The sequence below is a fragment of the Hylobates moloch genome, unplaced genomic scaffold, assembly GCF_009828535.3.
Source record: "Hylobates moloch isolate HMO894 unplaced genomic scaffold, HMol_V3 SCAFFOLD_2, whole genome shotgun sequence".
Taxonomy (NCBI): domain Eukaryota; kingdom Metazoa; phylum Chordata; class Mammalia; order Primates; family Hylobatidae; genus Hylobates; species Hylobates moloch.
The window spans coordinates 63,111,157-63,172,579 of NW_026652277.1; the positions used below are offsets into that span (position 1 = coordinate 63,111,157).

Here is a 61,423-nt window from a genome sequence, read left to right on the forward strand (position 1 = left end):
ATGCAAATCTGAAATCCAGGTAAGGCAATAACATCCAGCGGGCAGTCATTGCCAAAATGATCTTCTTTGACTCCATGTCTCAAATACAGGTCACACTGATGTAAGAGGTGGGCTCCCATGGTCTTGGGCAGCTCAACCCCTGTGGCTTTGCAGGGTACAGCCCTCCTCTTGGCTGCTTTCATGGGCTGGCATTGTCTGTGGCTTTTCCAGTTGGATGGTCTAAACTGTTTCTGGATATATCATACTGGGGTCTGGAGGATGGTGGCCCACTTCTCCCAGCTCCACTAGGTAGTGCTGTAGTGGACTCTGTGTGTGGGTGTGTTGGGAGCACTCGTAACACACATTTTCCTTTCACACTGCACTAGCAGTGTTTCTCCATGATGGTCTCACCCCTGCAGCAAACTTCTGCCTGAACATCCAGGCATTTCCACACATCTTCTGAAATCTAGACAGAGGTTCCCAAGCCTCAATTATTGACTTCTGTGTACCCACAGACTCAACACCACATCAAAGCTGACAATCTGCCAAGGCTTGGAGGTTGTCCCACTGAAGCCATGGCTTGAGCTCTACCTTGGCTCCTTTTAGCCACAGCTGAGACACAGGGGACCGAGTTCTGACACTGCACAAAGCAGCAAGATGCTGGGCCTAGCCCACAAAACCATTTTTTCCTTCTAGGCCTTCCAGCCTGTAATGGGAAGGGCTGCAGCCAGGAAGACCTCTGACATGCCCTGGAGACATTTTCCCCCATTTTATTGGCAATCGGTTTCTAATTACTTGTGCTAGTTTCTGCAGCCAGCTTGAATTTCTCTTCAGAAAATGCTTTTTTTTCCTTTATACCACATCGTCAGGCTATGAATTTTCCAAACTTTTATGCTCTGCTTCCCTTTTCAACATAAGTTCCAATTCCAAACCGTATCTTTGTAAATACATAAAATGGAATGCTTTTGACTGTACCCAAGTCACTTCTTGAATATGTTGCAGCTTAGAAATGTCTTCCACCAGATGCTCTAAATCAGCTCTCTCATGTTAAAAGTTTCACAAATCTCTAGGGCAGGAGGAAAATGCCACCAGTCTTTGCTAAAACATAGCAGAGTCACCTTTTCTCCAGTTACCAACAAGTTCCTTGTCTCCATCTGAGACCACCTCTGCCTCGACTTTATTGTCCATATCACTATCGGCATTTTGTTCAAAGCATTCAGCAATTCTCTAGGAGGGTTCAAACATTCCCACATCTTTCTGTTTTCTTCTGAGTCCTCCAAACTGTTTCAACCTCTGCCTGTTACCCAGTTCCAAAGTTGCTTCCACATTTTCTGATATCTATAGAGCAGTACCCCACTACCTAGTACCAATTTACTGTATTAATCTATTCTCATGTTGTTAATAAAGACATACCCAAGGCTAGTTAATTTATAAAGGAAAGAGGTTTAATGGACTCACAGTTTCACATAACCAGGGAGACCTCACAATTATGGCAGAAGGTGAATGAGGAGCAAAGTCACATCTTACACAGCAGCAGGTAAAAGAGCTTGTGTAGGGAAACTCTCCTTTATAGAAAAATTATATCTCATGAGACTTATTTACTGTCACAAAAACAACCATGGGAAAGACCCACCCCTATGATTAAATTACCTCCCACTGGATCCCTCCCACAACATGTGGAAATTATGGGGGCTACAGTTCAAGATGAGATTTTGGTGGGGACACAGCCAAACCATATTAGTTAAACATTTACATCTTTAACCCATCTTCAGTTGGTTTTTGCATATGGTAAAAAGAAGATACCTAGTTTCAGTCTTCTGCATATGGCTAGCCAGTTATTTAGTACCATTTATTGAATAGTGAGTTTTTTCCCCAATGTTTGTTCTTATTGACTTTGTTTAAATCAGATGACTGTAGGTGTAAAGCTTTATTTCCGGTTCTTTAACTGGTTCCATTGGTCTATGTGTCTGTTTTTGTACCAGTACCATGCTGTTTCAGTTACTGTAGCCTTGTATTATAGTGTGAAGTTGTGTATTTTGGTGCCTCTTGCTTTGTTTTTGTTCTTAGATCTGTTTTGACTTTTGAGCTATTTTTGGTTTCATAGGAACTTTAGAGTTTTTTTCCTAATTGCATTGAAAATGTTCATGGTAGTTTGATGGAAATAGCACTGAATCAGTAAATTACTTTGGGCAGTATGATCATTTTAACAATATTAATGCTTTCTATAATTGAGCATGAAATATATTTCTTTTTGTTGCTGTTGTTTCTAATTTTTTCAACAGCATTTTGTAATGTCTGGGGTAGAGATTTCTCTCCTCCCTGGTTAGCTGTATCTCTAGGTAATTTACTTGTGGCTGTTGTAAATGGCAGTGCATTCTTGATTTGGCTCTCAGCTTGGATGTTGTTGGTATAAACAAATGGTACTGATATTTGTGTAACACCAAAAGTTCTTGCCTTGGCCACGCCAAAAATTTGGTGTGGCAGCAGGCCCCCATGAAAGAGAGACACGGATCCGACTGAGAGAAAAGAAAAGCCCTAGTCTTTATTGAGCAGACTGACAGTACAAAGCTTCCCCAGCATGGAAGCGGTCCCGAGCCGGTAGCCAGTGTTAGATTTTTTTATCACCTTTTAAACTCTTTAAGGCAGGAAATACGTGTGGCGGGAAGATGTTACCAGAGTGAGAAACAAAGACAATTAACATGTTTTAGGTCTTAAGGAAAACCAGAATTGTAACTTAAGTTTGATCTACTTTATAACCTTGCAGCGGCATGGCAAAGGAGACAGAATCTCACAGGATTTTACAAATTGTGTTAACAAGGAATTGGAAATGGGAGCAATAAGGTCTGCTGGTCACAAAAAAAAACTGGCTTTTACCATTCCTTTTTGTTTCAGGGAGGGGGAAGGGAGAGTGGGAGTGAGGACACAGGGAAGCTTACAGCAAAAGTGCTGCTGTTTATAGCTTTCTTGGGGGAAAAAACACATGCACAAATCCTGATGTCAGGAATATTTTAAGCCTGTATCTTCAATATTATTCATCCGGTATGAAAGTAAGTCCTGATACAGGAAATGAGTGAGTTTCACAGCTTTCTGAGCCCCTATTCGACCCAGGAAGCCCAGCTGGAACCTCCTTTCAGTCCCCCGTCTAGACAGGACACACCAACTGCTGTAGGGAACTGGGCAGCAGTCGTTCTGGCTACTTCCTGCTGGTTAGGGGCGAAGATGGGGCCCTGCAGTTGTGGTGTCCTCTGGAGGGGATCTTTTTAGGCTAGTGAGGAACCAGTGGGTGGATCCAGGGGTCCTCAGTAGAAGCCATGAGTTGGGCTCATTTGAGGTTCCATTTGTAAGTCCATTTGTAGCTTGATGGCCTTGATCCTGGAGGAAACAAATTTGACAAGGAGGTTAAAAATGCAAGGCCCGAAAGTGAGTAATAGTAGGATGGCTGTCGCAGGGCTTAGAAAGGGGAGGAGCCAAGGCTAAACATATTCCAGGGCCCTGAGTGTTCAAGCTCCTTTTTGTCTACTTTCTATTTGTTCTCTTATTTCTTTGACGTTTTCAGTAATGATTCCTGAATGGTTAACGAAATGGCAACATTCTTCTCCTAAGAAGAAGCAGGTTCCTCCTCTTTCAGTTGTTAATAACTCTAGGGCTCTCTGATTTTGAAGGACTACCACAGCTAGACAATTAAGCTGGCTTTGTAGGGTCACTAGGGAGTCGGCAACTCGTTCCATGTCATCATTTAATTCTCGTGATAATTTATAATATAATTGGGTGGAGGAGGTTATGCCTCCAATTCCAGTCCCAAGCCTACCTAGTATTCCGGCTCCTACTATAAAAGGGACAATAAGGGCTCGGGTGTGGCGAGTTTGGGGTATAAGGAGACTTTGTCACTCTTGTTTAGTATATATGGAAATGGGAGGTGCTAGAAAGGAGACATAGCATAGTTCTTTTGGAGTGCCATTTCGGCATCGATAGGCTGTGTTATCACAGATGAAAAAAATTTCCTGAAGGTAGACAGGTGAAACCTGAGGTCTTGCCCTAGTCTCCACTGACTATTTGGTTTTTGTATTCCTAGGATTGGGGTGTTTCAAAGACTGCTACATTATTTTACTAAAGCTTGAGCTTTTAAATTTCTATCAGTATCCTGTAATCCTTTGAGAGCTTCAGGTCTTAAGTGATACTGCCTTTGATAAGGAAAAGTCGTGGGGTCTTTTAGCTTGATTTGGACTGGATGGACATTCTTTGCCCTTCTAAATTGTCCTTCTAAGGCCCAGAGCTCAAAGTTGATTTCTTCTTCAAGTAGGGGACAACAAAAGGGTAATTTGTTCCCCATATTCATGTAGATAATGGCCCCAGATTTGGCTAATACGTCTCTCCCTAATAAGGGTCTGGGACTTTCAGGCATAACAGGAAAGGCATGTGAAAACAGAAAAGTCTCCCAATTTCAGCTGAGGAGGCAAGAGAAATACCTGGTTACAGGCTGTCCTAAGATTCCTCAGATAGTAACGGACTTTGAGAACAGTCGTCTGGGACAGGGGATTAAAATTGAGAAGGCCTCGCCAGTGTCCAGGAGGAAGTACAGTTCCTGGCCCTCAACGGTCAAACTTACCCAGAGCTCTGTGAGGGTGATGGTATGAGCTGGCGCTTGCCCCAGGCACCATCAGTCCTGTTGCTGAATCATCTGGTTGGGTGCTTCTGGTCCAGAGAGCCTTCATCCTCTGGGGCAGTGCACCTTCTAGTGATTTCCTTGGCATATTGGACAGGGGCGAGGGGGCAGTTTGTTTTTTGTTGGACAATCTTTCTTAAAGTGTCCTTGCAAACCGCACTGATAACAAGCCCTGCTAGGCAATTGGTCTGCTCGTCTCTTGGTTCCCTCTGCACCACCAAAGTCTGCCTGTCTGAAGTCCATGACTAAGGCTGCAGCCTTTCTCTTATCTCGCTTTTCACTTTCGGCCTGTTCCTCTCAGTCCCTGTTATGGAACACCGAGGTTGCCAGGTTTAATAATGTCTCTAAATTTGTTCTGGGCCTAAAGCAGACTTTTACAGCTTTCTCCTAATGTCAGAAGCTGATTGGGTGATAAATTTATCCTTTAAATTAAGTTGGCCTTCTACAGAATCTGGACTTAAGGAGGTGTGATTTCTTAGGGCCTTCCTTAGCCTTTCTAGAAAAGCCAAGGGGTTTTCCTCCTCTCCCTATGTAATTGTGGATAGCATTGAGTAGTTCACAGGCTTTTTCCTAGTTTTCCTCAAGCCTTCTAAAATGCAAGTTTGCAAATGCCTGTAGCTCCAATCTCAATGATCTGAGTCAGTATCCCAATGAGGGTCTACACTGGGGACTGCCTGCTGCCCTGTGGGGAATTTTTCCCTCTCCTCCAGGGCATTCAATCATTTACCTGGCTAAGGTACCACAGATCCCCAAATTGTGGGGCTACTGCTAAAGCTGCTTCTTTTTCAGTAGGACTTAAGGTCTGATCAAGAAGCAACATGGTATCTCTCCATGTTAGATCAAAGGACTGCATCAATTCTTGCAGGATATCTATATAGTTATCAGGACATCTGAGAATTTCCCTATATCTGCCTTTATTTGTTTTAAATCTGAGAGTGAGAAGGGGGCATGCATGTGAATGGGCCCAAATTTTCCTCCTACTGCTTATAAGGGACATAGTTTCAGTGCCTGGCTCACGGAATTTACCTTCTCTTGCTGGTGTGCCTTGAACACCTCAGTGGGGCCAGATGGAGGAGAGTCAGTGTGGGAAGAGAGTGGGGCTGAGGGAAGACGCCCTGAGTATGGAGGCAGCTGTGGGCCTCTGTCATTTGGGAAAAGCTTGCAGGCTTGGCACAGGGCAGTATTGTCACAAAGGGCAAAGGAAGTCTGTACATAAGAGACTTCGCTCCATTTACCTTCCTGTTTACAGAAAAGATCTAATTGTAGAAGGGTGTTATAATTAATACTTCCCTCAGGGGGCCAAGTTTCTCCATTTTGTAAGGAATACTGTGGCCAAGCAGTGGTACAGAAGACAATCAGCCACTTCTTTTTTAAGGTTTCAGGGTGGAATTTGTCCCAGTTATTCAGGATACATTTTAAGGGAGTGTCCGATTTGGAAGGTGTGGTGCCCATCTGGAATTTTAAACACAAGGATGCCTGCAATCCTGGTTAGTCCTGGGACTCATCTTCCCTTAGGCCGTCCCCCAAGGGTCAGGCCCAATTGTGCTCAAAGCTCACGGCCTCTTTCCCTGAGCCCTCCATCTACCGGATTTAACCATGCTTATAGGCGGGATGGAAACTTCCCTTGACCCTGCTGTGCGCTCATTGACCACTAAATGGGGCACAAGGACTGTTGGATTAATTGTCATTCGTCTGCCAATGCATGCATCCTACCTCTTCCAGGGTGGCAAGGCTTGAGTCTGGGGCACCACTGATGCTTGCATGCTGAGGCCCAATTTATGTGGGCCTAGCCATAAAACTGTCCTTCAAGGAGAAATCTCTGAATTAGCAACAGGAGGCTTAGTAAGCTTAAAGGGGGTGGTGGATGTCCTCTAGGCCAGGGCGGAGAGAACAGCTACTGTACTCTAGCCTTCTGTCTCCACTTACCATCAAAGGAGTAAGCCCCTCTCTTACGGCGGTACCAGTATCCTGTGTCCCAACTGACTGTATTTTCTTCCTTCCAATACCAACTATTGAATGGTTCAAATAGCAACTCAATGGCTCTAAGAGCTGTCCCCATGCACCACAGATTGTACTTGAGAGGCTCCAAGGAAGGGGAAAGTTTATCTGGGGAGCAATGGAGGAAATGCCCTAAGGCTTCTACTATCCACATGAAAATTACAGACCTGTCTTTAAATTGTCCTGATGTGGGGGAACATATACCATGGTGTGGAACTGGCCGTTCAAAATAGCCATTGAACGGCGACACCTGCCTAAACCCCGGAAGGCACCATGAACAGGGATCTTCTGGGCATCATCCCAGGAATTTAAGACTTTAAATAGGGAATCTTGATCCTGCCTAGCAAGAATAACCTTGCTTGTGAGATGAGTAAAGAAGTGTAGCGGGCGGACATTAGGACCCAGGAGGCAGGGGTCAGAAGATGCGGTGGTCTCAGGCTCAGTAACCCTTGCAGGGGGAGCCTCTGGCGGGGCCATGGTCTCAACCAGGAAATCTGGGAGACTAGAAAGTCCGCTGATAACTCCCAGGTGTACTTTGGGACCGGCCACAGAAATGAAAGAGTATGAACTTGATCCAGACTTACCAACATTCCCAGCCCCAAAGGGTCCGGGGTTGTCAGAGAGCCCTTTTCCTGACAGCCTGACACCCGTGTCTTTAGACTGGCGGCCGGGCTAATCGCCTTTAAGTGTCCAACAGGTGCCCGGTTTAGCCTCCGAATTCTATTTTTTTGTTGTTGTTGTTTGTTTTTGAGACAGAGTCTCGCTCTGTCGCCCAGGCTGGAGTGCAGTGGCGCAATCTCGGCTCACTGCAAGCTCCGCCTCCCGGGTTCACGCCACTCCTCTGCCTCAGCCTCTCCGAGTAGCTGGGACTACAGGCGCCTGCCACCACGCCCGGTTAATTTTTTTTTTGTATTTTTAGTAGAGACCGGGTTTCACCGTGGTCTCGATCTCCTGACCTCGTGATCCGCCCGCCTCGGCCTCCCAAAGTGCTGGGATTACAAGCGTGAGCCGCCGCGCCCTGCCAATCACCTTTTAAATTATTTAAGGCGGGAGAAACCTGTGGTGGGAAGATGTTACCAGGTGAGAAACAAAGACAATTAACATGTCTTAGATCTTAAGGAAAACCGGAATTGTAACTTAAGTTTTATCTACCTTATAACCTTGCAGTCGCATGGCAAAGGAGTCAGGATCTCACAGGATTTTACAAATTGTGTTTACAAGGAATTGGAATTGGGAGCATAGTTAAGGTCTGCTGGTAACAGAAAAACTGGCCTTTAACATTCCTTTTAGTTTCAGGGGAGGGGGAAGGGAGAGAGGGAGCAAAAACACAGGGAAGCTTACAGCAAAAGTTTCACTGGTTATAGCTTTCTTGGGGAAGAAAACATGTTCACAAATTCTGATGTTAGGAATATTTCAAGCCTATATATTCAATATTATTCATCCAGGACCAAAGTAAGTCCTGATGTAGGAAATGAGTGAGTTTCACATCTTTCTGAGCCCCTGCTCGACCCAGGAAGCTCAGTCGGAACCTCCTCTCATTTGTACATACATTTTGTTTACTGAAATTTTGCTGAAGTTGTTTTTCAGAAGTAGGAGCTTTTGGACAGAGGCTTCGGGGTTTTCTATGTATAAAATAATACCATCTGTGAAGAGAGAGAGTTTGTCTTTCTCTGTTTCTATTTGGATGCCTTTTATTTTTCTCTCTTGCTCTGCCCAGGACATCCAATACTGTACTGAATAGCAATGGTTATTGCCTTGTACCAGTTCTGAAGAGGAATCCTTTGAGCTTTTGCCCATTCAGTATGATGTTGACTGTGAGTTTTCACAGATGGTTCTTAATATTTTGCGGTATTTTCCTTTAACACATAATTTGTTCAGGGTTTTTTAGAGTGAAATTGAGACCAAACAATCATAGAAAACATCAACAATAGTGAAAGTTTGTTATTTGAAAGAATAAATAAGATTGATTAATTACTAGATAGATTAAAAAAGAATAAAAGAGAGACGATCCAAATAAACACACTCAGAAATGACAAACAAGAGATCATCATCAACCCCAGGAAAAACAAACTACCTGCAAAGACCATTATGACCATCTCTATGCACACAAACTTAAAAACCTAGAAGAAGCAGATAGAATTTAATAGTTGTGCTCAAACTTCAGAAGGGAGTGGTAACAGACTACTACTAAGATACCTTAATAATCTTAGGAAAAACTATGGCTACTACAAAATGAAACTTGTGTGCTGGAACTGCCTTGACAGTGAATGAAAGAGGAAATCAGAAGGCTTTTGACAGTGAATATATGAACGTAGACATCCTATACAGTGCTGGAAATCTATCCGATGTTTGCTGAAGTTACAATGAATGTTCAACATGTCTATCCTCTGAGGACTAGGTCTTTTTGGACTTACCAAACCAATCTCACCGATATGATTTATGATCAGATATTGAAATAACAGAGACCTTCAGAAGGCAGATGGCCATAATACACATGGGCACTAAGACTGGGGTGTTATTCAGAAAGACCTAATTTAGAAAGCTGTGTGCATAGTAATAGAGAAGACAGCACTAGCGACAAAATAGATAGGTGAGCAAGGGAATTTCTCAATCTGTGATACCAGAAGAGTTCAAGAGTTCAAGAATGGATACTAAAAAGTTGAGGGCAGCTGTTCTCACTAGAAATCACAGTAAATTGTCAAGGGTCTGGACCTTGACAAAGTGTGTTTTCAGACCTGAAATTTAGTTACAGATGAAGACACCAGGCCCTCCAGGGGAAAAACAAAGCTGTAAAACCAAATAAACTCACGTGCTACTGATTCCATAATTTTTTTTTTTTTTCCTGGAAGGGACACTGGCATCCCTAGGATAACTGATGATTTCCTCAGTTTCCAAAATGCATAATTGTGTAGATACACATTGTCTTTAGAAAAACCATGAAATTGTATCATCGGCTCCTGGATACAAGTCATTTTAATGGGAAAGGCCAAGTGGATTCTCTTTGCATTAGTCTCTTGGGCTGCTTAAAACAGAAGTTATTCTCTGATATCTATCTAAGCCAGAAGGTCAAAATCTGTGTTCTCAGGGTTCATTTGTTCTGGAGGCTCTAAGAGAGAAACAATGCAATGCCTGTCTCTTGGCTTTTATTGGTTGCTGACAATTCTTGGAGTCCCATGGCTTGTGGCTTCTCTCCAACTTCTCTTTCCACAGCATCACCTTTTCTTTTATTTCTTACTAATTTTCTCCTGCCATTATTCTTTTCAAAAAAATTTCTTTGTTTTTAATTTTTTGTAGAAACTGTGTCTTGCTATGTTGACTTGGCTGGTCTTGAATTCCTGGCCTCAAGGGATTCTCCTGCCTTTCTCCTTATAAAGATATCTGTCATTGGATTTAGAGCACATCATAAATCCAGAATAAATTTGTCTTGATTTTCTTATTTTACATACATCTGCAAAGATCTTTTCTCCAATAAAGTCACTTTAATAAATTCTGGAGGTTACTTAAAGGATACATTTTTGGGGAAGACAACTATTCAAATCATTGGATGCATGAAGCTTCTTAATACCTCTATTACCACAGATTTCAGATGACCAAGAAAATAGAAAATAATATTTCATTACACGCCTGGGGATTGTGAAAATTAAAGACCTTAAAAGGTATAAAGGATGCAGGATGATGGGCTCCATTACATCTTTGATTAAAAGTCTGACCGTTGCAAAATCCAACAGATCCTAGAGTCTGTTAGTGGACTCCTGCAATTTCCATCAAGTAGTTGCTCCACTGGCATCCCTTGTGCCAAATGGAGAGTATTTGCTAGACCAGATGAACATTCATATTATTAAAATGTCTGTACTTCTGACAGTGATTAATGGATTTACTGCAATCTATGTAAAATTCCTATGGTATTTGTTATAGAATTAAAAAAATAAATATTTATATGAAAACCCAAAAAGACTGTTAATATCCAAACCCGATTTTTTTAAAAAGCACAGGATCATCTTATATATTACTTTTAAAAAGCAACTATAAGACTTTATAGAAAAAAGACTTTCCTTTTTTTATAGGTTAGAAATGAATCTACTCAGTTTTATTCAAGATTAAATCTGTCCACTTCTTCTTCCCCTCAGAATGTTAAAGTTTTTATAGGGTTATTCAAAAGTAGCCTAATTATGCCCTGTTCTGCATGTACAAGCCAGGAGACGTTAAGTTCTCAGACTTATGTTCCAACTTGTTTGAACTGACTTTTGTTCCAATTTTGGGAATTGACTTTTGGTCTTTCCTTTCTTCTACAGTCAAAATGTAAGTGGACTCATTTTGATCCATGCCATCTCTCTCAAAAGAAATATGCTATTTCCAACTTTAAACTGAATTTAGCTTGGAAAAGAAGGCCTTGTAACAGAGATAGGAGTTATCATTATATATCTAGCTATTTCTCACTTTATTTAGAAAATCCATTATCATAGAACTTGGTTGATGGATAAAGTAAGGCATTCACTTTTTTTTTATTTTATAGACAGAAGCTGGGTTTCTGTCCATAATATAAAAATGTTATCTGTTATTTATATTGATATCATGGTTTGAAAACAGTGCAAGTCAAGATTTGCAGTATTAAAGGAAACCTGAGTTTTGAAATTTTACCTCCTTTTGTGGGAAGTAATTTTAAGAATCAGATATAGAGTTTAAAATTTAAATAAATTTCTGTCGGATCTAGGAAAGATTATTTTGCTATATTTGTGTTTTTCTCTGTGAAATTTGTGATCTTCGATTTAAATAAAAACCACAATACCATTTCCCCAACATTTCAATGAATTATTTGATTTCTTGTAAAGCAATAATTTGTACATCAATAAAAGTAATGCATTATGTAAATTTCAAAAATAGATGCATATAATTTTAATAGCTTTATTGAAGTACAATTGATGTACAAAAAACCTGCAAGTATTTTATACATATATATTTATATTATTTATATATATATAATAAATTGATGAGTTTGGACATATACATGCACCTGTGATGCTATCGTTATAACACTGAAGGTAATAAACATATCCATCACCTACAAAACTCTGTCACTCTTTGTTTTTGATGGTAATAATGCTTAACATGAGATTGACCCTCTTAAAACATTACTAAGTGTACAATACCATGTTGTTAACTAGGCATTATATTATAGAGCAAATCTCTATGCTTATTCATAAGCACAAGTGAAACTTTATACCCACTGAACAACAGCTCCCCATTTCTCTCTCTCCCAAACCCCTGGAAAACACTATTTTATTATCTGCTTCAATTAGTTTGCCTATTTTATTTAACTAATATAAGTGGAGTCATAAAATATTTGTTCTTCTTGAACTTGCTTAATTCACTTAGCATAATATCCTCTAGGTTCATCCATGTTGTCACAAATGGTATTTTTTGTCAAACCTTGGCAACTGAATTAACATTTCCATTGCTTCCATATACAGAGAAATGATTCTAACTGAACTTATGAAAATAATTATATTGATATTAAATTAAAATGCTCATGAATAGTTTTTGAATTTTTGTAAAATCAGATATGGAGAAAAATCACAAATTTATCTTTATTTTAATGAATAAAAAATATTTAGGATCTTGAAATAATTAGCAATGTTAAACTAATTAGAAAAATTCAGATTTTCAGATTGTTCTAATGTGTTTTGATTATTAAAATAATGTAATAAAACTTAGTTATATTTCTATACTTATTTAAAATACATATATATATATATAGAGAGAGAGAGAGACATTGTAAGTTAGTGTGTATGTCTATGTGGTTATATGTTTTCTTTTTTTTTTTGGAAATTTATAGTTTTTTAATTTAAATAATAAAATCTTCATTTCCAGGAAATATGAACACAAAGACACTTTTTACAAATGACTCCTTTTATCCATCATTATCCATAATTATTTAGTAAGTAATATAAAGATATTTGTGACTAAATATAATGACTATGGGCTATTAAAAGAAAATTATACAAATGCATTTATTGTTACTTAGCTTGACTCTGTAGCACTTGGATTAATAAATTCTTTAAAAACAGAACATAAACCATTCTAATCACTTATTTAAGGTTTCTAGAAACACTTTCTGATTCATAAATGTCCTCTCCTCATGCTACTTGATTTTTCTAGTTTATCTTGCTTTCTAATAATTAAGGAACTCTAAATTGAGAGTACATGTGAGTTATTAGATGATGACAAATGTCAACCTGACTTCTCATGCATAGCAAACTAAGAGTATAGAATTTTATGTTTTCTGCTTAAAGTACATTTTATTACAGTCCATAATCAGTCTTTATAAACAGGGGATGATGAGAATGAAGTCTATACCCCCTCCTTTTTTTCTATTTATTTATTTATTATTATACTTTAGGTTTTAGGGTACACGTGCACAGTGTGCAGGTTTGTTACATATGTGTCCATGCGCCAAGTTGGTTTGCTGCACCCATCAACTCGTCATTTAGCATTAGGTATATCTCCTAATGCTGTCCCTTCCCCCTCCCCCAACTCCACAACAGTCCCCAGAGTGTGATGTTCCCCTTCCTGTGTCCATGAGTTTTCACTGTTCAATTCCCACCTATGAGTGAGAACATGTGGTGTTTGGTTTTTTGTCCTTGCGATAGTTTACTGAGAATGATGGTTTCCAGTTTCATCCCTGTCCCTACAAAGGACACGAACTCATCATTTTTTATGGCTGCATAGTATTCCATGGTGTATATGTGCCACATTTTCTTAATCCAGTCTATCGTTGTTGGACATTTGGGTTGGTTCCAAGTCTTTGCTATTGTGAATAGTGCCACAATAAACATACGTGTGCATGTGTCTTTATAGCAGCATGATTTATAGTCCTTTGGGTATATACCCAGTAATGGGATGGCTGGGTCAAATGGTATTTCTAGTTCGAGATCCCTGAGGAATCGCCACACTGACTTCCACAATGGTTGAACTAGTTTACAGTCCCACCAACAGTGTAAAAGTGTTCCTATTTCTCCACATCCTCTCCAGCACCTGTTGTTTCCTTACTTTTTAATGATGGCCATTCTAACTGGTGTGAGGTGGTATCTCATTGTGGTTTTGATTTGAATTTCTCTGATGGCCAGTGATGATGAGCATTTTTTCATTTGTCTTTTGGCTGCATAAATGTCTTCTTTTGAGAAGTGTCTGTTCATGTCCTTTGCCCACTTTTTGATGGGGTTGTTTGTTATTTTCTTGTAAATTTGTTTGAGTTCATTGTAGATTCTGGATATTAGCCCTTTGTCAGATGAGTAGGTTGTGAAAATTTCCTCCCATTTTGTAGGTTGCCTGTTCACTCTGATGGTAGTTTCTTTTGCTGTGCAGAAGCTCTTTAGTTTGATGAGATCCCATTTGTCAATTTTGGCTTTTGTTGCCATTGCTTTTGGTGTTTTAGACATGAAGTCCTTGCCCATGCCTATGTCCTGAATGGTATTGCCTAGGTTTTCTTCTAGGGTTTTTATGGTTTTAGGTCTAACATTTAAGTCTTTAATCCATCTTGAATTAATTTTTGTATAAGGTGTAAGGAAGGGATCCAGTTTCAGCTTTCTACATATGGCTAGCCAGTTTTCCCAGCACCATTTATTAAAAAGGGAATCCTTTCCCCATTTCTTGTTTTTGTCAGGTTTGTCAAAGATCAGATAGTTGTAGATATGCGGCATCATTTCTGAGGGCTCTGTTCTGTTCCATTGATCTATGTCTCTGTTGTGGTACCAGTACCATGCTGTTTTGGTTACTGTAGCCCTGTAGTATAGTTTGAAGTCAGGTAGTGGGATGCCTCCAGCTTTGTTCTTTTGGCTTAGGACTGACTTAGCGATGCAGGCTCTTTTTTGGTTCCATATGAACTTTAAAGTAGTTTTTTCCAGTTCTATGAAGAAAGTCATTGGTAGCTTGATGGGGATGGCATTGAATCTATAAATTACCTTGGGCAGTATTGCCATTTTCACGATATTGATTCTTCCAACCCATGAGCATGGAATGTTGTTCCATTTGTTTGTATCCTCTTTTATTTCATTGAGCAGTGGTTTGTAGTTCTCCTTGAAGAGGTCCTTCACATCCCTTGTAAGTTGGATTCCTAGGTATTTTATTCTCTTTGAAGCAATTGTGAATGGGAGTTCACTCATGATTTGGCTCTCTGTTTGTCTGTGATAGGTGTACAGGAATGCTTGTGATTTTTGTACATTGATTTTGTGTCTTGAGACTTTGCTGAAGTTGCTAATCAGCTTAAGGAGATTTTGGGCTGAGACAATGGGGTTTTCTAGATATACAATCATGTCATCTGCAAACAGGGACAATTTTACTTCCTCTTTTCCTAATTGAATACCCTTTATTTCCTTCTCCTGCCTGATTACCCTGGCCAGAACTTCTAGCACTATGTTGAATAGGAGTGGTGAGAGAGGCATCCCTGTCTTGTGCCAGATTTCAAAGGGAATGCTTCCAGTTTTTGCCCATTCAGTATGATATTGGCTGTGGGTTCGTCATAGATAGCTCTTATTATTTTGAGATACATCCCATCAATACCTAATTTACTGAGAGTTTTTAGGCTGAAGTGTTGTTGAATTTTGTCAAAGGCCTTTTCTGCATCTATTGAGATAATCATGTGGTTTTTGTCTTTGGTTCTGTTTATACGTTGGATTGCAACCCATGCCTTTTTTTGTTTTCCATTTGCTTGATAGATCTTCCTCCATCCCTTGATTTTGAGTGTATGTGTGTCTCTGCACGTGAGATGGGTTTCCTGAATACAGCACACTGATTGGTCTTAACTCCTTATCCAATTTGCCAGTCTGTGTCTTTTAATTGGAGCATTGAGCCCATTTACATTTAAAGTTAATATTGTTATGTGTGAATTTGATCCTGTCATTATGATGTTAGTTGGTTATTTTGCTCGTTAGTTGATGCAGTTTCTTCCTAGCCTTGATGGTCTTTACAATTTGGCATGTTTTTGCAGTGGCTGGTACCGGTTGTTCCTTTCCATGTTTAGTGCTTCCTTCAGGAGCTCTTTTAGGGCAGGCCTGGTGGTCACAAAATCACTCAGCATTTGCTTGTCTGTAAAGTATTTTATTTCTCCTTCACTTATGAAGCTTAGTTTGGCTGGATATAAAATTCTGGGTTGGAAATTCTTTTCTTTAAGAATATTGCCTTCTGAGGATGCCCTACTCTGTAATGTCATAGCTTTTAATAAACTATCTTTTCTCACTGCACTCTGTGACTCACATTGAATTCCTTCTTGTGTGGAATCCAAGAACCTTCACTTCATGTCTGTATCAAGACCCCTTTTTCTGGTAACACTTCCAAGGAGACATTTCTGGCTCTCACCGTTTGCCTTAATTTGAGGGTTATTAGTCCTCTCTCCTCTATTATTTTCTCCCAAGCCTTAACTCTGCAGAAAAAAACATTTGCTTCTATTATGGTCATAATTTCTACTGTTCCCATACTGATAAATACGTGATGTATCCTAATAACTAATGTTTTCCCCTCAAAAGATTGCCATCATAATTTACCATTACTGAATGTATGAAAAATTTAAATTGTCACATTCCAGGGGCTATTTGTGTTCTCCCTACCAATAGTGATAGGGTTCTCATTACAACTAGTAGTGAATAATCCAACTCTAAAATCTCATTTTGTTGTCTGTTCTTTTTTTCTGACCTCTCTTGGTACATATTATCAAATGCTCAGTGCCTTGAAGAAGTAGACTCTAAGCTGAATATTTTTTGAGGGAGATAATTAGGGAGTTTTCCTGGAAATAACATCTGTGAAAAAGTAGGAAGTGAGATTGGACAGTGGAACAAATTAGGAAATAATTCAGTGCAATGGTCTGAATGTTTGAGTGCCCCCAAAATTCATAAGTTAAAATTCTAATAACCAAAATTACTGTATTAGCAGATAGAACCTTTTAGGAGGTGTTTAGGTCATGAAGGCAGAGTCCTCATTAATGGAATTAATTCTTTTGAAAAATATGCTCAGAATAACTCATTCATTTCTTTTCCCCATTAAGACATGGTGACGAGTTGCCATCTTGGAGGAATGCCCAATACCAGTATCTTGATTGTGAATCTTTCAGCCTCATGAACTGTGCTAAATAAATGTTTGTTGTCTGTAAGCTAGCCAATGTATGGTATTTTTCTATACAGCACCCTGAGCATGCTAAGACATACAGTCTCAGCACAGGTTTTGTCACACCCACTGGGAGCTCTGAAGCTAAGTTAGGCCTTCAGTGTTGGTCCAAATTGAAAAGGGGAGAATGAGCCTTTAGAGTCCTACATGTGACCAGGCATTGGATATGGGCTGTCTTGGAAAGGTCACTATATGCTAGATAGCTTTCAGCAGGGTTGTACTGAGAGAGAGAGAGTTTATAGGTGAGGTATGTCAGTTGTTCATCACTTCATCGGCTGGAAAGTAATTTCTATATTCCCAAAAGGGGAATCTGGGTGACACATAATGCATGCACTCAAGGACAATAAAAACATTGAACAATATTGACACTCTGCAGGCAATATTTTATCAGAAACTGGGTTTGAATATCCTTTTAAGAAAGATTTACCTAATTGCAGGTTAACAGATTAATAGAATAAAAACATATTTGTCTATTTTGTCACATGCATCTTTTCCTTCTTAATTCTACTTTGATGGAAATTTCTGGTGAAATTTTTTTAAAAATACAACTTGCCTGAATTACAAAGCAATCTGTGAAACAAGTTCAGGAGTAGGCACTTAGAAGATAAATACTTTCTAAAAGTGAGAAACATAAGGAATGTTGCAAATATTCAGGAAGGGAAAAGATTTTGATTTAGGGAAAATATTTTCAAATAAAGCAAAGTAACTGAAATTGTACTTAAAACGTCTGCTTGGATAAAAAGAAAAGGAATTTCGATAGTCAGAAAAACAACGTCAAGTTAGATGAAATGAAGTGAATATAGTAAGTGTGAAAATATATAGAGAAAACGAAGTCTATCAAAAATGTTTACATAAATAAGAATAGATCACGCCACTGCCTCTTCGTTAACACAATGCTGCTTTCTTATAATAGAAACTCTTTATATACAATTAAATTATCTCTTGTTCTGTAGACAGCCACATTTAAAATAAGACTGAAATTTATTATTCACACATACAAACACAAAATCATTCATCCTTTTCTTTATTCACTTGCTTTCCAAAACCCCTATTGTCAGCACTTAAATCATTGTGACATTGATTGATACTGATATGTACCAAGTTAGAGAAAGTTGTACAGAAAGATAGCATTTTAACAGGTTGTCTAAGAAATGAGATTTTTTGTTTCTTATGCTGACAGTTGTATTCTAGCTCTGAGTCCTGTGAGAATGTGCTGGTGTTGCCAATGAAATACAGTCTTTATATCAATTTAATAATGATACTTGATGAACTTGCTCAGAAACACCATGAGGTAATTGTGCTCATCACCTTCTGCCTCCATCCTCATTGATTCCAACAATCTGCTGTTAAATTTGAGGTTTATCTCACGTCTTTTACTGAGAATGAACTTGATTTCATTTTTATGAAATTGATCAAGATGGGGACATAGAAGTTTCCAAAGAGTACATTGTTGGCATATGATTCAGAGATGCAAAATATGCATATTATGAATGTTCTGATACTGTTCAAAAGCTCTATGAGTATGCTGTTTTGAACAAGAAACTTATGAGGAACAACAAGAATGCAGATTTTATGTCATTCTTGCAGAAGTCATTTCTCAGTAGTGAGCTGCTATCTGAACAACTTAATCTTTTAAACATTTGTTATACATTTGGTCTACTATCATCAATTTACAACTGGCAGTATGTACCAAGAACTCTCTGGAAGACTTTCATTACCTCCTTCTGATGTAACTGTTGTCATATTAGAACTTAGTACCAAAATACATTTATAGAAAAGAAAAGGTGAAAAATCTGCTGCATTTTCTTCATTTTGACTTTGCATTTGAGACTTTTAACAAAAAGAAGTGGTATCAGTTTTATAGTGAAGTTATTAGGTAAGTTAGTGGTTAATTTATTCACTTTTCCCTCCAATATGTGGAAAGAAACCTTCCTTTCTTTCTGTCTGTTAGAGTGCGTGTGTTTATAAATTAAAATAAAAAATAACCTTTTTTGTTATGTGAAAGACAAGGGTTGGAAAGGTTGTGAAGACATTGAATCCCTCATACATTGTTGGTGAGAATGAAAAATTATTCACCCACTGTGAAAAAGTCTAGCAATTCATCAAAACGTTACACATATGTTCACCACATAATTCAATAATTGCCTTTCTAGGAATATACTCAAGAAAAATAAAAACATGTCCACAGAAAGCATTACAACAATGTTAATCCATGCTATTCATAATGGCCAAAAGTGGAAGAAAACCAGTGTCCATCAACTGATAAATGAATAAATAAATGTGTTTATAAATAGCATCTGATACTATTTGGCAATCAAAACGAAGTCCTTATATACACTATTCTATGTATGGACCTTTAAAACGTTAAACTAAATAAAAGAAGCCAGCCACAAAAGAACACATATTATATAGTTTCATTTATTTTTATAGAGATCCCAAATAGGCAAATTTATAGAGGCAGAAATTAGATTACTGGTTGCCCAGGGCAGAGTGGATGCAGAAGTTCAGGTGGGGAGATAAGAGCAAATATGTAGGATTTTTTTTTAGCTAAAACTGATTGTTATGTTGGGTGCACAAATCTGTGAATGTATTAGGAAACATTTAATTTTAAATAATTGATGAATCATATGATATGTGAATTATACTTCGACAAAGTTTTACAAGATATTTCTTGAACCATGATATTTAAAAATGCTATTTTCATCGTACAATTACTTCATCTCTTATTCTGTGTCAAGGGCCCTACAGGACTCTCTCACTTGCCACTGTTCTTGACACTATTATAGAATATATTATATAAAACAGGATACTTGCAAGGTCATTAATCTTAGGTGGATGACAGCAAATATAAATATAACAGAAACATCAACATCCTTGAGTAAATATGAGGTAATCGAACTTTGTTAGTCTCCTTGCCATCCATGCTCTCAGGATGCTCATATAATGTATTAACTTTGAATTGAAGGAGTTATGTTTTAACTTGATTAATTTACCTCAGTATATAAGCATGAGAAAGAAATGGTGACTGGAAAAGAATTATCACTTTGCACCAGGATGGCTCTCAAATGGACTTCAGTTCTTTTGCTGATACAATTCAGTGGTTACTTCAGCTCTGGGAGTGGTGGAAAGGTGCTGGTGTGGCCCACAGAATACAGCCATGGGTTAAATATAAAGACAGTCCTGGATGAACTTGTTAGCAGAGGCCATGAGGTGACTGTGTTGACATCTTCAGCTTCCATTCTTGTTGATACGAGTAAATCATCTGCTATTAAATTTGAAGTTTTTCCTACATTTTTAACTAAAAATGATTTAGAGAATTTTATTGGGACATGGTTCGCTAGATGGATATACAATATCCCAAAAGGTACATTCTGGGATTATTTTTCACAAGCACAAAAAATACTTTGGAAACTTAATAATGGTATTAAAAAACTCTGTGAAGATTTAGTTTTGAACAAGAAACTTACTACAAAACTACAAGAGTCAAAGTTTGATGTTGTTCTTGCAGATGCCTATGGTCCCTGAGGTGATCTGGTAGCTGAGCTTCTTAAAATACCTTTTTTGTATATTCTCCGTGTCTCTCCCAGATACTTACTTGAGAAGTACAGTGGAGGACTTCTATTCCCACCTTCCTGCATACCTGTTGTTATGTCAGAATTAAGTGATCAAATGACATCCCTAGAGTAGGTAAAAAATATGATATATGTGCTTTATTTTGACTTTTGGTTTCAAGGGATTGTTTTAAAGAAGTGGGACCAGTTTTACAGCGATGTTCTAGGTAAGTCACGTGTCTACTTGGTGGTTATTAAGTCCTAACTTTCTTTATGCATTTGAAGGTGAGTTTATATAAAGTCAGAGAAGAGTATTCCTTTAAGTGAAGTCATGAAATGAAAATATAAGATGATCTATCAATCTCACAAATACTATGAAAAGGCTGACATTATTGGATCAATTTGAACCCTATAACCCTCACTCCTCCAGGCACTCCAGAAGTCATAAACCTGCAAAGTAAAGCACTTATGATTTATTTAAGCAAGCAGATTTCCATTTGACTACACATTATTTTCATATCTTAAAAGTCAATAGATACATCGAGAAACCTCCTGATGAAGGCAGACATGTAGATTGAAAAGTTATACGTATTTCTAACATAACCATCAAAGCAACATTGAGAAAGTTGTTTCTCTGTGTGCACCTCAGTTTTCTTATTTAGAAATTAAAATATTTTTCCACATAACTTAAAGGATTTCTTCAGTTTGGAGATATACTGGATCTATTCTAGAAATAAAAACCTAGAACTTGAGGTTTCAAATGTTTATACATTCCCTCACTAACAGCTTGGAAATTATTTCAAAGACTGAAATCTTGATAGTGAAAATTCAAGATTTTAATCTATATTTTATTAAATGGCATCTCTCCATTAAGGAAAATACAAGCCAAGTTACAAGGGAGCATAATCTCTATTTCAACAATTTCTGAAAATGTTCCAGCTGTTATTTGTAAATATATTTGTTTTCAAATGTAATATTAATAGGATCTTAACAAGTACCAAAAGCAATAATAGGTATTTCAACCATACACAAGGATTTCAACCATACACAAGGATTTCAACCATACACAAAAATCTCATAGTTCACTTACAGAACTAGAGATCAAGGGACTAGCTTAATAAATTACAGAAACTAGACTATTTCTTAGAAAGCTGTTTATATAGTATGGTAAGATGAATTGATTTTGGAGCTCAAAGAGTTGTTTAAATGTGCATTTGTTACCTTTGCTGTTTTAGAGAGGAAACAAATGCATATTTAAGCCCATTGTGGCTAGTCTTAATGATTACTTGTGATTGTGAATATACTAAATTATGTTAAAAATGTAATTTCCTCTCACAATTCTCTGAACACTTTGCCTTCCTTAAATATACATATAAGCATCATATGCAACACATGAAAATTAAATCATGCCTATATATAAAAATATATGTATATATTTATCAATGGAAAGACATTTTACATATCATTGGTTACATTTTTCATATCATTGGTTACATTTTTCCAAATCATTTCCAGAAAATATCTATATATTCACATGACAATTATCTTGTGTCAGTCACCTTTTGTTGTTGTTGTCTTTTGGATTTTTGTCCTATTAGGAAGACCCACTAGATTACTTGAGACAATGGGGAAGGTGGAAATGTGGCTATTTCAAACCTATTTGGATTTGGAAAATTCCTTGCCTAACCTTATCAAATGTTGATTTTGTTGGAGGACTCCACTGTAAACCAGTCAAACCCCTGCCTAAAGTAAAAATATTCTGGTTTGATTCGGTAGCTTAGTATTTTCAAAAAAAAAAAAAATGGCTGCACATTTTTCATTCAGACTGTTTGACTCACAGTGAGAGAGACATGGGAGGTCCAGTAAAGTGACCCTGCCATTAGAACCTCACATATTTCTCTACCATCACAAGTATGTGAATTTCATTAACATTAAACAACAAAGAGGGATACTAGGGAGACTTCGAAAACAGAGTTGGTTAAACTAAAGCTTTCATTTTGTAACACAAAAGAAAGTATGAGTAATTCCTCCAGAGAGGATTTATAAGGTGATTACCACACACTACAGGTTAATGATGGATTTTCAGAGAATACATATAGTTTCTGCTCCCTCATGCCTTACAATCTACTTTGAAAGATAGGATATAAGCAAATAAAAAGACAAGTCCAAAATGTTTTATTAGGGAACACCACAATCCTAAGGGAATATCCAGAAGAGATTCCAAAGTCATTGATAATGAAAGTGAGTCCTCAACAATGTGCCAGAATAGGTGAAAAGATGATGGTGAGATGAAGAGAAAAAAGGGAAGCATTTAGAGAAGCAAGGGCAGTTCCTAGGACTCCAAAATTGGTTTGCAGAAAAAAGCTGAGTAAAAAGGCAGATGATGCTAGAGAGGTAAGTTGGATCCCGATAATTATGAGTTAAAAATATCTATGAAGAACAATGGGGAGCTACGAAAAAGTGTTAAGAAACGAAGTGAGATAATTAGGCTTTCCTTTTAAAAAAAACCTCCCAAGATGTTCAATGGATTAGACAGCAGAAAGATCAGACTGTAAACGTGCAGATTATTAGGAAATTTTGCATGAGTGTAAGCAATAGATAAAGGAAAAATGGTCTGGAATTTTGATAGGGATACTTATGCCTGATTTTACAATATTATCACTAACTTCATATTGTTTTGTGTGGAAAAATTGTTAATACAGGCAAAACACTTTGTCTTTGACATATAGTTATCCAGAAATATTATTAACATTGTAATATTGTGATTTTTTGTTATTACTTCTGATACTATCAACCAGATAACATGTGACAGCCACTTGAGATATAATTTTTCATTTAATAGGGACTGGTTTTCCAACAAATAAAGATTATATTCATTAACAAACACCTAGAGGACAGATGCTGTGTGGACTTGTTTAAATGTAGATACTTACGTTTGGGCAGTCAAATGAACAAGCTGAGATGCTAAAGTTGTATTGTAAGGGTTGAGGCTCTTCACCAGTATTCTAGCTTAAATTGTACACCATTTCTCATCAGTTTTAATGTATGCCCTCAAAATATTTGCAGCCATATCCAAAGTTTACTCGCTTTCACTCCAGCATTTAAACCGTTTGTCACCAAGATCCCAGAGGTCTACATCTTAGGACATAGAAGGGTCAATTTATCCTATTAGAGCTGGTGCTTTCTGCCTTATGCCAAGCCTGTAGGATACATCAGTAAAGCTCTCTGGGGAGCCTGGGTCTCGACATTGTAACTGCCTGAAAAAGAAGCACAGAGAAAATGAACAGTGCACATATAAGAAAGGACATAATATCTACCAATTGTTTCTGAAAACTGCCATTAGATTTGAATTACAAAAGAGTTCTGCCAGAATATAGGATGATATTTCTTAGAAGGAACACAAGAATGTGATATATTTTACTTTAAGATCATTCTGTTAAGACATAAATAGAAAGCAAGCAATCTTTACTACATTATATAATCTCTTTTTTTATTATTATACTTTAAGTTCTAGGGTACATGTGCACAATGTGCAGGTTTGTTACATGGGTAAATATGTGCCATGCTGGTTTGCTGCACCCATCAACTCGTCTTTTACATTAGGTATTTCTCCTAAAGCTATACATCTTTCAGCCTCCAACCCCCAAACAGGCCCCAGTGTGCGATGTTCCCTGCCCTGTGTCCATGTGTTTTCATGGACTTATGAGTGACTCCACTTACGAGTGAGAACACATGGTGTCTGGTTTTCTCTCCTTGTGATATTTTGCTGAGAATGATGGTTTCCAGCTTCATCCACGTCCTTGCAAAGGACATGAACTCATCCTTTTTTATAGCTGCATACTATTTCATGGTATATCTGTGCCACATTTTCTTTATCCAGTCTATCATTGATGGACATTTGGGTTTGTTCCAAGTCTTTACTATTGTGAGTAGTGCCACAGTAAACATACATGTGCATGTGTCTTTATAGTAGCATGATTTATAATCTTCTGGGTATATACCCAGTAATGCTGGGTCAAATGGTATTTCTAGTTCTAGATCCTTGAGGAATCACCACACTGTCTTCCACAATGGTTGAACTAATTTACACTCCCACCAACAGTGTAAAAGCATTCCTATTTCTCCACATTCTCTCCAGCACCTGTTGTTTCCTGACTTTTTAATGATCGCCATTATAACTGGCATGAGATGGTATCTCATTGTGGTTTTGATTTGCATTTCTCTGATGACCATTGATGATGAGAATTTTTTCATGTGTCTGTTGGCTGCATAAATGTCTTCTTTTGAGAAGTGTCTGTTCACATCCTTTGCCCACTTTTTAATGGTGTCATGTGTTTTTTCTTGTAAATTTGTCTAAGTTCTTTGTAGATTCTGTATGTTAGCCCTTTGTCAGATGGATAGATCACAAAAATTTTCTCCCATTCTGTAGGTTGCCTGTTCACTCTGATTATAGTTTCTTTTGCTCTGCAGAAGCTCTTTAGTTTAATTAGATCCCATTTGTCAATTTTGGCTTTTGTTGCAATTGCTTTTGGTGTTTTACTCGTGAAATCTTTGCTCATGCCTATGTCAGGAATGGTATTGCCTAGGTTTTCTTCTAGAGTTTTTGTGGTTTTAGGTCTTACATTTAAGTCTTTAATCCATCTTGAGTTAATTTTTGTGTAAGGTGTGAGGAAGGGATTCAGTTTCAGCTTTCTACATATGGCTAGCACATTTTCCCAGTGCCATTTATTAAATAGGGAGTGTTTCTCCAATTATTGTTTTTGTCAGGTTTGTCAAAGATCAGATAGTTGTAGATGTGTGGTGTTATTTCTGAGGCCTCTGTTCTGTTTCATCGTTCTATATATCTGTTTTGGTACAAGTACCATGCTGTTTTGGCTACTGTAGCCTTGTAGTATAGTTTGAAGTCAGGTACCATGATGCCTCCAGCTTCGTTCTTTTTACTTAGGATTGTCTTGGCTATGAGGGCTCCTTTTTGGTTCCATATGAAATTTAAAGTAGTTTTCTTCAATTATGTAAAGACAGTCAGTGGTAGCTTGATGGGCATAGCATTGAATCTATAAATTACCTTGAGTGGTATGGCCATTTTCACGATATTGATTCTTCCTATCCATGAGCATGGAATGATCTTCCATTTGTTTCTGTCCTCTTTTATTTCATTGAGCAGTGGTTTTTAGTTCTCCTTTAAGAGGTCCTTCACATTCCTTGTAAGTTGAATTCCTAGGTATTTTATTCTCTTTGTAGCAATTGTGAATGGGAGTTCACTCATGATTTGGCTCTCTGTTTGTCTGTTATTGGTGTATAGGGATGCTTGTGATTTTTGCACATTGATTTTGTATCCTGAAACTTTGCTAAATTTGCTTATCATCTTAAGGAGATTCTGGGCTGAGATGATGAGGTTTTCTAATTATACAATCATATCATCTGCAAACAGAGACAATTTGGCTTCCTCTTTTCCCTATTGAATACCCTTTATTTCTTTCTCTCGCCTGATTTCCCTGGCTGGAATTTCCAATACTATGTTCAATACGAGTGATGAGAGAGGACATCTTTGTCTTGTGTGGTTTTTCAAAGGGAATGCTTCCAGCTTTTGCACATTCAGTATGATATTCGCTTGGGTTTGTCATAAATAACTCTTATTATTTTGAGATATGTTCCTTCAATACCTAGTTTATTGAGAGTTTTTAGACAAAAGGCTGTTGAATTTTGTCAAAAGCCTTTTCTGCATCTATGGAGATAATCATGTGCTTTTTGTCATTGGTTCTGTTTATGTGATGGATTACGTTTATTGATTTTTTTTATGTTGAACCAGCCTTGCATCCCAGGGATGAAGCCAACTTGATCATGGTGGATAAGCTTTTTAATGTGCTGCTGGATTTGGTTTGCCAGTATTTTATTCAGGATTTTTGCATCGATGTTCATCAGGTATATAGGCCTACAATTCTCTTTTTTTGTTGTGTCTATGCCCAGCTTTGGTATCAGGATGATGCTGGCCTCATAAAATGAGTTAGGGAGGGTTCCCATTTTCTATTGATTGGAATAGTGTTAGATGGAATGATATCAACTCCTCTTTCTACCTCTGGTAGAATTTGGCTGTGAATACTTCTGGTCCTTGACTTTTTTTGGTTGCTAGGCTATTAATTATTGCCTCAATTTCAGAGCTGTTATTGATCTAATCAGAGTTTCAACTTCTTCCTGGTTTAGTTTAGGGAGAGTGTGTGTGTCCATGAATTTATCCATTTCTTCTAGATTTTATAGTTTATTTGCATAGAGGTGTTTATAGTTTTCTCTTATGGTAGTTTGTATTTCTGTGGGATTGGTGGTGATATTCCCTTTATCATTTTTTATTGCATCTATTTGATTCTTCTCTCTTTTCTTCTTTATTAGTCTTGCTAGCGGTCTATCAATTTTGTTGATCTTTTCAAAAAACCAGCTCTGGCATTCATTGATTTTTTAAAGGGTTTTTTGTGTCTCTATGTTAGCCCTTGCTTCTCTACTTCTTTTAATGGTGAGGTTAGGGTGTCAATTTTAGAACTTTCCTGCTTTCTCTTGTGGGCATTTAGTGCTATAAATTTCCCCCTACACACTGCTTTAAATGTGTCCCAGAGATTCTGGTACATTGTGTCTTTGTTCTCATTGGTTTCAAAGAACATCTTTATTTCTGCCTTCAGTTTGTTATTTTCCCAGTAGTCATTCAGAGCCAGGTTGTTCAGTTTCCATGTACTTGTCTGGTTTTGAGTGAGTTTCTTAATCCTGAATTCTAATTTGATTGCACTGTGGTCTGAGAGAGAGTTTGTTGTAATTTCTGTTCTTTTACATTTGCTGAGGAGTCTTTTACTGCCAATTATGTGGTCAATTTTAGAGTAAGTGTGATGTGGTGCTGAGAAGAATGTATATTCTGTTGATTTGGGTTGGAGAGATCTGTAGATGTCTATTAGGTCCGCTTGGTCCAGAGCTGAGTTCAAGTCCTGGATATCTTTGTTAATTTTCTGTCTTGTTAATCTGTCTAATATTGACGTTGGGTTGTTATAGTCTCCTATTATTATTGTGTGGGAGTCTAAGTCCCTTTGTAGGTCTCTAAGAACTTGCTTTATCAATCTGGGTGCTCCTGTATTGGGTGCATATATATTTAGTATATTTAGGATAGCTAGATCTTCCCATTGAATTGACCCCTTTACCATTATGTAATGTCCTTATTTGTATCTTTTGATCTTTGCTCATTTAAAGTCTGCTTTATCAGAGACCTGGATTGCAACCCCTGCTTTTTTTTTTTTCTTTCCATTTGCTTGGTAGATATCTTCCTCCATCTCTTTATTTTGAGCCTATGTATGTCTTTGCACATGAGATGGGTCTCCTGAATACAACACTCCAATGGGTTTTGACCCTTTATCCAATTTGCCAGACTTTGTCTTTTAGTTGGGGTATTTAATCCATTTACATTTAAGGTTAATATTGTTATGTGTGAAATTGATCCTGTCGTTATGATGCTAGCTGGTTATTTCACCCTTTAATTGATGCAGTTTCTTCATAGTGTCGATGGTCTTTACAATTTGCATGTTTTTCCAGTGGCTGGTACTGGTTGTTCCTCTCCATGTTTAGTGCTTCCTTCAGGAGCTCTTGTAAGGCAGACCTGGTGGTGACAAAATCTGTCAGCATTTGCTTGTCTGTAAAGAATTTTATTTCTCCTTCACTTATGTATCTTAGTTTGGCTGGATATGAAATTCTGGGCTGAAAATTCTTTTCTTTAAGAATGTTGAATATTGGCCCCCACTCTCTTTGGGCTTGTAAGGTTTCTGCTGAGAGATCCACTGTTAGTCTGATGGGCTTCACATTCTGGGTAACCTGACCTTTCTCTCTGGCTGCCCTTAACATTTTTTCCTTCATTTCAACTTTGGAGAATCTGACAATTATGTGTATTGGGGTTGCTCTTCTCGAGGAGTAACTTTGTGATGTTCTCTGTATTTCCTGAATTTGAATATTAGCCTTCCTTGCTAGGTTAGGGAAGTTTTCCCGGATAATATCCTGAAGAGTGTTTTTTAACTTGGTTCCATTCCCCCCATCAGTTTTGGGTACACCAAGCAAACATAGATTTGGTCTTTTCACATAGTCCCATATTTCTTGGAGGCTTTGTTCATTTCTTTTCACTTTTTTTCTCTAATCTTGTCTTCTCAGTTTATTTCATTAATTTGATCTTCAAGCACTGACATCCTTCCTTCCGCTTGATCAAATTGGCTATCGAAGCCTGTGTATGCTTCACGAACATCTCGTACTGTTGTTTTCAGCTCATCAGGTCATTTAAGCTCTTCTCTACACTGGTTTTTCTAGATCCCCATTCATTTAACCTTTTTTCAAGGTTTTTAGCTTCCTTGCAATGGGTTAGAACATCCTCCTTTAGCTCAGAGAAGTTTGTTATTATGGACTTTCTGAAGCCTACTTCTGTCAACTCATCAAACTCATTCTCCATCAAGTTTTGTTCCCTTGCTGGTGAGGAGTTGTGTTCCTTTGGAGGAGACGAGACTTTCTGGTTTTTGGAATTTTCACCCTTTCTGCTCTGGTTTCTCCTCATCTTTGTGGTTTTATCTACCTTTCGTCTTTGATGTTGGTGACCTACAGATGGGTTTTTGGTGTAGATATCCTTTTTGTTGATGTTGATGATATTCCTTTCTGTTAGTTTTCCTTCTAACATACAGGCCTCTCAGCTACAGGTCTGTTGGAGTTTGCTGGAGGTCCACTCCAGACCCTGTTTTCCTGGTATCACCAGCGGAACCTGCAGAAGGGCAAATATTGCTGCCTGATCCTTCCTCTGCAAGCTTCATCCCAGAGGGGCAGCCGCTTGTATGAGGTGTCTATTGGGCCCTACTGGGAGGTGTCTTCCAGTCAGGCTTCATGGCTGTCAGGGACCCACTTGAGGAGGCAGTCTGTCCATTATCAGAGTTTGAACGCTGTGCTGGGAGAACAACTGCTCTCTTCAGTGCTGTCAGGCAAGGACATTTAAGTCTGAAGAAGCTGTCTGCTGCCTTTTGTTCAGATATGCCCTGCCCCCAGAGGTGGAATCTAGAGATGCAGTAGGCCTTGCTGAGCTGCAGTGGGCTTTGCCCAGTTTAAGCTTCCCGGCCACTTTGTTTACACTGTGAACATGGAACCACCTACTCAAGCCTCAGCAATGGTGGACACCCCTCCCCTCGCCAAGCTCCAACATCCCAAGTTGGTAGACTGCTGCACTAGCTGCGAGCAAGGCTCTGTGGGTGTGGGACCCACCAAGCCAGGCATGGGAGGGAATCTCCTGGTCTGCTGATTGTGAAGACCATGGGAGAAGCACAGTATTTGGGCAGTAGTGCACCATTCTTCAAGGTACAGCCACTCATTGCTTCCCTTGGCTAGGAAAGGGAAATCCCCCTACCACTTGTGTTTCCCAGGTGAGTTGACACCCCACCCTACTTCAATTTGCCCTCCATGGGCTTCACCCACCATCCAACCAGTCCCAGTGAGATGAACCACATACCTCAGTTGGAAATGCAGGAATCACTCATCTTCTGCGTCAATCTTGCTGGGAGCTGTAGACTGAAGCTGTTCCTATTCTATCATCTTGGAAGTGACTCCTATATAATCTCTTAAGAGATCTTTTGTGTCTACCTTCTTATTAGAAGCAACATAAAACTGAAATCTTAGTCAAGATAAAATCCAATAATTACGTTGAATAAAAATTGCTTAAGCTCTATATGGAAACTTTCTCAAACGACAAAAGCAGAGGTAAAATGAATGAAAATTCTATGCAGTCTCCAATTATTATTATTATCTCTTACTATTCTCAAAGAAATCACTATTAACATTAAAGAAAATTGATAGTGCCAGTAAAAGGTGGAAGAGAGCAGGTGGAGAAGGAAGACAGCGGCAAGAATGACTAGTAATACAAAAGTGATCATTACTACTACTAGCTCTTGTTATTAACTTGCAGAATGAAGATTTGAATTTAGGTCAATAGTTGTGAAGCCTGTCTTTAGTTCTTTACTACATAAAATAATTGTTACTCTAAATTTCTTGCCTTTCCATTAAGTATTGGATTCTCAGATAATTTTTATATCTGTTAAAAGAATAAGACAGTTGGTAAAAAGTATTAAGGGTTTTAAAAATACATATAGCCATTGGCTTCATGATATACTCACATGAAACTATGCAGAGGAAAACTAAATCATGATGGACAAATTCAATATTTGTGACAGATACAAAATAAACAGCGGTAGTAATTTAAATATCTTATATTAAGAAATGATTAACTTATAAAATGCACAAACCAAGCAATTACAATTATTTTACTGAAAGCCATAATATAAATATAGTTGGAAATTGAAGAACAAAATGATGAATAAAACAAGATCACAATTTTTCAGTAGGATAAAAAGGTATATCCAATAAGATTAAAATGTTCTAAATAAACATCACATATTTACATTGAATTATTTAAACATAAGAATGACCATAAAATGCATACACATTTTATATGGGGAATATTTTTAAACAGAGAGTGTGGAAGAAATTTATTTTTTTAAAATTTTTATACTGTTACAACATTTCTTACATTCATCTTATATTATTTCTACAAATATAGCACAGAATGAGATCAGTGATGAATCTATAAACACATTTTATAACTTCAATATGTGGTGGATAATGATGACTTTGGGCAGCAAGCCAGTAAGATAAAACATTTAATGCAAGTTACATTAAATATGGCTACAGGTAACTGGAACCACGCAGAATACCTGGATGTCCCCCTTATTACTTGGAATAGTATTAAAATTACTCTCATGTTAACAATGATGTTATAAGATTGAAATTATATTTTTCAAAAATACTTGGCAATATATGGTGTGCATGGACAACCATCAGAGGTTCTATTCTTTGTTTTGGTAAACAACAGTTATAAAAAGAAGGTTTACCCCTATGATTAAGATCTAAAAGTATATCCACTTCTTATGTTGGAAGTGGTTTGTCATTACTTTACAAAAAGAAAAAATAATAATAAATACAAGACAAAAGTAACAACAACAGTAAAAAGATGAGCACACAATTTTGACATAATATCCAGGAAACTTTGGGGTATACTTTCTTTCTTTCTTCTTTCTTTCTTTCTTTCTTTCCTTTCTTTCTCTCTCTCTCCTTCCTTCTTTCCTTCCTTCCATCCTCTCTTCCTTCCTTCCTCCCTTCCTTCCTGCCTTCCTTCCTTCCTCCCTCCTTCCTTTCCCTTCCATCATTCCTTTCCCAATTCTTTTTCCTTTCCTTTCCTTTCCTTTCTTTCTTTCTTTCTTTCTTTCTTTCTTTCTTTCTTTCTTTCTTCTTTCTTTCTTTCTGTTTCTTCTGTATGAGAATACACATCACAATCTGGAATTATAGAGTGCATCTAAATTTAAAAATAGGAAAGCATTGTCACACATCAGTCAGAATAATTATCAATCAATTCTAAACAAACACGTATTCATCAGGGCTTTGTATAGTGTAAGGGAGCTACTCTAGAGAGTAAGCAAGTCTCCACTGGAGAAAGGTCTGGTGGCCTTTCCACCTCTCCTGGCAGACTTTCCCAAGTGCTCCCTGTGAGACACAGCAAAGTGATGAAGAGGTCCCTTTACAGACAGTTATAAATAGCACATCAATTTATCAGTGTGATTTTAGGAAAAATAAATGTGAAAGTCACATCTAAACAACGACCTGAGAAATAAGATTACTCAATTATTTAACTGTATACTGCATAATTCTATATTGTAAATGGGATTCTTAGGAGTTCTTAACAGAAATTTCAAACCACAATACCAGACCCCAGAATGTCAGTGATTCTTAAACTTCAGACTTTAATTCTTTTTGTGGAGGATGGGGGAGCAGGAAGACAAAAACTCCGGGAAATTTCAAGTGAGGGATAAAGAATTATAGAGCTAAGGAAACATTGACATAAATTCTTTCCAATTGTAACTTTTCACCATTGCTCAAAGGCAGGTGTAATGGCTCCAAGGACTCCTAACTAAAAGAATTCTAGAGGAAAAGATTCCTTTGACCACAGATATTTACTAGAACTACAGTGATATCAAATTAAAACAAAGTAATTCTAAATTTCCAATAACCCATATTAATAATCATAACATTATAAATGAAGAGTCTGTGTATAATATTTTCCAGCATTATTTTCTTCTACTACAGTATGATAGCTGTTTCATTTCTTCTTATACACACATATCTACATGGGTACACACTCATATTTACACAGATAATGCATAATGGAGACCATCAATCTCATATTACACATTTCCTTCTAAAGAAACTGAGAAATTAGGTCAGTTAAAAACACAGCCAGTACTCCAAAAGTTCCTGATAATACTTTATTTTCTCTGTTTAGATGTTTGTAACAATCCCTTCAATTGTGCTTGCTGTGCTGACACTTTAGTGATGGAGCAAATTCTATCTTCACAGGAAATGGAAGAGTTTGTGCAGAGCTCTGGAGAAAATGATGTTGTGGTGTTTTCTCTGGGGTCAGTGGTCAGTAACATGACAGAAGAAAAGGCCAATGTGATTGCATCAGCCCTTGCCCAGATCCCACTAAAGGTCAGATAAAGTGCTTTCGTGGTGAACAGCCACTGGATGAGTCTATTAAACTCTAAAGAGTCCAGTCATTGAAACTTTCTGCCTGCAACATTAACTTATAGAATAGTTCTAATTATCTCAGATTGTCTTCTCAAAAATAAAAATATATATGGAAGATGCTAAAATAGCAAAGAGGAAAGTTTTTATTGATAATAATATTGGCATTAACATTGTGATAAGAAAGAAAGAAATTTAAAAGTTGCATGTGAAGTTTTGGTATTATCATGATATTATAGACATTGTACATAGAAATCACCAAATTCTGCCTTGTAATTTTCTCATTTTTCTTACAGAGTTCCTGAGGGCACTGTACACACTATAGATATTCTCAAAAAGGAGTCGAATGTTATCAAGGTACTGCACTATCACAGTAACAATAAACAGGCATTGAAGAAAGTCTGAAACACATCATGGAATTTAGGCTTATTATGTAATCTGGCCTCTGGTATTTGCTATACATGTTGCAATAGCGCTATTTAGTGTGCTGTTCAGGGTGCTATTCAGAAAAAGGATGTCCTAGCCTGACAAACCACTATTCCAGGTAACCACCGAGCTGACAAAATTTAGAGAAAATAGAAACTTGCCTGGCCTGCAGGACTGGACCCTGCTAATGCCGTAAGCAGGAAAATGTAATGGAACAGGTGGAAATGGAATCCTGCTTTTAGGATAGCCTCTGTACATTATAAAATATGGCCCCACAAAACCACTGCTCTAACCACCAGTTAACACATCCTCCAGATTGAGGAAAGAGAAAAGAATACAAGAAGGGGTCAAGGAGAAGAATACCACTCATGGAAAGAGGTTCAGATGCCCCTACTCCATAAAATATAGTAGCAACTTATTTTCTAATACATAGAATATACTTGCAATTTTTCTGTATTTGTGAGTTACTTTTTTAAACTGACATAGTGTTCTCTTAAGGACCTATGCTAAATTTTTGCTGAAAACACAAAGTTACTTTAACACTCCCATAGCAAATGCAAAGCAAACACTTGTAAATTATACTTCAGTTTATCAGGATTGCTTGGGAATTCTAAAATCAGTTACCTTATTTTGGTAATGGGCATGGGAATGGCTTGGCTAAAGCAGACTATATTACTCAGTGCTGGTCATGCTTTATAGTTCACCATTTAAATGTTAATGATCAGGTAAGTAAAATTTGGCAAAATACACAATTTTATACACTTTCAGCAGCTATATTGTTATTCATAAATTGCAAATGGGCTTTTCTTTCCTACATTGAAATACCTGCATAACTAGCAATACTGATAATACTCTGAATTTTTGTCAAAAATTGACACTTGAAATTTTTTTTGAAGTAGAGCAGCATAAGTTGTAATCTGAAAGAAATTATACACACTACCTACATAGCATTATTTCTCAAACGTAGCTGATTTTATAGATGTTGTTTTTTTGTAAATCAAAGATGTCAAACTAATAAACTATTAGCTAGATGTAAAGTCTTCTCATATCATTCAAAAATAAATTAATATTAAATTTGGAAGAAGACAGCTAGAATAAATACATAAAATAAATGTATAGGTCATCACTAATTAGTTACCACTTTTTTACATGAGAATTATAATGAATGGTTAACAATTTCTTAAATATTTAAATTTTTCATTGATACTCCAATGTGTCTAAGCTACTATATTGGAAATATTATGATTTCCTTATATACCAAACATTTTTTAAGTAAGGATATAAAATGGCAGTATTCAATTTACCTCGTACTTTTAGTAGTTTTCATTACTTAATATCTTGTTCTCATTTCTTCATTTTTCATACAAAAGGGATTTAACTAGCTGATTGTCAATCTCTATAGAGTTCTAACATGCTATAACTTTGGAGTTCTACTCATGGCACAAGATATTTTCCTCACCCTGACAGGTTCTATGGAGACTTGATGGCAAAAAAACAAATACTTTAGGATCCAATACTCGACTGTACAAGTGGATATCCCAGAATGACCTTCTTGGTAAGACTCTAGAGAACAAATATGGAATATATGAATAACAGCCAATTAGAATGATAATAATTCAACATGAAACATGCTTATTGAATATTTATTATTGAAAAACTAAAAATAAAATATTACTTTTACATATTTATTTTTCATTCTTGTGAGGAAAAGGATAACTCTAATAGTTGTCATTTTATTATATACACTCATATTCTTTATCATTGGAATCAAAGTATTTTTATTTTAGGTGTAATTACTATTCATAGGGTCTCTCAATAACTTCCTAGGTTGTCTCTCTGTCTTCTATTTCTACAACTTTATACCTGTCCTTTCTGATACTACAGGGTTATTTCAAATGACACTGAAAAATAAGAGTTCCTCTTCCATTACCACTGACTTCATTTTCTATGTGAATAAATCCCCAATCTTCACATAAAGTGACAACATTTTTTATGATGAAGTGTGGCCTATCCTTCCTCTGTTCCAGCACCACATCTACCCCACCCCCTGCTGCCTTGCACACCCCACATATCACACTGAGTGACTGCACTATTTATTAAAGATAACATGTTCTTACATGCCCAATCTTATTCTTTTATTTTTTGCACATTTTAATGTTTTTATTCAAAATGTGTTTCATCATTTTGTCTACCTGGCAACCTTAATTCATTTTTCTAGCCAGAAGTCACATGCACCACCTTTTCATATAGCCATCACTTATCTCTCCAGCAGAAGTAGGTACTTCGTTCTCTGAAATCTAAAAGCAATTTCCATGCAGTTTTTTGGGCATAATAATACTATCTAGAGAATATTGATTCTTTCAGTGCATCATATTGTTTATTTCTCATTTTATTCTTTACTTATAATTATTAATTTTGCTAAAATTAATCCAATCCTAGGTCACCCAAAAACCAAAGCTTTTATAATTCATGGTGGAAGCAATGCCATCTATGAGGCAATCTACCATGGGATCCCTGTGGTAGACCTTCCTTTGTTTTCGGAACAGCCTGATAATGTTGTTCACATGCAGGGCAAAGGAGCAGCTGTTAGACTGGATTTCACCACAATGTTGAGTACAGACTTATGGAATGCACTGAAGACAGTAATTAATGATCCTTTGTCAGTATAACATATTTTTCACTAGGTGGTATTTATAGATAGCTTCTCTTGTCAGTAGTGACAATGAGTTTCATCCTTTATGTAAGAGACGAATTTTGAAAGAATTTAAATGATTTAACTAATTGTAAATCTGCTTTTACTTTCTATCAGATAGTAATTTCAAAGTTACATTTGAAACTCACACATTTAATAGGTCACCAATTTCTGTAACAACTATTCTACATAAAAATAATATTGAAGATATATAGATAATTATTATGAATATACATTTTTAGAAATTAGAGAATACACAATGAAAAGGAATTATGAACTTGGAGAAACATAACAAAATATTCAAATCCAATAAATAACATTTCTGAAAGTATAACCTATTTTCCTAAAATATTTATTATTTTAAAAAATTTGATGGGATATAATGTTGGGGTGATCAAACCCAACACCAGGTCATAGGGGTGACAAAGTCCAGTGGAGTCAAAAGATTGAGAAAAAGACAGTTTGAGAGAGAAAGGTGGGACCAGGGGGCCATCGTGATTGTGGAGGCTGCAAAGGCCCTGAGCTCTGGGACCCCACGCTATTTATTGGTAATCCAGCAAAGAAACAGGTGGTGAGAATGTGGAGGTCGAAAGGACAGAAGCGTGATCTACAGCTGTGATACTTTAGCATTTATAAGGGACATGTTCTGCTTCTTGAGATAATGGGGATACAATTGATCTAGGAGCCTAGGAAGGCTAGCAACAGGGAGCCAGCAAGTCTAGACACATGCCAGAAGACATTATGTCAGATATGCAAGCCCTGCCTCAGCTTTCCTCCCAACACTCAGCTTTTTCCCAACATACAATTTATAAGCATAATACTCACCAATTTAAAGTGTAAAATTTAAATATATTTGATGTGTTTAATTATGAATCCATCACCGTAATGCAATTTTTGAACATTTTATCCCTCCAAAATGAAACTTATAATGCATTAAGTCACTCTCCATAAAAGCTTTTCCTAGTCTAGGAAAATATCAAATTGTTATCTTTCTAATTAGATTATACTCTGTATATTTCATATAAATGAAGTTATACAATTTATGGTGTTTTGTAAATGACTTCTTTCACTTCTCATAATTTTTTTTCAGTTTCATTCATGTTGTTGCACTTATCAGTACTTTGTTTCTTTTTTTGCTATATAATATTCTTTGGCATGAATACACACTTTGAATTTACACACTTATCAGGTAATGGACACTTTAGTTATTTCAAATTTTTGCTCTCAGGAACATTGCTATGCGTAGTTTTTTGTAAAAATAGGTTTTCCCTTCTTTTGAGGAGATCTAGCAGTGGAATTGCAGAGTGATTGTGGAACTTTATGTGTATGTGGATGAAAAACTGCTAAATTGTTTTTCGAAGTACTTGCACCATTCTTCATTAACACCAGCTGTACAGGAGGGTTCCAATTGCTTCACACTCTTCCCAAAACTTGTTATCACTTTTCTTTTTCTTACAGCCATTCCAGTGGTTGTAAAGTGGTCTCTCATTGTAGTCTTGATTTACATTTCCCTCTGACTAGAGATATTAACCATCTTTTCATGCACTTACTGACCATTCATATAATCCTTTAGATAAATTTCTATTTCAGTCTTTTGTACATGTTGTAAATTTTTTTACTTATTGTTGATTCATAAGACTTCTTTTTATATTATGAATATAATTTCTTATCAGATATATGATTTTCAAATATTTTCTTTGACTCTGGAGGGGTTGATGTTTTATTTATTTTACTTTCTTGTAGATGACCTTTAAAGCACAAGTTTTTAATACTGAAAGAATAAAAGCAAAATAATTAATTTTTCCATACTCCAAAGGAAAAAACGTGGAAAATGCTATGTCTAGACCAGCTACCATTAATTCAGAATTTATTACTACTATCAAGAGTGTTGTTATATAAAAGGTACCACATAAAGAAATACCTTAAAATACTTTACACAAAAAATGGTAAGACAATGAATGATTAAAAATAGGAAATAATTGAATAAAAAAGACAGGTTTGAAAATAGAAAATACAGAATAAGATGGTAGATTCTGAATCCACCAGTACTCAGATTAAATTTAAACAGAAAAAAAGATGACAAAATAATGATTAAGGAAATAAAACTTTTGAAGAGCACAATTAAATGTAACGTGATATATATGTATATACCTTTATATGCAGCATAAAAATGTGAATATATGTATATATACACATATGTGTGTGCATGTATTATACTAGAAATAAATTAGAAATCACCCAAAGAATGATTACTAAAAACTTCTCTAAATTTTGGAAATTAAAAATACATTTTTAGAAAATTCAGTCAACAAAATATTATAATTATACATGCACGTTTATTACAGCAACTCTTCTCCCAATTATATACCCAAGATAAATTAATATGTAAATCTAATGATATATATATATAAATATATTTATACTAGGATAACTAATGATGTCCAAAAATGTAAACAACTATGTCCAAAAATGTAAACAAGTCCATCATTTATAAAATAAAGAGATACTCTGTGGTATTTGTCAATCAATTGAATACTATACAGCAATGTAATTAACCAACAACTGCTACAAAAAAAGACACAAATAAGTATAAATTATATAATTCAATTATATAAACAAGCAATGCTAATTCATAAAATTAGAAATCAGGTTAATACTTAAATTGAGAATGAATGTAGTGACTAAAATGGTCCAAAAGGAGAGAGTTCTTCTAGGCAGGTTTTAACAACCCAGAACGTAAGCAGTAGGTGTCTTTACTTCAGGATAATGTTTAACATAATCTTAAAATTTTGAATAACTCTCTAGTGTGTGTATATTTATCTTATGTATCTCATATATAGGATTTTATTTTAGAAGATATGTAAAATATTTTAAAGTTCTAGAAATTAAATTGCAAAATAAGCACAAAACACTGGAGAAAATTCTACAGGTACTATATAGTGTGGCCAAGAAAAGCCTCTCTAACAAGGATCTTTTAAGGGGAAGCCTCAAAAAGAGAATCAAGCCTCATTTTATTGCAAGAAAGAACGCTCTGAAAAGGGAGAGAGGGGACGAAAGTTGTAAAGGGGCTAAGGTGAGAACACCTTTGGGAGCTTCAAAATTAATAGAAGCCCAGTGTCCCTAGAAGAGACTATGCAGGGGAAAGTGTTAGGAGAAGTTGCCAGTGCCTGACCATCTCAAGTTCTGTAGACCAAAAAGAGATCTTATTCCTTTCTTTCTTTTCTATTAAAAAACATGTCATTGTTTTTTATTTTATGTTTTATTTAACTTTTACTTTATGTTCAGGAGAACAAATGCAGGTTTGTTATATAGGCAAACTTGTTGCTTGTGGGTTTGTTGTACAGATTACTTTGTCACCCAGATATAAAGCCTAGTAAACACAAGTTGTTTTTTCTGATCTTCTCCCACTTACCACCCTCTCCCCTCTGCTATGTCCCAGTGTCTGTTGTTCCCCTGCATGCGTTCATTCATGTGTTCCCATTACAGATTTTCTTCTTAATGTCATGAGAAGCCAGATGGAAATCTTAATCAATGGAGTGTCATAATCTGACAATAGTTTCAAAAAATATTATTCTGGCTTCTGGAAGGAAAATACAACAGAAGACAGAAGAGTAGAGTAGAAGCAGAGAGATTAGTTAGAGGGCATTTCAACCACTGAACACAATTATTTCTTAAAATATCAAAATAGTCCAGACACGGTGGTTCATGCCTGTAGTCCCTGCACTTTGGGAGGTGAATCAGGAGTGCTGTTTGAGCCCAGGAGTTTCTAAGACCAGCCTGGGCAACATAGCGAAATTCCATTACCACAAACAAATTTAAAAATAAGCCAGGCAGAGTGTCTGAGCTCGTAGTCCCAGCTACTCAGGAGGCTCAGGTGTCACGATTGCTTAAGCCTACAAGATAAGGGCTACTGTGAGCCCTGACAAAGGGAATATACTCCAGCCTGAGCAACAGAGCACAACCGTCTCTCAAAAAATATGTATATCAAAATGATCATTCTCAGATTGCATTTCTACTGTCTTACTTATAGCACTTAGAGTGGCTCATAATATTTCCTCTGGTTGAAAGACATTAACTTTCCCACCTGATCCCATTTTCACTTTAAAAAATTTTGCCTATGATGAAATTATAATTTAAAACCAAACTTTCTGTGATGATTCAATTTAAAACATGTAATTTCTATGTCAATTCTATAATATTTACTTTGAATTATTTGTGTAACATTTTTCAAAAACCTTCCATAGTCTTGATATACTTAGGAAATAAATTTACTTTCTATGTTTGTATTTTTCTGTTTATCCTTGGGTATAAAATCAAAACTATGGTGATAGTTGAATTCATCTCACTGAATTAAACCTCTTTTTTCTTTCAGCAGTTTGGAAACACTATTATTGTAGAAGGATATTTGGGAGATGATTTAAGTCTATAGTTAAAAATCCAATATCTTGTGATAAAAACTAAAAAGAAGCTATCTGTGAAAACGCTTTGTGATGTGTGGATTTATCTCATGGAGGGAAACCTTTCTTTTGATTCATTAGGTTGGAAAACTCTTTTTGTAAAATTTGTGTAGAGACACTTGGGAGCCTATTGTGAGGACCATAGTAAAAATCTCAATATCCCGTGATAAAAACTAGCAGCTATCTGTAAAAATAATTTGTGATGTGTGGATTCATCTGCTAAGTTAAACCCTTCTGTTGATTCAGTAGGTTGGGAACACTATTTTTGTAGAATCTGTGAAGGGACATTTGGGAGTCCATTGAAGCATATAGTTAAAAACTGAACATTCTGTGATAAAAACTAAAAAGAAGCTAATTGGAAAAATGCTTTGAAATGTTTGGATTCATCTTACGGAGGTAAACTTTTCTTTTGACTCAGCAGGTAGGAAACGCTCTCTTTGGAGAATCTGCGAAGAACATTTATTAGCCTATAGTGAAAAACGGAATATCTAGCAATAAAAACTAGAAGGAAGCTATCTGAAAATGCTTTGTGATGTGTGGTTTCATCTCAGAGATGTAAATCTTTCTTTTAATTCAGTAGGTTGAAAACATTCTTTGTGTAGATTCTGTGAAGGGACATTTGGAAGCCCATTGAGGCCTGTACTGAAAAAAAATTCCCAGACATAAAAACTTAAAGAAAGCAATCTGTGAAAATTCTTTGCAATGTGTGGATCCATCTCATAAAGGTAATCCTTTCTTTTGATTCAGCAGGTTGGCAACAATCTACCTGTAGCATCTGTGCAGGGACATTTGGGACTCCACTGAGGTCTATAGTTAAAAACTGAGTATCCCACAATAAAAACTAGAATGAAGCTATCTGTGAAAAAGCATTGTGAGATGTGAATTTACTTCACAGAGTTAAAACTTTCTGTTGATTTAGCAGGATGGAAACACTCTCTTTGGAGAATCCATTGAGGCTTATAATGAGAAAAAGAATATCCCATGATAAAAACTACAAGAAAGCAAGCTATCTGTGAAAAAAACTTTGCAATGTGTCGATTCATCACACAATGATCAACTTTTTTTTGATTTGGTAGATTGGAAACAGCTTTTGTAGAATCTGTGAAGGGATATTTTGGTGCTCCTTGAGGCCTATAGTGAAAAATTGAATATCTTGAAATAAAAACTAGGAAGAGGATATCTGTGAAAATGCTTTGCAAGGTGTGGATTCATCTCACAGAGTTAAAACTTTCTTTTGATTCAGCAAGTTTGTAATACTCTTTTTGTAGAATCTGTGATGGGACATTTGGGAGCCTGTTGAGGCCTATAGTGAAAAACATGAATTTTTTTTTAAAAAAGCTAAAACAAACAGCCTTTGGAAATACATTGTGATGTATGGATTCATCTCACAGAGTTAACTCTTTCTTTTGATTCACCAGGATGGCAACACTCTTTTCATAGAATGTTTGAAGGGACATTTGAGAACCCCTTGATGCCAAGAGTAAAAAACCTAATATCTTGCAATAAAAACTCAAAAGAAGCTAGCTTTGAAAATCCTTTGCAATGTGTGAATGAACCAAACAGGGTTAAATCTTCTTTTTATTCTGCAAGTTGAAAACAGCCTTTTTGTACAGTCTGTGAAAAACATTTGGGAGCCCATTGAGGCCTGCAGAGAAAAAGGAATATCCTGCAATAAAAACTATAAAGAAGCTACATGAGAAATTGCTGTTCGATATGTGGATTTATCTCAGAGAGTTAAACAATTCTTTTGATTCAGCAGGTTGGAAATGCTCTTTTTGTAGAATCTGTGCAAGGACATCTGGGAGCCCATTGAGGGCTATAGTGGAGAAATGAATATCCCGCAACAAAAACTAAAAAGAAGCAATCTGTGAAAATGCCTTGTGATATGTGGATCCATTTCACAGAATTAAACTTTTCTTTTGATTCAACAGATTGGAAACACTCTGTGTGGAATCTTCAAAGGGAAATTTGGGAGCCCATTGAATCCTGTAGTGAAAAACCAAATATCCCCCACAAAAACTATAAAGAAGCTGTGTGTGAAAATGCTTTGAGATGTGTGAATTCATCTCAGAGTTAAACCTTTCTTTTGATTCAGCACGTTGGAAATGTTCTTTTTGTAGAATCGGTGAGGGGACATTTTGGGAGCTTATTGAAGCCTATAGTAAAAAACCAAATATCCGGCAATAAAATTAGACAGAAGCTATCCGTGTAAACTGTTTGTGATGAGTAGATTTATCTCACAGAGTTAAAATTTCTGTTGACTCAACAGGTTGGAAACACTCTTTTTGTCACATATGCGAATGGACATTTTGGAGCACATAGAGGCCTATAGCCAAAACCAGAATATCCTGTGATAAAAACTAGAAAGAAGCTATCTGTAAAAATGCTTTGATATGTGTGAATAAATCAAAGAGTTAAACCTGTCATTTGATTTAGCAGGTTGAAATCACACTTTTTATAGAAACTGTGAAGAAACTTTTGAGATCCCATTTAGGTCTAGAGTGAAAAACCTAATATCCCACAATAAATAATAGAAAGAAGCTATCTGTGAAAATGCTTTTCACTGTGTAGATTCTTGTCAGAGAGTTAAACCCTTTTTTTGGATTCAGCAGGTTTGAAACACTGTTTTTTAGAATCTATGAATGGACATTTAGGAGTCCATTGAGGCCTACAGTGAAAAACTAACTGAATATGCCATGATAGAGACTAGAAAGAAGGTATCTGTGAAAACACCTTATGATGTGTGGATTCATCTCAGAAACTGAGACTTCTTTTCTGATTTAACACGTTTGAAACACTCTTTTTGTAGAACCTGCGATGGGACTTTTTGGAGACTATTGAGGCCTAAAGAGAAAAACCAACTATCCTGTGATAAAAACTAGATGTGTGAAAATGTTTTGCAATGTTTGGATTCAACTCACAGAGTAAAACCTTTCCATTGATTCAGCTGGTTGAAAACACTCCTTTTCTTGAATATTCAAAGGGACATTTGGGAGCCTATTGATGTTTAGAGTGAAAAATCAACATCCAGCGATAAAACATAGAAAGAAACTATTTATGAAAACGTTTTGCAATGTGTGTATTTATTTCACAGAATTAAGCCTTTCTTTTGATTCAGCATGTTGCAAACACTTTCTTTGGAGAATCTATGAAGGACATTTTTGAGCCCATTGAGGCCTATAGTGAAAAACTGAATATCCCATGACAAAATCTAGAAAGAAGCTGCCTGTGAAAATGATTTGCAATATGTGGATTCATCTGACAGAGTTAAATTTTTATTTTGATTCAGCAGGTTGGAAACACTTTTTGTGGAATCTGCAAAGAAAAACTCGGGAGTCCGTTGAGGCCTATAGTTAAAAACTGAATATCCTGAGATAAAAACTAGAAATAAGCTGTCCGTGAAAATGATGTGTGATGTGTAGATTCATCTCACAGAGGTAAAACATTATTTTGATTCAGCAGGTTGGAAACTCTCTTTTTGTAGAATCTGTGAAGAGGTATTTGAGAGCCCATTGAGGCCTATAGTGAAAAATAACACACAATTAAAAATACAAATATACCTGTGAAAATGCTTTGCAAACTGTGTATTCATCTCACAGAGTAAACCTTTCTTGTGTTTCAGCAGTTTGGAAACACTCTTTTTGTAGAATCTACAAAGAAACATTTGGAAGCCCATTGATGTCTATAGTGAAAAATCGAATATCCCATGATAAAAATTAGAAAGATGATATCTGTGAAAATTCATTGCAATGTGTGGATTCATCTCACAGATATAAAAGTTTCTTTTCATTCAGAAGGTTGGATACACTATTTTCATAGAGCCAGTGCACAGATATTTAGGAGCACATAGAGGCCAATAGAGAAAAACTGAATATGCCACAATAAAAACTTAAAGAAGCTGTCGGTGAAAATGCTTTGTGATGTGTGGATTCATCTCACAGAGTTAAAACTATCTCTTGATTCATCTGGTTACAAACACTCTTTTTTTAGAATCTATGAAGGGACTTTCGAGAGACCACTGAAGCCTGTAGAGAAAAACTGACTATCCCACAATAAAAACTAGAAAGATGATATCTGAGAAAATGCTTTGCAATGTGTAGATTCATCTCACAGAGTTAAACCATTCTTTTGATTCAGCAGGTTTGAAACACTCTCATCCAAGGATTTATGAAGGACATTGTGTACCCACTGGGGCCTATAGTGAAAAACCATTTATTTTGTGATAAAAACTTAAAAGAAGCTTTATTTGAAATCCCTTTGTGATGTATGGATTCACCTCACAGTGTTAAACTTTTCTTTTGATTTGGCAGCTTAGAAATACTGTTTTTGTAGAATCTATGAAGGGACTTTTGGGAGCCCATTGCAGCCTATAGAGGAAAAACTGAATCTACTGAGATAAAAACTAGAAAGAAGCCATCTGTGAAAATGCTTAGTGACATGTGGATTCATCTCACAGAGTTAAACTATTCTTTTGATTCAGGATGTTGGAAACTTTCTTTGGAGAATCTATGAAGGACATTTGGGAGCCCATTGAGGCCTATAGTGAAAAACTAAATGTCCCCTGATAAAAACTAGAAAGAAGCTGTCTGTGAAATTGTTTTGCGATGTGTGGATTCATCTCACAGAGTTAAATCTTTTGATTCAGCAGGTTGGAAACACTGTTTTTGTAGAATCTGTGCAGGGACGTTTGGGAGCCCTTTGAGGCCTGTAGTTAAAAACGGAATATCCCATGATAAAAACTTCAAAGAAGCTATCTGTGAAAATGCTTTGCAATGTATGGATTCATGTCACAGAGTTAAAACATTCCTTTGATTCAGCAGGTTGTAAACACTCTTTTCATAGAATCTATGAAGGGACATTTGGGAACACATTGAGGCCTATAGTGAAAATCTGAATATCCGGCAATAAAAACTAGAAAGAAGATATTTGTGAAAAAGCTTTGTGCTTGTAGATTCATCACACAGAGTTGAGTGTTTTCTTGGTTTAGCAGGTTGGAAACACTCTTTTTTCAGAATCTACAAGAAACATTTGGGAGCCCATTGAAGCCTATAGTAAAAAACCAAATATCCCATGATAAAAAATACAATGAAGCTATCTGTGAAAACACTTTGGGATATGTGGATTCATCTCACAGAGTTAAACCTTTCTTTTGATTCAGCAGGTTGGAAACACTCTTTTTGTAACATCTATGCAGGACATTTGAGAGCCCATTGAGGCCTATGGTGAAAAACCGACTATTTTGTGATAAAAACTAGAAAGAAGCATCTGTGAAATGGCTTTGTGATGTGTGCATTCATCTCACAAAGGTAAAACTTTCTTTTGATTCAACAGGTTGGAAATTCTTTTTGTAGGATCTGTGAAGGAACAGTTGAGAGACCATTGAGGCCTATACTGAGAAACCAATTATCCCACCATAGAAACTAGAAAGAAGATATCTGTGAAACTGCTTTGTGATGTGTGCATTCATTTCACAGAATTCAACTTTATTTTGACTCATCAGGTTGGAATTTCTCTTCTTGTAGAATCTGTGAAGGAACATTTGGGAGTCCATTGAGGCCTACAGTGAAAAACTGATTATCTCCAGATAAAAACTGGAAAGAAGCTATCTGTGAAACTGCTTTGCAATGTGTGCATTCATCTTACAGAGTTAACCCTTTCTTTTGATTCAGCAGGTTGGAAACATTCTTTTGTTAGAATCTGTGAACTGACATTTGGGAGCCCATTGAGGTCTCTGGTGAAAAATTGAATATTCCTTGCAAAATACTAAAAAGAAGCTATCTGTAGAAATGCTTTGTGATGTGTCAATTCATCTCACAGTGTTAAACCTTTGTTTTGAATCAGCAGGTTTAAAGAACTCTTTTTGTAGAATCTGTGAAGAGACATTTTGGAGCACTTTAACACCTATAGTGAAAAACTAAACAATATGTGATAAAAACTAGAAATAAGCTATCTGTGAAAATGCTTTATGATGTATGGATTCATCTCACACATGTAAATCTTTGTTTTGATTAAGTAGGTTGGAAACACTCTTTTTGTAACATCTATGAAGGACAATTGAGAGCCCACCAAGACCTATAGTGAAAAACCAAATATTTTGTGATTGAAAACTAGAAAGAAGCTATCTGTGAAAACACCTTAAGATGTGTGGATTCATCTCATAGGGTTAAACACATCTTTTGATTCCACAGGTTGGAAACACTCTTTTTGTAGAATCTTCACAGAGACATTTGGGAGCCTACTGGGTGCTATAGTAAAAATCCGAATATCTTGTGATAAAAACTTAAAGAAGCTATCTGTGAAAATGCATTGTGATCTTTAGATTCATCTCATAGTGTAAAACCATTCCTTTTATTATGGAGGTTGGAAACACTCTCTTTGTAAATCTATGAAGGATATTTTGGAACCTATCGAGGCCTACAGTGAACAACAGAATATTTTGTAATAAAACCTACAATAAAGCTATCTGTGAAAACACTCTGTGATGTGTGGATTCATCTCACAAAGTTAAAATTTTCTTATTATTCAGCGTGTTGGAAACACTCTTTTGTTAGAATCTGCAAAGGGGCATTTGGGAGCCCATTGAGGCCTCTGGTGAAAAACAGAATATTTTCCCCAAAATATTAAACAGAAGATATCTGTGGAAATGCTTTGCAATGTATGGATTCATGTCACAGAGTTAAAACATTCCTTTGATTCAGCAGGTTGTAAACACTCTTTTCATAGAATCTATGAAGGGACATTTGGGAACACATTGAGGCCTATAGTGAAAAAATGAAGAATGTGCAATAAAAACTAGAAAGAAGCAATCTGTGAAAATGTTTTGTGATGTGTGGATTCATCTCACATAAATAAACATCTCTTTTAATTCCGTAGTTGGAAACACTCTTTTCACAGAATCTGTGAAGGGACATTTCAGAGCCCATAGAGGCCTATAATGAAAAACAGAATAGCCTGTGATAAAAACTAGAATGAAGCTATATGTGAAAATGCTGTGTAATGCGTGGATTCATCTCACAGAGTTAAACCTTTATTTTAATTCAGCAGTTTTGAAGCACTGATTTGTAGAATCTGTGAAGGGATATATGGGAGCCCACCGAGCCCTATAGTGAAAAACCAAATATTCCCAGAAAAAAAAACTAAGAAGAAGCAATCTGTAAAAATGCTTTGCTATGTGCAGATCTAAGTCAGAGAATTAAACCTTTTCTGTGATTCAGCAGGTTGGAAACACTCTTTTTGTAGAATCTGTGAAGGGACTTTTGGGAGCTCATTGAGGCCTATAGTGTAAAACAAAATGTTCCACAATACAAAGTAGAAAGAAGCTATGTGTGAATACACTTTGCAATCTGTGGATCCACCTCACAATGGTGAACCATTCTTTTTATTCAGTTGCTTTGAAACACTCTTTTTGTAGAATATGTGAAGAAACATTTGGGAGCCCCTTGAGGTCTATAGCATAAAACCAAATATCCTGTAATAAAAACTAGAAAGAAGCTATCTGTGAAAATGCTTTATGATGTGTGTATTCATTTTACAGAGTTAAACTTTTCTGTTCATTCAACATATTGAAAAAACTCTTTGTATAGAATCCATGAAAGGACATTTAGCAGTTCATTAGGGCCTATAATGAAAAATGGAATATCCCGAGATAAAAACTAGAAAGAATCTATCTAGGTAATGCTTTGTGATGTGTGGATTCATCTCACTGAATTAAAACTTCTTTTGACTCAGCAAGTTTTGAACACTCTATTTGTAGAATATGCAAAGGGACATTTGGGACATAGTTAAAAACTGAATATTCAGCAGATTGGAAACCTCTTTTTGTAGCATCTGTGAATAGACATTTGGGAGCCCTTTGAGAGCTACAGTGAAAAAAAAAATTCCATGAAAAAAACTAAAATGAATCTACAGTGGAAATATTTTGCCATTTGTGGATTTATCTTACAGAGTTAAACCTTTCTTTTGTTTCAGCAGTTTGGAAACACTTGTATTGTAGGATCTGTGAAGGAATATTTGGGAGCCCATTGCAGCCTACAGTGAAAAATGAATGTCCTGTGATAAAAACCAGAAAGAATCACTCTGTGAAAACAGTTTTCAAAGTGTGAATTGATCTCAGAGTTAAACCTTTCTTTTGTTTCAGCAGGTTGGAAACACTTTTTTTGTAAAATCTACAAAGGGCATTTGGGAGACTATTAAGGCCAAATACTGAAAAACTGAATATCCTGTGATGAAAACTAGAAAAAACCTACCTGTGAAAATGCTTTGCAATGTGTAGATTCATCTCACAGAAGTAACTCTTTCTTTTGATTGAGGAGGTTGGAACCACTCTTTTTGTTGAATGTTCAAAGAGACATTTTGAAGCCCATTGAGGCATGTAATGAAAAGCAAAATATCCCATGATAACAACTAGAAAGAAGCAATCTGGGAAAATGCTTTGTGATGTGTGGATTCATCTCACAAAGTTAAACCTTTCTTTTGATTCAGCAGGCTGAAAACTTTTTTTTGTAGAATCAGTGAAGGGACATTTGAGATTTCATTGAGGCCTATCATGAGAAACTAATATACTGCCATAAAAACTAGAAAGAAGCTATGTGTTAAAACGTTCTGCAATGTGTAGATTCATCTCCCAGTGGTAAACCTTTCTATTGATTCAGTAGGTTGGAAACACTATTTCTGTAGGATCTGCCAAGGGACATTTGGCAGCCCCTTGAAGCTTATAGTGAAAAATCGAATATCTGGTGATAAAAACTAAAAAGAAGTTATCTGTGAAAATGCTTTGTGATGTGTGGATTCATCTCACAGAGTTAAACCTTTATTTTTATTCAATAGGTTGCAAACACTGTTTTTGTACAATCTGCAAAGGGACATCTTGGAGCCCCTTGAGGCCTATTGTCAAAAACTGAATATCCTGCAATAAAAACTAGAAAAAGCTATGGGTGAAAATGCTTTGCAATATGTGGATTCAACTCACAGATTTAAAGCTTTCTTTTAGTTCAGCAGTTTCAAAAGCCTCTCTTTGTAGAATCTGCAAAGAGACATTTGGGAGTCCATGAAAGCCTATAGTGAAAAACAAAATATCCCAAGATAAAAACTAGAAAAAAACTATCTGTGAAAATGCATTACCATGTGTGGATTCATCTCACAAATTTAAATATTTCTTTGATTCAGCAGGTTGGAAACACTTTTTTTTTTTTTTTTTTTTTTTTTTTTTAGAATCTGTGGAAGGTCATTTGGGAGCCCATTGAGGTTTGTAGTGAAAAACTGAATATCCTGTAATAAAAACTAGAAAGAAGCTATTTGTGGAAATGCTTTGTGATGTGTGGATTCATCTTACGGAGTTAAACCTTTATTTTGATTCAGCAGGTTGAAAAGACTTGTTTTGTAAAATCTGTGAAGGGACATTTACAAGCCCATTGAGGCCTACTGTGAAAAAAATGAATATCCCTAGATGAAAACTAGACAGAAGCTGTGAAAATGTTTTGTGTTTGTGAAAATGTGTAAGTTCACCTCACAGAGTTAAACCTTTATTTTGATTCAGCAGGTTAGAAAACTCTTGTAGAATCTACAAAGGGACATTTTGGATCCTATTGAAGACAATAGAGAAAAACGGAATATCCCAAGATAAAAACTAGAAAGAAGTTATCTGTGAAATGCTTTGTGAAGTTTGGATTCATCTCAGAGAGTTAAACCATTCTTTTGATTCAGCAGGTTGGAAACACTCCTTTTGGTGAATCTACAAGGGACATTTGGGAGCTCATTAAGGCCTATAGTGAAAAAGTGAATATACCAAGATAAAAACTAGAAAGAAGCTGTCTGTGAAATCACTTTATGATGTGTGGATATATCTCACGGAGTTAAACCTTTCTTTTGATTTAGCAGATTGGAAACACTCTTTCTGTAGAATCTATGAAGGGAGATTTGGGAGCCCATTGAGCTCTATAGAGAAAAATGAAATATCTCGTGATAAAAACTAAAAAGAAAATATCTGTGGAAGGTTTGCAATGTGTGGATTAATCTCACAGTGTGAAACCCATATTTTGATTCAGCAGGTTGGAAATAGTTTTCTTGTAGAAACTGAAAAGTTATATTTGGGAGCACATTGTGGCCTACAGTGAAAAACTAAATATCTCATGATAAACACTAAGAAGAAACTATCTTTGAAAATCCTTTGTCATGTGTGGATTCATCACACAGAGTTAAACCTTTTCTTTGATACAGCAGATTGAAAACACCCTTTTTGTGGAAACTGCAAAGGGACATTTTGGAGGCCATTGAGGCCTATAGTGAACAATGAAATATCCCATGATAAAAACTATAAAGAAGATATCTGTGAAAATACTTTGGAATATGGGGATTCATCTCATAGAGTTAAACTTTTCTATTGATTCAGCAGGCTGAAAACACTCTGTAGAATCTGTGAAGGGAAATTTAGAAGCCCATTTTGTCCTATAGTGAAAAACTGAATATTCTGCAATGAAAACTAGAAAGAAGTTATCTCTGAAAATGCTTTGTGATGTGTGGATAAATCAGAGTTAAACCTTTCTTTATGTGAAGCAGGTTGGAAACAGCCGTGTTATAGAATCTGTGAAGGGACATTTGGGAGCACATTGAGGCCAATAGTGAAAAACCAAATGTCCCACAATAGAAAATAGAAAGAAGCTATCTGTGAAAATGCATAGCAACGTGTGTATTCACCTCACAGAGTGAAACATTTATTTTGACTCAGAAGGTTGGAAAAACTCTCTTTGTAGCATCTACTAAGGACATTGGGGACCCTATTGACACCTACAGTGAAAACTTGATATCCCATGATTAAAACTAGAAAGAAGCTATCTGAGAAAACACTTTGCAATGTCTAAATTTATCTCACAAAGTTAAACCTTTCTTTTCCTTCAGCAGTTTGGAAACACTCTTTTTGTAGAATCTGTGAAGGGACATTTTGTAGCCCATTCAGGCCTATAATGAAAAACTAAATATCCTGCAATAAAAACTAGAAAGAAGCTGTCTGAGAAAACACTTTCTGATATGTGGATTCATCTGAAACTTAAAAATTTCTTTTGATTCAGTAAACCGTCTTTTTGTGGAAACTGTGAAGGGACATTTGGGAGGACATTGAGGCCTATAGTGAAAAACTGATTATCCCATGAGAAAAACTAAGAAGCTATCTGTGAAAACCCTTTGTCAGGTGTGGATTCATCTCACAGAGTTAAACCATTCTTTTGATTTGGCACGTTGAAAACACTCTTTTTGTAGAATTTGTGAAGGGATATTTGGGAGCCCTTTGAGGCCTATAGTAAAAAAGCAAATATGCTGTGATAAAAACTAGAAAGAAGCTATCTGTGAAAATGTTTTGCAACGTGTGAATTCACCTCACAGAGCCAAGCCTTTCTTTTAATTCATCAGGATAGAAACACTCTTTTTCTAGAATCTACAAAGGGACATTCAAGAGCCCATTGAAGCCTATAGGGAAAAACAAAATATCCCGTGATAAAAACTAGAAAGAAGCTATCTGTGAAAAGGCTTTGCCATGTGTGGATTCATCCCACAGAGTTAAACTATTCTTTTGTTCAGGAGGTTAAAAACACTTTCCTTGGAGAATCTACAAAGGACATTTGGAAGCCCATTGAGGCCTATAATGAAAAACTGAATATCCTGCAATGAAAACTAGAAAGAATCAATGTGTGAAAATACTTTCTGATGTGTGAATTCATCTGAAAGAGCTACACTTTTTTTGATTCAGCAGGTTGGATACAGTTTTCTTGTAGAACTGCAAAGTGACATTTGGGAGCACATTGAGGCCTATAGGAAAAACAAACTATTCTGTGAAAAAACTAGAAAGAAGCTATCTTTGAAAACCCTTTGTCATGTGTGGATTCATCTCACAGAATTAAACCTTTCTTTTGTTTCAGCAGTTTGGAATGACTCTTTTTGTAGAATCTGCGAAGGGACATTTGGGACCACATTGAGGCCTATAGTTAAAAACTGAATATCCCACAATATTCAGAAGATATCTGTGAAAATGCTTTGAAATGTGTGGATTCATCACACAGAGATAAACCTTTTTTTGATTCAGCAGATTGGAAACACTTTTTTTGCAGAATCTGCAAGAAACATTTAGGAGCCCTTTGAAGCCTATAGTGAAAAACCCAATATCCCATGATAAAAGCTAGAAAGAAGTTATCTGTGAAAATGCTTTGTGATGTGTGGCTTCAGCTCACAGAGTTAAACCATTCTTTTGTCTCAGGAGGTTGAAAATACTTTCTTTGGAGAATCTACAAAGGGCATTTAGAAACCCATTGAGGCTTATACTGAAAAACAAAATATCCCATGATAAAATCTTGAAAGAACTTTCTATGAAAGCAATTTGCAATGTGTGGTTTCAACTCACAGATTTAAACCTTTCTTTTGATTCAGCAGGTTAGAAACACTCTTTTTGTAGAGTCTACAAATGGATATTCGAGAGCCTATTGAAGCCTGTAGAGAAAAACTGAATATCCCACAACAAAAACTAGAATGAAGCTATCTGTGAAAATGCTTTGTGATGTGTGTATTCATATCACAGAATTAAACCATTCTTTTGATTCAGCAGGTTGGAAACACTCTCTTTGGAGAATCTATGAAGGACATTTTGGAGAACATTTGGGAGCCCATTGAGGCCTATAGTAAAAAAACAAATATCTCGTGATAAAAACTAGAAAGAAGCTTTCTCTAAAATTTATTTGTGATGTGTGGATTCTTCTCACAGAATTAAACATTACTTTTGTTTCTGCAGTTTGGAAACACTCTTTTTGTACAACCTGTGAAGGGACATTTGGGATCACATTGAGGCCTATAGTTAAAAACTGAATATCCCGTAATGAAACTAGAAAGAAGATATCTGTGAAAACGCTTTGCAATGTGTGGATTCATCACACAGAGTTAAACTATTTTTTGCTTCAGCAGGTTGAAAACACTCTTTTTGCAGAATCTACAAGAAACATTAAGTGCCCTTTGAAGCTTATAGTGAAAAACCCAATATCCCATGATAAAAACTAGAAAGAAGCTGTCTGTGAAAACGCTTTGTGATGTGTGGACTTATCTCACAGAGTTAAACCTTTCTTTTGATTCAGCAGGTCAGAAACATTGTTTTTGCAGAATCTGCATAGGTATATTTGGGAGCCCATTGATGCCTATGGTGAAAAACCGAGTATCTCCAGATAAAAACTAGAAAGAATCTATCTATGAAACTGCTTTGTGATGTGTGAATGAGACACAACAAAAATGCTTTGTGATTTGTGGATTCATCTCACAGAGTTAAACCATTCTTTTGATTCAGCAGGTCAGAAAAACTCTTTTTGGAGAATCTATGAAGGAAATTTGGGAGCCCATTGAGTCATATAGGGAAAAACCATTTTTCCCATGTTAAAAATGTGAAGGAAGCTGTCTTTGAAATTGCTTTGCAATGTGTGGATTCACCTCACAAAATTAAACCTTTGTTTTGATTCAACAGATTAGAAACACTCTTTTTGTAGCATTCATGAGGGCACATTGGGGAAAACTGAATATCCCATGATAAAAACAAGAAAGAAGCTATCTGTGAAAATGCTTTGTGATGTGTGGATTCTTTTCACAGATTTAAATCATTCTTTTGATTCAGCAGTTTGGAAACTCCTTTGGTGAATCTACAATGCACATTTGCGAATCCATTGAGGTCTTTAGTGAAAATCTTAATATAATGTGATAAAAACTAGAAAGAAGCTATATGTGAAAACGCTTTGTGATGTGTGGATTCATCAAACATATTTAAACCTGTTTTTGATTCAGCATGTTGGAAACATGCTTTTTGCAGAACCTACAGAAACATTTCAGAGCCCATTGAAATGTATAGTGAGAAATCGAATATCCTGCCATAAAAACTAGAAAGAAGCTCACTGTGAAAATGCTTTGTTGTATGTGGATTCCTCCCACAGAGTTTAACCTTTCTTTACACTCTTTTTTTTAGCATCTACAAAGGACGTCTCAGAGCCCACTGTGGCTTATACTAAGAAAGCTAATATTATGCAATAAAAACTAGAAAGAAGCTATCTGTGAAAACTTGTTGGATGTGTGGATCTATCTCAAAGAGTTAAATCTTTATTTTGATTCAGCATGTTGGAAACACTATTTATGTAGGATCTCAGAGTGATATTTGGGAGCCTACCAAGGTCTGTAGTGAAAAAAACAAATATTCACCAAAAAAAAAAAACCACCTAGAAAGAAGCTATCTGTGAAAATGCTTTGTGATATGTGGATTCATCTCACAGAGGTAAATCTTTCTTTTGATTCTGAAGGTTGGAAACACCCTTTTTGTAGAATGTGTGCAGGGAAATTTCAGAACCCATTGTGGCCTAGAGTGAAAAACTGATATCCTGTGATAAAAACTAGAAATAATTTATCTGTGAAAATGCTTTGTGATGTGTGGATTCATCTCTTAGAGTTAAACCTTCCTTTTGATTCAGCATGTTGGAAACATTCTTTTTCTAGAATCTGTGCAGGGACATTTCAGAGCCCTTTGAGGGCTATAGTGAAAAAGTGATATCCCATGATAAAAACTATATCTGTGAGAACACTTTGCGATGTGTGGATTCATCTCACAGAGTTAAACCTTTCTTTTGTTTCAGCAGGTTGGACACACTTTTTTGTAGAATCTGCGAAGGGACTTTTGGGAACTCTTTGATGCCTATAGTGAAAAACCAAATATCTCATGATAAAACCTACATAAAAGCTATCTGTAGAAACACTGCAAGGTTTAGATGCATCTCACAGAGCCAAACCTTTCTTGTGATTCATCAGGTTGGAAACATTCATTTTTTAGAATCTGAGAAGGGAGATTTGGGAGCCTTTTGAGGCCTATAGTGAAAAACTGAATATCCTGTGACAAAAACTAGAAAGAAGTTATCTGTGAATACACTTTCTAATGTGTGGATTCATCTCACGGAGGTAAACCAGTTTTTTTTTTATTCAGACAGTTTGAAACACTGTTTGTAGAATCTGCAAAGGGAAGTTTGAGAGCCAGAATATTCCACAATGAAAACGAGAAAGTAGCTACCTGTGAAAACCCTTCGCTATGTGTCAATTTATTTTGTTGGGAATAACGTTCAAAATCCTAAGGAGATTGAAAACTCAAAATATTCTTAGCAAAGCAATTTTACTTTTGTGCAGAGGGGTGCTTTTCCTTGGTCAGTTGCCATGGATCACACCTGAACATTAAAGAATAAAGGATTGATCAGGCTATTTGAAGAGATACCTCATCATATCCCACAACTTTCCCCTTCTTTTTTTTTTTATATAACTCTTTCTCTTCAAATCTTCAAATCTTTTTAGCATAATTTGGTTCCGTTGTTCTACTTGATCTTCTAGAAGGAAAAGGTCATTTGAATGAGGGGTAGGAGGATCATAAGAGGTTTTAGTGATAACTGTTTTAATAAATTTTTGTATTAATCCTCAAACACAAGGTATAATACAGCATCCTACAAGAATAAGCAACCCTATTCCGATGGCCAGAAAGATAAGGATTGAGGACATAAGTCCCTTCCATATACTGAATCAACTTCCCATTAAATTTGGGAAGGGATAGTTTAGTCCAGAATTTTTGGCTAGCTCATTTGATAAGGAAGTAAGACCTTGTAATGCTTTAGTTATGGTCCCACCAGGAGCAGTATTGTTAGGGATGTAAGTACAGCATTTGGTCCCAATCATCAAAAACTCCACTCTTCTTTGCTAGTATCATGTCTAATGCTATCCTATTTTCCCAGGCCATTTGACTGGTGGGTCCTAACTGTTTAGCTATCCCTTTAACAGCATCTCCAGTATAATTAATAAATCATTGCTGACTGTAGTAAATGTAATATATCCAATTCACATTTTTATTTACAGTTAACCACCGGAAGAACATAGATTCAAATCTGGCTGTTATTTGATTTGGGGCTCTAAATTCATTTGGCACTCCTCTTGGGACCCCAATTCCATCTGTACAAACATGAGAATCAAAGAACCCATGGGGGGCTTCTTTTGTTTGACGATGTTCGGTTCCTATCTTTTCTGGTTGATGAAATGTCAGAGTGAAAGAAATGGCCAATTGAATTAGAGGACAAATTTTGCTCCAGTTACTTGGCAGAGTGTCCAGTATTGGTCCACCACAATACCACCACACATTCACTTGAGGATGGCTAAGGGCAGACTGATAGGTAAGCTCTTGGAAGAGCTTAAGCTCACTACATCCCATTAAGGTTCCTAGGAGTGCCAAGTTTTCTCCATGTCGTGAGAGACACGAAGTAAAATTGGCATTGGGAGATGGACACTGAATGGCCTTTGGGGGCTGACCCACAGGGTGTCGAACCTCAGGGAAGAGCAGAGAAAGAGCTTGGCATGATTTGTTTCCCCAGGCTGAGGGGTTTTGGAAGAGAGCTACCATACAGCTCATGCCTGGTCAGCTGGAAGACCATCCAAGTGGAAAGGGGACAATCTGGGCCTCTCATCTATCTTGCACACAAGTGTAATATTCACTTTTGTTTAAAGTGCAGATGAGATATTTAATCCATTCCAGCCAAGTATTTGCATTTTGATATCCTGTCTCTAGAGCTATAGTTTGCCTTAAGTTTTCTACCTCCACAACTGTTGCCTTGGTTGGGTCATTTTGGAGATGGCAGGAAGACGTTGGGCTCACTATTCTTGGTGAGAGAGTTGGGTTTCACGTGTCTCCTGGACTCCAGGTCTGAATTCCCTTATTATTATTAACCAGTGATTTAACTAACCCTAGAGAGAAGATTCCTATAGGGTCCTGTCCTTCAAAGTCTGCTCCTAATCCGTACCGCTTGAATACAGAGGGTTCTTGGGCCATTGTCTGGGGATTATTTATAATCAGCAACAAGGAGTTACAGTGTAATGGCTTACAATTTGGTGGGGTGGCACCATGGACTAGCTGGAGTTTGGTTTTGTCCCCATAACCTGTTTGAAACAGGAGGCTTGGCTGTCCACCCTTTTACTTAGTGGTCCATCAAACATCTGCCCAGTCACTACAGGGACGTTTTAAAGCTCCATACTTCTACTTGATTGACTCTTTGCAGTATGTACATAGATACTTATCAACATGGGATAGCTTCCTTTGAGCTTTTGAGCTTGCTTGTCTCCACATGGGATGACTGAAGAGGCATCAAACTGAAACATTAAAGGATGGCTAGCCTGAGTTACATTGATGACAAGATGACCTTCTGTTAAAAAGGAAAAAGAAAATAAACAAGTGATTATGAAGCTCCTTTTGGAGTTAGTTTGGTGGGGGTAAGCCCTGGAGTGACAGTCCATGATTCTGGAGGTTGTGGCACCTTTTTGACTCAGGTGTGATGAGTACATCCTCTTTCCGCTGTCCAGACTGCAGTCTTGGTAGTTAGAGGCACTAGGTAGGGACCTTCCCAGGCTGGTTCAAGTTTCCCTTCCTTCCACACTCTGATGACGACATAGTCTCCAGGCTGATGCTGATGTGCTGGAAACTCCCGGGGTGGCACCTGGGCTAGGAGACCTTTAGTCTTAAGGGAAGAGAAAGTAGAGGATAGACCAAGTATACAATTTTTGAGGAACTGATCTTTTGTTTCAAATGCAGGGATGTCAGCAGTGGAGTGTACGTAGGGCAATCCATAAAGCATTTAATAAGGGGAAAGGCCAATATCTCTCTGAGGGGCAGTCCAGATTCTTAATAAAGCAATAGGAAGACATTTAATCCACGGCAATCAAGTTTCTAAAACTAAGTTAGGAGGATTTTAGAGTCTGATTCATCTGCTCTACTCTTCCTGAGGAGGATGGATGTCTGGGCTAACTTCTTAATGACATGTGCATTGAAATGGGTTTCATTATCTGAATTAATATTTTCTACTAGTCCAAATCTGGGTGCGATGTTTTCAATTAATGACTTAACTATATTACTGGCGGTTGCACTTGAGAATGGGATAGCCTCCACCCAGTGGGTAAAGTAGTCTATTATTACTAATAATTATTTTAATCGACCAATTGGGGACATTTCAGTATAATCAATCTGGACACTTTGAAACAGTTTCAGCCCTGGATTCCTTCTTCCAAGGGGTGATTTCCTGAGAATCTGCTTATTAGTCCTTTTACATATTAAGCAACTGTCTATAACTTGTTTAGCCAGGGTGTAAATTCCTATACATCCATAAACCCGGAGAACTGCATCGCACATTACTTGGGGTCCCCAGTCAGTGGGTCCCCTGATGTAATTGAGACAAGACCTCCCTCATGAGACATCTCCCTTTGATCTGGTAATGTCCATTTCCCTTCTGCGTTCTCTTGAGCTCCTATTCTTATTAACTTCTCTTTTCCAGTGGAAGCGAAAATGGGGGTTGCAGTAGGAGAAGGAAGGCATGGAGTTCAATGAAAAACAGGAATTTGGAAAGAAACGGCAACTTGCTTTGCTATCTGATCTGTGAGATTATTTTCCCAACTTGTGAAAGACAAGTCCCTTTGATGCCCTGAGACATGCACAATAGCTATCTCTTCCCACAATTGGAGATTGTTAAGGACATGACCAATTAGTTCTCCATGAACTAAATCCCTGGCTCTACTATTGTTAAGACCTCTCTCCATCCAAATTTTTCCAAATGTGTGTGCCACCCAAAAGGCATACTTAAGAGTCAGTATAGATAGTTTCTTCTTGGTTTTGTAAATTTTCTTTTTTTTTTTTTTTTTTTTTTTTATTTTGAGACGGAGTCTCACTCTGTCACCCAGGCTGGAGTGCAGTGGTGCAATCTCGGCTCACTGCAACTCCACCTCCCAGGTTCACGCCATTCTCCTGCCTCAGCCTCTCCGAGTAGCTGGGACTACAGGCACCCGCCACCACGCCCGGCTAATTTTTTGCATTTTTAGTAGAGACGGGGTTTCACCGTGGTCTCGATCTCCTGACCTCGTGATCTGCCCGCCTCGACCTCCCAAAGTGCTGGGATTACAAGCGTGAGCCACCGCGCCCGGCCGGTTTTGTAAATTTTCTAAAGCTTGACTGAGTGCAAACAGTTCACACGTCTGGGCAGACCAATTATTAGGCAGTCTTCCTGATTCTACTTCTTCAAGTGTTGCTCCATCAATCACTGAATACTCATTATGTCTTTTCCCTTCAATTACCCAGGAGGACCCATCTATGAATAAGTGCCACCCTGTTTTGAATGGACTTTCTCCTAAGTCTGGTCAAACTTTTGTATGGTAATCAATAAGATCTAAACAGGTGTGCTCTCTTTTTAAGTTTGGATCCCCCATTAAAAAGCCTGCTGGATTAAGTGAATTATCAGTAGTTAATATTAAATCATCCTTTTCAAGTAGGATAGCCTCATATTTTAAAATCCTTGAGTCACTGGTCCACCTTCCTGCTTTCTGATTTAAAACATCTCTAACTTGGTGGGGCATGCTTACTATTAATTTTCCTCCAAAGGTTAATGTCCTACTTTCTTCAACTAACATTGCTGTAGCTGCGATGGATTGGATACATTGGGGAAACCCACGAGTGACTAGGTCTAAGACCTTTGACAAGAAGGCCATGGGCTGTCAACGGCCTCCATGCTCTTGGGTAAGCACTCCTAGAGCTACACTCTTTTTTATGTTTAAAAAAAAGGTGAAATGGCTTTTCTAGGGAGGGTAGAGCCAGAACAGGGGCATTTATGAGCATTCCTTTTAATTCTTCCATTTGCTGGATATCCTCAGAAGTCCACAAGAGATGATCAGGCTTCTATTGGGCAAGTTTCTCATATAGAAGTTTACCTTTTTGTTTGTTTGAGATGGACTCTCACTCTGTTGCCCAAGCTGGAGTGCAGTGGTACAATCTCAGCTCACTGCAAGCTCCCCCTCCCAGGTACACGCCATTCTCCTGCCTCAGCCCCCTGAGTAGCTGGGACTACAGTTGCCCACCACCACCTCTGGCAAATTATTTTTATTTTTACTAGAGATTGGGTTTTACCATGTTAGCCAGGATGGTCTCAATCTCCTGACCTCGTGATCTGCCCGCTTCAGCCTCCCAAAGTGCTGGGATTACAGATGTGAGCCACTGAATGCAGCCAGAAATTTACTTTTTAATGTATATGAGTCAATCCATGAATGGCAATATTCAATTAGTCCTAAAAATTTCTTGAGTTATTGTTCAGTTTGAGGCAGGGGTAGAGAAACAATTATCTCCACTCTTTCAGATCTTATTCTTCATTTACCTGCACTGATTAGGTGACCTAAGTATTTAACTTTAGGTTCTGCATAGTGAAGTTTCTATTTTGAGACCCGCAATCCCTCACATTGCAAATGATTGAGAATATGTGTAGAGAAGTCACCTACTTCCTTTATATCTTTACCAGATATAAGAAGATTACCTACATACTGAAGCAGGCATATCTGCTTAGGGACTGTGACTTTCTCTAGTACTTTTTCTAGGATCTGACCAAAGAGATTGGGAGAGTGTTTGAACCCATGGGGCAAGACAGTCCATCAACATTGCTGTCTCTGTCCTGAGTGGGGATCTTCCCACTCAAAGGCAAATATATCTCAGCTATCCTCAGCCAAGGGGCATGCCCAGAAGACATCCTATGAAGCTATCACTCTAAACCACTGATGATTGTATGAAATTTTGCTAAGAATGGTGTAAGGGTTAGGAACAACAGGGTGAGTGGTCTGGACTGTTTGATTAATAGCTCTAAGGTCTTGCACTAATTGATACAACCCATCTGGTTTCTTGACAGGCAGGATTGGAGTATTATAAGGAGACATACAGGATTCAAGAAGCCCATTTTCAATGAGACCCTCAATTATAGGCTTTAGCCCTACTCTTCCCTCTAAAGGCATGGGGTATTACTTTCTCCTTACTATTTGCCCAGGAGTTTTTAGTTTGATA

At 36.8% G+C, this 61,423-nt stretch overlaps 1 pseudogene; it reads left to right on the forward strand.

Annotated features, from left to right (window-relative positions):
• The first annotated feature begins 19,846 nt into the window (after nt 1-19,846).
• On the forward strand, nt 19,847-36,059 carry LOC116476545 (UDP-glucuronosyltransferase 2B17-like; annotated as a pseudogene).
• The last annotated feature ends 25,364 nt before the right edge of the window (nt 36,060-61,423 follow it).